This window comes from Solanum dulcamara, chromosome 2 (assembly GCF_947179165.1).
Source record: "Solanum dulcamara chromosome 2, daSolDulc1.2, whole genome shotgun sequence".
In the NCBI taxonomy this organism is placed as follows: domain Eukaryota; kingdom Viridiplantae; phylum Streptophyta; class Magnoliopsida; order Solanales; family Solanaceae; genus Solanum; species Solanum dulcamara.
The window spans coordinates 2,231,670-2,303,758 of NC_077238.1; the positions used below are offsets into that span (position 1 = coordinate 2,231,670).

The 72,089-nt window shown below is 29.8% G+C and overlaps 6 protein-coding genes across 7 annotated transcripts in view; 3 read left to right on the top strand and 3 right to left on the bottom strand.

Annotated features, from left to right (window-relative positions):
- Nucleotides 1-1,620, bottom strand: part of LOC129874173 (3-ketoacyl-CoA synthase 6-like) — a 2,709-nt gene extending 1,089 nt beyond the window's left edge. The window contains exons 1-2 of the mRNA XM_055949421.1: nt 820-1,620; nt 22-424 (exon numbers count right to left, since the gene is read on the bottom strand). Of these exons, the coding sequence (XP_055805396.1) occupies nt 22-424; nt 820-1,588 (1,172 nt within the window). The 5' untranslated portion in view covers nt 1,589-1,620. The remainder of the gene's footprint in view (nt 1-21; nt 425-819) is intronic.
- A 5,639-nt stretch (nt 1,621-7,259) lies between these two features.
- On the top strand, nt 7,260-8,820 carry LOC129879955 (3-ketoacyl-CoA synthase 6-like). Its single transcript, XM_055953715.1, has one exon. It carries the CDS (start codon nt 7,260-7,262, stop codon nt 8,742-8,744), a length of 1,485 nt encoding a protein of 494 aa, XP_055809690.1. The 3' UTR covers nt 8,745-8,820.
- A 125-nt stretch (nt 8,821-8,945) lies between these two features.
- On the bottom strand, nt 8,946-12,928 carry LOC129879956 (protein FLX-like 3). Of its 2 annotated transcripts, none has more exons than XM_055953716.1 (4): nt 12,779-12,928; nt 9,622-10,156; nt 9,327-9,457; nt 8,946-9,234 (listed from the first exon to the last, which is right to left on the bottom strand). In XM_055953716.1, the coding sequence occupies exons 2-4, from the start codon at nt 10,152-10,154 to the stop codon at nt 9,110-9,112; spliced, it is 789 nt and encodes a 262-aa protein (XP_055809691.1). In that variant the 5' UTR covers nt 10,155-10,156; nt 12,779-12,928; the 3' UTR covers nt 8,946-9,109. The 2 variants fall into 2 exon arrangements, with proteins under 2 accessions (XP_055809691.1, XP_055809692.1); XM_055953717.1 differs by having other exon boundaries at nt 12,757-12,858.
- A 6,511-nt stretch (nt 12,929-19,439) lies between these two features.
- On the top strand, nt 19,440-20,311 carry LOC129874184 (uncharacterized). Its single transcript, XM_055949432.1, has one exon. The coding sequence runs from the start codon at nt 19,501-19,503 to the stop codon at nt 19,990-19,992; it is 492 nt and encodes a 163-aa protein (XP_055805407.1). The 5' UTR covers nt 19,440-19,500; the 3' UTR covers nt 19,993-20,311.
- A 2,677-nt stretch (nt 20,312-22,988) lies between these two features.
- LOC129874193 (zinc finger protein CONSTANS-LIKE 16-like) lies at nt 22,989-25,325 on the top strand. The gene is made up of 2 exons (XM_055949445.1): nt 22,989-24,316; nt 24,939-25,325. Exons 1-2 carry the CDS (start codon nt 23,183-23,185, stop codon nt 25,164-25,166), a joined length of 1,362 nt encoding a protein of 453 aa, XP_055805420.1. The 5' UTR covers nt 22,989-23,182; the 3' UTR covers nt 25,167-25,325.
- Nucleotides 25,326-41,343: 16,018 nt separating this feature from the next.
- Nucleotides 41,344-43,000, bottom strand: LOC129874201 (LOB domain-containing protein 40-like). Its single transcript, XM_055949455.1, has 2 exons — nt 42,768-43,000; nt 41,344-42,147 (listed from the first exon to the last, which is right to left on the bottom strand). Exons 1-2 carry the CDS (start codon nt 42,955-42,957, stop codon nt 41,609-41,611), a joined length of 729 nt encoding a protein of 242 aa, XP_055805430.1. The 5' UTR covers nt 42,958-43,000; the 3' UTR covers nt 41,344-41,608.
- Between the last annotated feature and the right edge of the window lie 29,089 nt (nt 43,001-72,089).

The window sequence follows — 72,089 nt, forward strand, 5'->3', positions numbered from 1 at the left end:
AAGAGAAGTAAAGAAGAATACCTTCCTCCGGCGTGTATGCAAAAATGTTCAAACGCTAATTTGAAATCTGGAATATAAGGTTTCAACTTAGCCTTAAATAATTTTCGACAAATGAGTGTAAGAATGAAGAGAAGTTGTTCCGAAGCGGGTAAAACAAGTGGTCCAATTGTAGTAATATTAGATTTCAATGCTTCTCCTGCAACTTGCATGAGATCTATACACAAATTTATGCCCACTTTTCCTTCAGGATCTTCTTGTTGTTGTACACACCTAAAAGATCTATCATCAGCACCTTTGTGTGTTCTGACTATGTGTACGAGACGGTATTTGGCTCGGGCCTGGTCTGATTTTCTGTTAGACAAAAGTAAGGCTGCTCCTCCCATTCTAAATAGGCAATTCGTAAGCAACATCGATCTCTCTTTACCTAAATTGAAAGACAACAAATGATGAAGCGGATCCTTATGACTGTTAATTCAGTGACCATTAGAGTTTTTAGGCTCAAAATTTACAATATTATTTAGTAAATTACTTGACACATATTCTACAAACTTTGAGTCAAAGCTACTGGGTTCACAAGTTCCATTTTTTCAAAAAGAAAATTCGGGTTGAGTCAAATACTACTACATAATGCCTTTGAACCATCTAGTTTACAAAATGTGTATAAGTAATTTTTAAATAATGTATACTTTATACTAAATATACATCTAATATACATGTCTATACGCATCATATACATGAACCGAAAGGCTACATATACTAAAATTTGAATTCAATGGCGTAAACTTTAATTTTGGAAAAAGTAAATAAATATATCTTTACCTAAATAACCATTTGGAGTGAGAATTTCAGTGCTAATGACCACAGCATTTGAATTAGGGTATTGTTGAAGTATATCACGAGCTAAATCAATTGATATTACTCCTGCACTGCAGCCCATTCCAGATAAATTAAAACTCTTTATATTACTCCTCAATTTATACTTGTTTATGACCATAGCCGAAAGTGAAGGAGTTGGCGAAAAGAGGCTACAATTGACAACAAGGACGTCAATGTCTTTAGGTTTTAGCCCTGTTTTTTCCAAAAGTGAATCCATAGCCGAAAAAATAACAAGTTCAGCTTCTTCTCTAGCCAAATCCATAGTAGGGGTAGGTGGAATATAATGCATCGCGGGGGGTAACGCGGTTTCTTCACTAAGACCAGAACGTTCAAGAATTTTCATCTGAAAACGAACGCTTTTAGGCTCACTAGACAAAATCAGATGTGCATGTTCCATAAAGGCAGCGAATGGGATGCGACATGTGATAGGAGGGTGAAAACACGCGTAATCTACTAAGTATATGGTTCTTGGACGTGACATTATGTAACATGTTGTTACATAACTTATGAGGAACAATGAACAAACTATGTGAATTGAAGTGAAGTAAAGTGAGTTGTAAAAATTGACAAGTTCATTTGGACTTGATTGAAGACATTGAATTAGAATTGTTAGCATAATGGGCACTAACGAGAATGTCAAAATGTTGTTCACTAGGTATTGGTACCCTAATTTCACATACCTTAGCTTTACTGAATGTGAATTTTGAGGCATTTTTGGGATGTTTCACTACAAATGGTTAGAGGAATGTATAGAGTGGAGATTTAAAGACTACATATAGAGTGGAGAATTAAATGGTATGTCAATTGGTAGATGGAATCATTTAAATGATAGCCCTATTTGGTTGTATACCTCACAAGGTGTGTCCTAATCTAGCTACCTGTCATAGTACAAGGTGAGCTATGATCATGTATCAACATATATATGAACCCGTTTGGATTGGCTTATAAGTTACTTATAAGTTGTTTTCAACTTTTTTGAGTGTTTGGCTGGCTAATTTAAAATCATTTTGTGATTAAAATAAGCCACAATAAATAATTGAGTTTGTTTGGATGGACTAATTTTAAGCAGCTTATAAGTTGAAAATAACTTATAAGTAAAAAAAATAAGTTGGGCTGCACCTTTTTTAAAAAAAACTTATAAGCAATTTTCAACTTATAAGCTACTTAAAATAAGTTCATTCAAGCAGACTCTCTATATATAGTATATATATGCTTTTCAAAAAGTAGCAACATTTTGATTTTAAAAAACGTAGAGGAATACATTATATCCGTTCGTATATTAATAGTAAAATACATTATATTCATGCCGATAATATATCATAAGTATATCCGTGCATATATAATATCTTTATAGTGGAATACACTATATCCACGGGCATAATAATGATGAAATACATTATATTCACACTTACGCAGTATCTCTGCATATTGTATCTGCACGGATATTAAGTGTATACGGACAATATCTGCTCTAAAACCCAAACTCAACTACTACTATTTCGGATAATTATATGGGCTTATATAGTTTGCTAAGTCACGTAATTATATATATATATATATATATATATATATATATATATATATATATATATATATATAAAATAAAAAAAACCTTTTCTAATGTGTCAAAATTATTTAAAATTTAATCGTCTTTTAGTACAAAAATAAAATTTTACATAATAATCTCTCTAATTAATTAAAATACGAAACAACTCCAACACATGCAATGTCCTGAAATTTTAAGTTTTTAAATGTGAAACTTCAATATAATATGCTGAAGTTCAATTATAAGATACATAAAGTCTGAACTCAATATTTTTTTAATAGAATTCAAAATACTATGTCATGAAGTTTCAATTGTAGCTTCAAATTCTAATACAAAATTGAGGGAAAATGAAAATTAAGTCGTGTACAATAAAAATATTTAAGCTATAAATGAAAATTAGGTGTAAAATGATAAATTCAGATGGGTCCCCCAGTTGTAAATTAATGTCCAGCATTGTCATTACAGTATGAAAAATAAATGACCAAATACATTAATAACAAGGACTCTATGTGGACCATTAGGAAAAAAAAAGAAAATTCATACTAATTTAATTACCAAATTGTCCTTACACAAAAAATCAAGATAACCAACGGGTAAAACTAAAAATTGTTAAAAGATTTTTTTGTCTCTTCACATGCATAATGTACAACCAGTGAAAGCATGAGGATAATGGAGTGTATATAGACTATGGTCAATACGGACAATATATTTCATTTGTCTTATTTTATATAAAGGTGTTATTATTTGAAAAGTCAAATATTTAGTGAAGAGCCCACCCATGAGAAAGTTACAAGAACAAAATCAACATACACCTTATGCCATTTTTCAGACTTCACTTATAGAATATATTGAGTATATTGTTATTATTATTGAACGTAGAGAGTGTTCTTATTCTACCAACAAAAAAAAATGACACAAAGATAATTAGTTGTAAGGTGACCGTCAAAATTCAAATTGTTTTGGGAGGAAATGATTGATGGTCCACTTACTTATAATTGAGACATTACTTAATTGCAAGATAGCTGATAGTGTACTGTAAGAAATGTTAAATTTAACCTATCGAGACACTACTATTTTAGACTATACACTATATAGTTATCTGTAAAAAAAAATGCGAAAGAATCTGAATATATAATCTAAAAATTTTAAGGTAACGGGTGGATTATAAATCGTTACACAATTGATTGGGAACAACAAGTGGATTTCTCTAACACCATTAATACATTTTAAGGTTTACACGTGAACAGGAGATTTTCTTTCTTTTTTGCTACGTATTTTCTACGTAAAAAATGTATAATTTTTTAAAAATAGAGATATAAGACTCAACAAGAGTGGATCGGTAGACCTAGAGTAGAGGGAAAACATATATGAGGCCTTTTAGGGTAGACTTGGGGATTTTAGCAATGTTGATAATTTATTTACACGTTTGCTCCTATTTTGGGTTGATTTTTAATTTATATTCCTCATAATAAATAACTTTTAGGGGTATAAGTTTATATTTTCGTATTATAATATCTCATAAATTAGGTTTTTTTTCATCCGATATCTAGAGCACTTGGAGTTCCGACTAAATTCAGATCGCGCACTATAGGCCCATAAGCGACTTTCTTTGATCTCATGACTCAGTCTTCCTTTTCTATTCTTTTCCAATAGTTTGACCTATTCAAAAAATTGTCAGCCTATAAATGTGGTTTTGAATTAATTTAGATAGTTCTTTGTGACTTTGGTGGCGACTAGATCAACTGGTTACTGCTCGTCGAACATGATGTCTTTCTTCTCATCCAAGAGTTATATAATTAATTATTTCAGTTTCTAAAAAACTTATGCTCCAATAAGCATAAGTTCAATTGTCAAAGGGTAAAAAATCAAGACCAAGTTTTTTGAAGTACAAAAATTAAAACTCAACCTATTTGAAAGGAAAATATGTAATTTTACGATGTTAACGACTAGATAGATTGAATCAAGAAAATTTATTACTTAATCATAATAAATTGATACAATTTATAAATATTGAGTACGAGTAAATTACTTCCGCATGGTTTCTACCTTTGTGGCCAACAAAACAACAACTACCTTTGCCAACTATTGATCGTACACCTAACTTTCAAGTTCAAATGATTTACTATCTCACAAATGTACTTTTCATACTATTTTTCAAGTTCAAATGTATTGCGTATTGAGTAGGAAATCCAAAATATTAAAATTTTAATCCAAAGATGGTTGTTTTTGTTTGGTGATGACCTCCTTTTAATTTAATCATACTCATCGAAAGCTACTCGAAAATGAACTAAAATATTATTTAAAATATATTAAAATGATTAAAGCATTATCATATTTAAAACAAAGCGATCGATTCAGAATTTGAATTTTATGAATTCAATATACTTCAAAATATATTAACCATTTGAGTTGATGAGTTAAAAATTTAATAAATTTCTTAACACAAACATATACGAGGTTTGAGCTAAGCTACTGAATTTGCCAAACCTATAACTTCTTTTGTAAGTTCACCTCTAGTAAGAAAATTTATAACTCTGTCTAATTCAATTCATATGACATTATTTAATCAAAAATAAAATTCATTATTTTGCATAACATACAAAAAATCTCCATATATTCTTGTGGTCATAAACAAGTCATGTAAAATATCCTTAGAAATTTTTCAAAATTGAATATTAGAATTCAATAATTTTTTAAAAATTGAATATTAGAATTCAATAATTTTTTAATATCGAAAGATGTCAAAAAAAAATTCAATAGGCAAAAAGAAGAAAAGAATATTACAAAAGAAACGTAATGAGAACATAACAAAATGGGTAAAAATTTATGTGTAAATATTTCTAATACATCATAATTAAGTCATAAATAATTAAGGTGAATATATGTATTAATTAACTATATATAATTTAAGTGATAACTAATAAAAGTGTATGTAAAGATATGCATGATGTAATCATTGGATTAGTATAAACATCAAATCCGTCCTATATTGAAATTAAAGCAATGAAGCATATCTTCTTACTTTATAATTAGATTTAACTTCAAGTTGTCATGAATTAAACTCTTTCTATTTTTGTCAATGTAGTATTTCAAATAAGGCCTTCTATATACTTCTTTTAAGTATACTTAGTTAAGACTTCTACATAGTAGTTTATTAGATCCAAAGTATTTATCAATCAATGTTCATTTACTTTCATATCCATCAAATTAGAGTTCCAAAAAGGTAATATATTATTTTTTTCGCAAAAATTTCAAAAGGGCAATCAATTTGAAAATGAAACCAAAAGAAAAAAAATGCATGCCATCATGCCACTTGCCCTTTTTCAGTTAATGGTGTTAGTCAACTGTTAAGGGCATGCAACTTACCTTTAAGTTGTGGGCCCTCCTACCTCTTCCCACCTTCGCCCCCACCCCCATACCATTTCCTACCCCCACCCCCAGCCCACTCCCTAACCCAAAACACATTTTTTATAAATTAGTTTCAAAAAGTAGGATAATTTTTAAAAAATGTTTTGGATTGGGGAGGGGAGGGGGCTATGGGTTGGGCAATGGGAGTAGGGGTAGGGAATGGTATGGGGATGGGTTGGGAAGAGACAGTAGGGCCCATGACTTAAAGGTAAGTCGCATGACAGCCTGCGACTTACCCTTAACAGTTGACCAACACCGTTAACTGAAATAGGCAAATCGCATGGTGGCATGTATTTTTGCCCTTTTGATTTCATGTTCAAATCGATTGCACTTTTGAAATTTTTACAGAAAAAAAATTACTTTTTTGGCTCTAAACTCCATCAAAGTATATATTATTTCTAGCTATTGCCTTTGTGTAGATAATTGCCTCATTCTTTTTTTCTTCTCTACTTATTTTTTTTTCTTTTCTCTTTTTTCCCTTGTTTTTTCTTTATTTTTCTCAAATTATTTTTTAATAATAACCTAACTCCATACTTAATTTTGGCTCCTTTCTTTTTATTCTTTTTTATTTTTTTCTCTATATTAATAAATGACAGATGTATTCTTTTACCTCAGCAGCCACGTCATATGTGTTGCTTCAATCACTTCACGATTAAAGATTAACATGGCAAAAGGCTTATAAATACCTCTCATTTATGAGAAAAGGCTCATAAATACTCTTCTTTCATATTTTGGTCTAAAAATACACTTAATCTATTTTTTTTGCTCAAGAATACTCCTAATCTATTAGAAATGGCTCAAAAAATACCCTTCCTTCACCTTTTGGTCTAAAAATACCCTCAATCTTTGTTATTGGTTCAAGAATACCCCTCCTTCCACCTTTTAAATCAAAAAATACCCTCAATATTTAACAAAGAACTTATATACTCCATCCGACTAGTACCGGTTTTGAATTCTCAAGAGTCACAAACGAACTACTTTGGTCAAGAAAGGTGGGAGCATTCAGGTAACATTATATGTCCGTATAATTAATAAGTATATGAGGAAATTATGATAATTTCTTTATTGTTTTTAGTGGCAGTTTGTATACTTCTTACAAAATCCAACCAACTTTAATTTAGTTAAAAAAACTTATATAATATTTTCTCTGTTAAATAATGTTATGTCATAATATACTAAAACAGGCAAGACTTGAGACTGAGCGTTGGCTGTTGGCTACCAATCTGCCTTCTACGTATTTCTATGATGATATGATTCTTTTGCCTTATAAAATGTCTCCTATAATCCTCATACTCTTTCGTATATTTCTGAGGCGGTGACATTCTTGAATAAAGTCTATCCGAACCGAACTTATCAAAATCAGACTAGGCCCCTCCAAATACTAATCAATATTAAAACTCTCATAATCCTATCAATCTTTAAGACAAATATGCCTCAAATATCAGTTAAACTCAAGTTTGCAAAACTTGGGTATCAATATGTTATGAATCACTTCTTAACATGTCTATTGGTGCCCATAGTGGCTGTGATTTTTTTTCAAGCTATTCAATTAGGCCCTGAGGAAATTTCCAATCTTTGGAATAATTCCATTCAGTTTGATTTCACCAAAACACTCTGTTCATCTTTCGTCGTCATCCTTATGTCCATTTTATACTTCATGTCAAGGCCTCGAGGGGTTTACCTCATCGATTATGCATGTTACAGGCCACCTGTGACATGTCGCGTCCCCTTTTCAGTGTTCATGCAGCATTCAAGAATCATACTTAGTACAGAGCCAAAGAGTGTTGAATTCCAAATGAAGATTCTTGAGAGGTCTGGTTTAGGAGAAGAGACATGTTTGCCACCAGCAATACATTATATCCCTCCTGCAATTAACATGGTCTCTTCAAGAGAGGAAGCTGAAATGATGATATTTTCAGCCATGGATTATCTCTTCAAGAAAACAGGAGTAAAGCCTAAAGACATTGACTTTCTTATAGTGAACTGCAGCCTTTTCTCACCGACACCATCTTTATCAGCAATGGTGGTTAATAAGTACAAAATGAGAGAAAACATCAAGAGCTATACTCTATCAGGAATGGGGTGTAGTGCAGGGCTAATCTCCATTGATTTAGCTCGTGATCTTCTCCAAGTTCATTCCAAATCGACCGTTGTGGTTCTCAGCACAGAAATCATCACGCCGAATTACTACAAAGGCAAGGAGAGATCAATGCTCCTCCCAAATTGTCTGTTCAGAATGGGTTGCGCAGCCATACTTTTATCAAACAAGTGGTGGGCAGATAAACGGCGAGCCAAGTACAAGTTGTTACATACGGTGAGAACCCACATAGGATCTAACGACAAAGCTTACAATTGTGTGTTTGAAACTGAAGATTCAGAAGGTAAAACAGGAATTTCTTTGTCAAAAGATCTTATGGCAATAGCAGGGGAGGCATTGAGGTCTAATATAACATCAATTGGACCAATTGTTCTTCCTCCATCAGAACAACTTCTCTTTCTCCTGTCACTCATGGGCCGAAAGGTCTTTAACATGAAACTGAAACCATATATTCCAGACTTCAAACAAGCGTTCGAACATTTCTGCATTCATGCTGGTGGAAGAGCGGTGATCGATGAACTACAGAAGAACTTGCAGCTGTCTGCAGAACATGTTGAGGCATCGAGAATGACTCTGCATCGATTTGGAAACACGTCTTCTTCATCGTTGTGGTATGAATTGAGTTATATTGAAGCCAAAGGAAGGATGAAGAAAGGTGACAGAATTTGGCAGATTGCATTTGGGAGTGGATTCAAGTGTAACAGTGCTGTTTGGAAGTGTAACAAAACAATAAAAACTCCAACTGATGGACCTTGGTCTGATTGTATCCAAAAGTACCCACATAGTACAGCTCTAGGAGAATATAATCAACAATAGCAGAGAAGAAAAACACTGGTTTTTATTTTTGGTTAATCTGTGTTTTTTTTTCCAGCCTTCTTGTAAACTATATGGCACTCATTTATCAATACAATTCAAAGAGTCCATGCAGTTGTGAAGCATGCTTCTGACAATCTATAGTCAGCGCGACGATACTACCACAATATCTCATTAGCTTATAATTGAATAGAACGATGCGAATGGTATGAATTTTATCAAAGATTTGTTTCTCATGCCCAAGGTCCAATTGGAAAATCTTGAATTCAAAGCATATTTGTTTCATAAAGTTGAGAGTTACATTTCTAAAGAGGGAGAAAACCTCACATTACATTTCACTTCAAGTGCTGTCACAATATATATAAGATTCAACGTCTGGGAGGACCACGATTGTCATAGGAACCCCAACCACCACCACTGTATGGATCACCATATGCTCCGCCGGGATATCTCATCTCAGGGCTTCCATTCATCATGCCATAGGCTCCTACACCTAAATGAAATAGAGAAAATATAAACTAAGCTGTTTCCACGGGTCGAAAGTTTACATCATAGAATCAGATAAGAAGGATATAGAGAACTTACCAAGACCCCGTCCAACTTTATCTGCTCGCAGCTTCTCAATTTCACGAGCCATTGAAATGAGATTCTTCTCCATAGATTGATTTTGTTCCACCAGTTCCGTATTTGCTTTCTTCTCATATTCAAATTGTCTCCTACAGATTCATCATCAAATTGAATAGTCAAAAAGAGAAGTTATGACAAGTTGGTCATCGCATACATTAGAACAAATGAGGCTCTTAACACCAGAGGACCATAATAACAAAGTATTTTCATGTTTATTCATCTTTTCTTAGGGGAGAAAGTTATAACTTCATACCTTGCTTCCACCAATTCCTTCTGCAATTTATCAATATCAGTCTTCATAGATGATAGTTGCTTATTCTCAGTTTGTAGTCGATTAGTATCCTTAGTAAGAGTTTGAACTTGTCCAGATAATTCTTTCTGTAAAGCACTTAGCTTCTGAGATTCAGCTCTCAATTGGATTACCTCTAACCTCAGAGGCTCCGTAGATCGAAGATCAGCCTCTAACTTCATTCCTCTCTCAATATACTCTCTTACTTGTGCCTCATTGTCAGCACGCATTTTGGGAATGAACTGACTTAATCTATGTATTTCATCTTTTACAGCAGATAATTCCCTCTCAAGCATCACATTCTCATCAATCACCTGTCTGTTTTCTGCAAGAAATCTCTGCATGTCCCTATGCTGGAGCTCTAGTTCCTCTTCAAGGACTGATGGATGAGGAGGGAGGGGTCCTGGTCCTCGCTGCATAATAACCCGTGGTGGTGGCCCATCACGGAATCCTCTGAAGTTATCAGGTTGACGGGGCATACGATTTCTACCAGCCATAACTAAGAAGAATCAACGAAGAAAATAAATTAAGTTCATAAAATGTTGACGAGAAAAAGAGAAATCATAGAAAAAAACGCCCTAACAGTAGAGGAGTGATAAAGCATAGACTTATAAACCCTATAAGATGACCCAAAAAAAACAATTTGAATTTATGCCCAGTAAATCCAGATCAGATGCCTTATTTTTACTAAAAAGAATGATGAAAAGCTATACGAAGCAAAGAACATCTATACATAATAATTTAGTGACCCAAAGAGGCGTACAATAGTGTGTCAAGAAGAGTCTTTTGGTGGCAATAGAGAAGAATGGAATTCATATCAAATATATAAATGTCATAAGGCATATGCAAGAAGCAGATTGTCACAAGTGTGAAAAAGGTAATAGGGAATACAATGGAGTTCCTCATAACTGTGGGTTCAAACCGAGTATTCTATTGAACTTGTACTCCTTTACCTCAGAAATGAATGAGCTACCAAACAATAGAAGATGGGATCTCGTGGTGTATATTATTTGTACACAATATTATGTTAGTTCACAAGATTAGTGAGTGTGTCAACTAAAAGCTTGAACTATGAAACACAATGTAAAAAATAATGGTTTTATGATAAACAGAAGTGAAACAGAATATAAGTACTGCAAGTCTAACTAGCTTAAGAAGAGAGATTGAGGAGAGATTAGACGGATTCATACGCCCAAATGAAGAAGATTCAAATATCTAGATTCAATCAGGAGAATGACATGAGAGAAGAAGCTGTAACACATAAACAAAACAAGAATGTTTGAAATGGAGTACTACAGGAACACAATAGAGAATGACTACCTACCTAGGTAAAAAGCAAATTCAACAGAACGGTTGTAAGACCAACAGTGTCATACAACAAAGAACATGGAGCCTTTAAGGTCCAGCATATCCATAACACAAGTGTTGCACGAATACATATGTTAAGACGGATCTGTAGTCATGCAATTATCACATCTAAAAAAAGGTACAACTAGCACATATAGAAGAAAAAATGAGAGCGGCACATGGAAAATCACAAGCAGAAAGGTCCATAGTTGTGTCCTGCGTAGACCTTTGAAGGCACCGGTTAGTGAACCCGTGGTCTCTCCGTAAAATTAGATAGTTTATGTATATTATTTCTAAAAAACCTTTCTAAGGCAGACAAGAATACTGCAACTTAGTATCTCAAACCGCCTCTTGTGTTTGTCCTTATGTCATAAATGGACAACTTGCAGCAAGTGCTGCAGATTAAGTTAGTTCAGACACCAGGTCTAGGAACCTTGAGATACTGTGACATGGAGTAGAATCAACGTCTCTCTGGTAAAAGAAAGTGATTCATTTAGAGGCCAACCTCTGTGTTTATGTCAACAACCACTTAATTATTTGTCGCCACACAAACGGACACACATGATTCCTCAGAAATGCCAGATTTTCAGAAGACATGACTGGAGAACTACTTATAGAATTTGCCTCATAAACATTGACCTTGCTCAAGAGGCAAGGCGCAAGGCAAAGACCAGCCTTACAGCCATTCTGACAAAACAATAGAGATGTGTTAGAATTAAAGAGAACTCACTGAACTACTACCTAGAGTCCTCATTTCTAGTATTAATTATTCATCAATCCACCAATGTTCACTATACTATTTTTCTTTCTCACTAGCCCTAGAGTTAAATGCTTTTATTTTTTGAGAAACAACCTCTCTACCTTCACAAGGTAGGAGTAAGGTTGCATACACACTAACCTCTCCAGACCCCACTTGAGGGATTACATGGTATTATGTTGTTGAAGATTTCGATAGAACCTCAACTAGTATACTTCTCGCTAGTAAAACGAATCAGTGAAAGTTACACACATCTAAACTCTAGACAACAATTTTGCATGCGATATGATTTTGAAAACTACATTGAACTCTATTTGTGGCTTTTTAGAGAAAGCTTATTACATAGTCTAAACATGTAATTACCATGAGTTATACTCAATAAATGGCTATTCCAACCAAGGAATGAGCTAATATGCAGCTCCAGTCTACACAAAACATAAGAGAACTCTCCTATGCCTTTATTCTATTTTAAGACTCCGGTATTACTCCACCGCATATGTCATACGGAAAAACTAGCACAAATTTCGTATTACCGAATCCCTACACAATCACAGACTCTAATCAAGTTCATTAGATAACTAATTCTATAACCAAAACTTAAAATTGCAAGCAAAGTTTGTCACTCTCATACTCAGTGAAATTAACTAAATCAATTGAACATGTTAGTTTCAGTCGTATCAAAAAAAAAAACTCAAAGTACTCAAACAAATTATTTCGTGTTCATCAGTCCTTCCCCACACACACAAAAAAAAAGCTTAATTATACTAGTAAATTCCTAAATTTCATCACATCTACAACTAACTAACTTATAATTCTAAGAAATAGATACAAACAAACCGTTATTCTCATCCTTCGCCGCCACAACTACCACCGCCAGGCAAAAAAAAATAATTTCCGGCACGCGATGTTAAAGAGGTAAAATTCTATGCAGAATTTGGAAACGGATTCAGATTTTCAGTACAAAAAGCAATACAGATTGAAGATTTGAAACTGACCAGAGATAGGGATTACCGGTACCTGAGAGATACAGCTACTTCTTCGACGACGATGAAGCTCGGCGGCGAAGACAGAACCAGCTAAAACGCCATTATGGGCCAATAATGAGTACACAAAAATGCTTCAATTGTGGACTTTGTTAATGGGCCGAACGAATAATTACCGGGTTACATGCACGGATACCCGATTTTGGTACACTTATTTAACTTATAGCCCAAATGTATATACTTCTATTAGGTTGTACAGGGCAAACCGACAAACCGAACCAAATTGGAAAAACAAATGACTAGTGGTTTGGTTTGACTTTGTTTGGTGTTTAGAAAAAAAAACCGATCATTATAGGATTGGTTTGGTTTTAACTAACAAAAGTCAAACCAAACTCAAACCGACCCAATTATAGATATACTACTTTTAAATTATGTTATACATAAAAATATTTATTAAAATGTAATTTATAAATATTTTTTAAAAATTTTTATAAATTTTTGTTATCTTTCTTACATTTAGATTTGGACTTAAGAAGCTCATCTAAATAATATACAAAAAAAAACTCATCTTATAAAGTTAAAACTTCAAACAGTGTTCTGCCTCCATCTTTTATGTTGATATTTTGTACTAGAACTCATTTTAAGAAGCACTGCTCTGTGCTTTTTATTAGATATTATGAAAAATACAAAAAACTCGAAAAAACCCGAAAAACCCAAAAAAATGAAAAAACCCGAAAAAACCGAGAAAAATTGATATCGAAAAACCCGATTTTTATTGGTTTGGTTTGGTTTGGTTTATAGATTTTATAACCCGACACAAATGGTTTGGTTTGGTTTGTAAAAAATCCGAACCAATCCGGTCCATGTATACCCCTACTTCTATTATAAGTTTAGTCACTTCATAATTAACTTCTAAAGTACATACCGGAGTTCACAAAAATCCGCGTATGAGGTTCGAACTTAAGATATGAAAAAAAAAGTCTTAATAGGAATTGTTTTCTTTGAGTGGGCACTACATAATGTAAATTTAAATTAATTGAACTTCAACGCGATTATCGAATATTAAATGAGAAATTTTTTTAAATAATATGTCGAAGTATGTCAGTATGAAGAAACATCAGATATTAAATGGAAGAAAAAAATAAAGAATGATTGCATGAATTCTTTCGAATTGTCATCGAAATATTATTATTCAAAAACATAAGAAATATAAAATTACATGAAGGAATATAGAAGTGAAGTCAGCATCACATAATTTTTTAACCGACAAAATATATCGTAAAACCTTATAAAATCACACTCTTTTCTTTTTTGCTAAATTCATTGTTTTACTTTGATCATATAGCTTTGGCAAAAAATACATATATGATTTTGAAAGGTTTTACCTCATAATAGCGTGAAAAAAGAAATAATGTAAGGGTCTCTATCCCTTTAATTATTAGTTGTTCTCCTAACTTTTAGATATTTTGGTATGATTTACCTAACAATTTTTTACATACAACATGTTCCTCGTAAGATAGTAATATTTTTACCTCATAAAAGATATCATAATTTATGCAATGGCCATGTGAGAAGGTAATTTTAGACAAATCTCTATTATATTTTCACTTGACTCCTTTTTTATTTACTTTAGTCTTTAGTACCATAATAGATGAATTGTGTACATAATAATTGGACATAAAAGTCCACCCATCAAGGGTTCATATTTTCTTCTCAACAATATCAATCTGCGATTTAGATTACGGTACAAAAGTTCATCTCGTATATATTAGGACTCTCGCAAATCAGTAATTTCAATCGTAGTTCGTCTTCTACTGCACAAATGTAGTTTCTTATTTTAAGATTCACGTGCTATCTGTTTGGTCTACCTTTATGTATTTCTTCAGTAGAAAAATATATTTAGAAAAATGATTGCATAAAAGCAAAGATATGAACACATAGGAATTTCACTAAAACCAAGCAAATATGCAATAAAAACTACGAACAATTGAATGTACTTTTTTTTTGTTTTTCACCTAGTATTTTGTATTCATATTGAGGGTCAACTTAATTTAAATCCAGCCTCTTAGCAAATGGGATTCCACACGCAAAGCTTGAACTCGAGATCTTTAACTAATATTCCACTATAATCGTTAACCGATGAATGAGTACTTACTATTCCACTATAATCGTTAACTAATAAAAATGGCAAGTGAGGTGGCAAGTCTTCTTGTGTGGTCTGATGGGTCTTTGATGGTAAGATAATAAAAGAAGGACAAACAATATAAATCTCACTAGTTTAGGTCTTAATTACTATTATTCACGATAATTTTGAATAGTACTTCATGTACCACATTTCATTGATTGGATACATGCATCTTAACTTGACGGATACATGTACCCAAGGAATTGACAAATAAGAAACATATTTAATTAAGGACTGAAACTAAAATGCTTAATTTAAGGAGTAAATCACTTCTTTAACAATTTTTGAGTATATCTAATCTAACAACTTCTAAAAACAATTCAAAAAAATCTAATTTCTTTCATTTATTTTCGAGCAACAACAAAGTAAACTTTTTTTTCAAAAATTCGAATTTGTTTTTCTGAATTTAGAGATTTTTTTTCAACTTTTCATGTTTAGAGAACAATGTGTATCTCGCGTTTTAGTTGGTTGTTACTTTGTTGAATATTCTGATAAAAGTATATTGTTCTTTTTGAATTAGATACAAACCTTCATTTGGAACTCTTACATAAATCAAAATCATTAATTATCTGGATCAGAATATGTACCTTTTACTATTGTATGTGAAGTATGTATCTGATTCATGCACCTAATTTCACTATATGCATTTCATTAGGTGCATTTGTTATATATGTGTATTTGATACATACTTCGTGACTTACATGGATTAATTATGTACCAGCTACATGTAGCATATACCAAATACACGTGTTTGAAATTTATTATGTATGATCTGAAGTTTGTATCCAATTATTCGATATTAATCTTTTCAATGAAATGTGAATAGATAAAGTGTGTTTTAGCTTTGGTGAGTCTTCATTATTGTTAGCTACGCCAACAATAAATTTGTGATTGTCGTAATTCCATAAAAGTGTGATCTATTATAATCTCGTTGAAGTATGACTGACAGAACCATCTTAGATACACTAAAGAAAACACAATAAATCATGATAGAAAAATCTCAAATACATAGAATAACATGCTCAGATACATGACAGAAAACAACTCATATATATTTAATAAAAATACATATACATTTAATAAATAAATCAAATATATGGAATCGTTTGACTAGATACATGACTGAATCATCTCAGATACACTAAATGAAACAAACTACCTACCATCTCATCACAAAGTTTTTTCGTACTCTTTTTCATCTTTCCTCACTTTTCGTAGAAACAAATAATAAAAAAATAGGGCCAAAAACAACAACACAACTGCCAATCAAGCCCTAGATCCTGATCTAGAAAATAATAAGCCAGGAATGTGCTCTACACTCGCCACATTCCTTTAGAATTGAATGAAATATGCTACCTACCATCTCATTACAAAGTTTTTCCATACTCTTCATGGCAACTTATCTATTACTGTGTGTACATATTACATACTTTTTGAGTCATCATGGCAACTTATATAAAGCCCATCATGTGCATCATAAGAAAACAGACACTGATTATGGTCCCAAAAGGGACCACAATTTTCTAGGAATTTCCCGAAATGGACCTACATTGTTTGGGCTCATTTCCAGCATGGGTAACTATGTCCATTAACGTAACATGGTTTATTAGATTTTTTTAAAATAAAATAAAATATTCTAAAAATAATACTTCCGTAATAATTTGTTTGTCCTATTTTTATTTCACATAACGTCTAAAAATATAAAGAAATTTTTTGAATTTTATGCTCTTTAATTAAAATATGTCAATTGTATCAAAATATCGCTTAATTTCGTGGTCTTAAATATGTCATTTAAAAAATTAAAATTAAAAAGTTGTCGAAAAAGAAAAACCGATATTTTTAACGAAGTAAAAATAAAAGTAGGACAAAAAAATGAAACGGGGGAGTAATAAATTCTTTTTAAAAAAATCAATGATGTTAACTTATCAAATGCACTTTTCAGGGGCTTCTTGGTCTACAAATTTCTATATTCCTAAAATATTATTTTGTGAGTTAGTAGTTGTTCTTACATTCAGCAGATTTTTTTGAAGAAAATAAAAAATATTGTAGCTTTGTAGCTATAATTATCATATATATATCAATGATTATTATATCCATTTTCTCTGATATTATTGTTTTAATAAAAACATATTTTTCCATTCTAAAAAGTATGACAACAACAAACGTAATGTAGTACCACAAATGAGTTTGGAGAGAGTAGAATATGCACAAATTTTATTCTTATCTTGTGCAAGTAGAAATGTTTTCGATAAATTATTGAGACATGAGACATACTAACCTCTTTATGTGCGTTTTACAAACCTATTTAACATGTAACAAAATCATGAACCCTATAAATTCATGTCATATTTAAAATCTTGAACCATATATTAAAAATCATGGAGCTCTATTTCCTACTTCGAGTAATAGTTTAAATTTGGAGGAAGTGTTTTTTTTCTTCCCTTTAAATGAGTCTAATCTTATCCTATTATCAATTCATGTGAACAATTGTAATCCAATTAATTTGTCCAACTTTTTTTTTACTTCGATTAAAAACATAGCATGTTTGACTCATCCATTTTTCACTTTGATAAGCAATTGAAAGTAAACATTATACAGAAATTGCATGTGACGCTCGAAGACAATTTTTTTAAAAAGGGACGCATATTACATTTTAGGAAAATTTTATATCAGAGTGAAAGAAGAAAATTAGTAAGTTTAGAATCAGTTATTAAAGCGTTGTTTGAGTTAAAAATTGAGGACGCAAATCCATGCAGACAAAAATTTAAAATCGATAATACCTTAAATCGGAATCGTACATAGAATTCTATTACAATAACAGTAAAAAAGAATAGTCATTATCTATGCCGTGACACTTGACATGTTTGTCTATAACATATTTACAACTTAATGTTTGTTTAGAGGGTGAGATTTACACGTTACACTTATCCACTTTCAAGTACGTTTTTTTCCTTTTCCAAAACATTATTTTATCTTTTAATTCCCGTAATAAATTGAAGAAGACACAACACATAAATGTGTGTTGGACATGACAGAAATCATTTTATAAGAATTTTCTTAATTCACCAAAAAGTCATTTTTCTGATGTGATTGATCTCCTTCATGTTTGTTTTCTCAACATTATTTTATTTTTTAATTTTGTATATAATAAAGAAATAAATGTTGAATTTATTTTATTGTAAGACTTGATTTTCTAGTAGAGAATTGTTCAAGATCATGAAAAGAGTACAAATTCTCCTCATTCGATCGATCGATATGGGAGTCAACATTAAACAAAAGAAGAAATAAGAGATAAAATGTGTGTTTGACATGTCGAAAATCATTTTTCATATAATTTTTATAAAATTAAAAGTCATTTTTTTGGTTTGATTTATTGAATTCGTATTTGCTTTTCCCAACATTGTTTAATTTCATCATTTAATCTCATATTAATAATGATATTGATTTTATATTTGTTTTTCTCAACATTGTTTATTTTTCAATATATGTTTGACATGATGAAAGACATTTTTTCTGAAATTTTGTTATAATGAAAGTCAATTTTTTGTAATGACGAATCAATTTCATGTTTGTTTTTTCCAAGCATGGTTATCTTATGATGTCATATCAAATTAATGACATACATAGACAAATATAGAAGAAGACATATAGTCAATTCACCATTTTTTATTCTGTCATGTTAACCTAAATTATACGTTGTTTTATTTTTATCTTATATTTATATTGGTTGTCCATTTCAAATTGATTATCTTCATCGACTCAAATTTTATTTTTAGATTTGTGACTTTATGTAGAGTTGATTTCTGAGATGTATAGTCACTCAATTAAGTAATAATTATTATTTAGAGAATTTCTATTATGAGTATTAAAGCATGTTTGGATAAGCTTTTCTTAAGCTGTTTTTTTTAAGTTCGGAATCCTAACTTTTCATTTTTAACTTTTTTTAAAGTTGTTTTGCCTTAAAAGCACTTTCTTCATTTACCCAAACATCATAAAAAAGCTTCAGAGCTATTTTAACTTACAATGTACTTAAAATAAGCCACCCAACCAGACTCTTACTCTCCTATTATTCAATTCTTTCATTTTATTATTACTTATTTTATTTTTCTGAATTATCATATTATTTGTTGTTAAATTATTTTTCTTTTCCTTCATTACATTATTTTTTTACATGTTTTACCTTTGTATTTTGATTTTGATAAGCTTTTTTTTAAGCTGATGATCCATCGAAAGCATTTCTATTTTCACAAGATAAAAATAAGTTGCACAAGGACTATTTTTTTTAAACTTTACTTTGTGAGACTACATTAATATATTATGATAGTACCAATAGGCGTGTTACTTCTAATTGTCCCATGAAATTTGTTTCACAGTGAAAAGAAAAATAGTTTAACTAATTATCTATGTGAATCGAATTTTCACAGTCAGAATTCGATCCTCTGTCTTTGTAAATTTACTACATGCGTGGGCCCAAGGAAGAGAAGATAAGGGTCATATGGATGTGTGAAGGAAATTAAAAGTACAAAAATTAAGATGACATTTCCATAGCCTGCAAAATTGAATGAGAGACAATGGCTTCCTCTACCTCCATTTCTCTCTCCTTCCTTGTAATTAACCCCAAATCACCTCTTTTTCCTCCACAAAATCTATCAATTTCACAGATTTCATCCACGAGAAACCTCTATCAGTACACGATTCACCGCCCAAATCTACTAATTTCATCCACAATCACCCGAAATCGGAGATTTTCCTCTACTTCGGAGTTGTCAGAAGTGAAACTAGATGAAACGGCCGATCAAATTGTTTCTTCCACCGGCGACGAAGGAGTTTCCACTGTCATTCAATCGCTTTTGTTCATTGCTTTCGTCGGATTATCTATTCTCACTATCGGAGTAATATACATTGCCGTTACAGATTTTTTGCAGAAGAGAGAAAAGGAAAAGTTCGAGAAAGAAGAAGCAGCGAAGAAGAAGAAGATCGGCCGGAAGGGGAAAATCGTCGCCAGAGCTAGAGGTGGACCTAGAGGATTCGGGCAAAAAGTTGAGGAAGCTGAAGATGATTAAGGATGACAATGGAGCGGGATCAAAGAGAGGTTATGATGCGGGTTTAGTTTGAACCCGCACAAACTTCAACCCGTCCCACTCAATTTTTCTGTTACATTGTAATTTGTATCATTTACACTTTAGTAATATTATTGTGAAAAAAGAAGATTATTGAATTACGAGCTGAGTTTAGAATTTTTATTTCATAGCTTTTAAATTTTGTCCCGATAATATAATACTTTGTTTATTAAAAATTTATTGAATTCAGTCAAATTACTTTTGATTACTACACACACAGTGTATGTACAATCGTTGAGTTGATAATATTCACGTGCATTTTCTATTCATCAATTCTGTAGTTCATAACATCTATTGTGTTTATCAAATTAACGAGTAATAGGTTAGTTTCATAAGCAATTAATTAAAGAGCATAAACATTATAGAAAAAGTGCATGTGAGAATGCTAGCCAGATGTTTAGAATAATAAAGTAGTCATAAAATTTCTAATTAAAATCGGATGAATTCCAATCATCACACCACAATTTACCATAATTAGTGTGAGGATTAGTAAGAATTAGTAACTATATATTTCCACATCAGACTTATACACTTTTATATTCGGTTGTTTTTTTTTCTTCAAAATATTATTTTATTTTTTAATTCCGTAATAAATTAGGCAGCCAACTTAATTTTTGTTTTTTATGAGTAGTTTTTCTTTGTTAGCTTGTAATTAGTACTCCATATCATTTTTACTCATTTACACTGCTGAGTAAATTCTCTATCTCAATTTATACGTGACACAATTTTCATTGTAATTTGTTTGAAAAAATATTATTATTTTTATAATTAAAAATAATTTAATTTTAATTTATTTTTTACTTTTAACAATAAGTATTCAAATATTATGTAAATCAAATAATGCCACATAAATTGAAACTGAATAATAACATTAATTGGTGAAAATATGAAGAAAAGTTACTTTCGATTACTACACTAGAGCACATTTACAAATTTTTGAGTAGATAATATTCACGTTCATCTTATGTGTGTTAATCAGAAAAGAGAGCACAAAGAGTAAGACTATATATAGGTTATGATTTCTAATAATAATAATAATAATAATAATAATCTATACTACTTCCTCTGATTCAATTTACGCAATGAAGTTTAATGAAACATAGAAACAAATTCAGATTTTAAAATTTATGAGTTATTTATTATATTATGTTATTTAGTTTATTTTTTATGTTAGTCAAAGTTAACTATAGACAATTACCTATGATTATAAACCGTCTTTATATAATGATAGCATAAAAATTAAACTCATAATATATCTAAATCTTTGCTATCTACCTCATGTAACATCATCAAAACCTCAAAAGGCAATTATATACCTCTTATGCTCTATACATGGAAATTTTTGGCAAGCTATAAAACAAAATAACAATAATTGTTTTATCACTTTCTCTTTTATGTTTATAGACCAATTTTTTAGGGATGGAGGGAGGCAAAAAAGTTGAAGGGGACCGCAACAAAGAGTTTTTGAACTTTAAATATGTATTATGTTTGTACCATATTATTCAAAGAGTCAATTATTATTTTTTAAAGCTAGTATTACCACATAAAAAGTAAACAATAATTCTTTTCACACAAAAATTGATAAAGAATTCAAAGTACGAGAGTCAAACTTTTCAGTTATCATTGGTTTCTTAGTCTTTTTGAAATAATTTTTACCAAATTGATACGAGATATAAATCACTACTATTATTATATATGCATTATAATTTCATTTTATGATAAAAAGTACTTTAAAACAAATGGAAAATTATAGTAAAAAAATTGTTTGACATTTTAGAAATTAATATGTCACAAAAAGTAAAACAAAATGAAGTTTCAATTTGTAAATTTCAAAATACTGTTACGAAAAATATATAGTTCACAATTAGTACTTTTCCTATAATTTCTAAAGTATGCACTATTATATCCAAAATTTAAAAAATTAATGTATTAAATATGAAAAATATTAAATATCTAATTACCTTCTTCTCAAATTATACATTCCTCTTAAAATATCAACACTTGTACTTCAACTATCAACATCTTAGATAGCATATAACTCAAAAGTATACCACCACCAAAATCAAGTGGTTGAATTTATATGATCTATTCATCTTTAATCCGAATTTAAAATTCTTGAATTTGAATCATATAAGATAAAGAAATTACTACTATGAAAGTTTTTTTTTTCTTTTAATGAGTCGTACACGCCGTAAATATAAATTAGTAGAGCCAATTATTACAAGAATAGTGAGACAGATTTATTGTTTATCTTTTCACCAGTATACATAAATTATACTCTCTTTATTACAATTTATGTCGCGCCATTGTAATTTAAGATTCAAATAAGTCTTTCATTGACTGCACATTTTTTCATATACTTTTTAAATATCTTGAATCATCAATTATTGTGACTTATAGTATTTTTTACATAATTTTCAAGGATATGTAAATTTTATTTAAAAACTTAAAGATTTCATATCTGAATTCATGATGAACAAGCAGTTTGATCATACACATATTATACATATTTATCAATAATTTTTAATTTAATAGTTGGATGAACAACTTTTTAAATTTTAAATACTAGATATTTTGAAAAAAAGAGGGAAAAAAAAACTCAAAAGCAAGACAATCTAACAAAAGTGTCTCCTTCAAACTCTTGAGAGAATAGACATGGACAATAGGATAGAGAAATTGGATCAAATTTTCAACTAATTCTGATCCTCAACACAAGTGGGACCCTTTGAAATCCCTTTGATTACAACATCATCCAATCAAAAACATGTATCAAGGATGGTGTTTACATATTTAGCCAATTAAAATACAGATAAGGCCTTATTGTGGGCCCATAAGTATAGTCCCATTCCCTGTAGAAACTCCCAAAAAAATTAAAATTTATGTGCCCACATTTTTTTTAATTATAAAATAAGAACTTTAATTTGCTGTAAAAGTGCATTTTGTGGGTTCCTCAAATAATTGCACTTTTAGCACTGCCTTTTTGAGTTCCTCTAGCTTTTTCAACAATTATACATAAAGATCTAACTCAACATATCTCTTCTTAGTTTTCCTCTTCCACCTACTCTTCAAAAGTACAAAAAAAAATAAAATTATAGACTAATACACACGTCACAGACTGATTTAGAATTTATCAATGGTTTCTGAGAGAAAATTGGCAAGTGCAATGGGTGGAAAAACATCAAGAGCATGTGACAATTGTATTAGAAAGAGGGCACGTTGGTATTGTCCGGCCGATGATGCATTTTTATGTCAAAATTGTGACGCTTCCGTTCATTCGGCGAACCCTTTGGCGCGTAGGCACGAAAGGGTTCGTCTTAAAGTATCGTCATTAAAAGAGCCTTCATCATCATCAATATCATCATCAATATCATCATCATCATTACACGACTGCTTTTCTAATTTGGAAAGTCCAGTATCAATTTCATCAGTGTCAGTCCCATCGTGGCATCGCGGATTTACTAGGAAGGCACGGACTCCTAGGCATGGGAGAAAGGTTAGTCAATCCACGGGGGACGGAGATGTCATTCTCAAGAACCCTATTCATCTCGTCCCCGAGATATTAAGCGATGAGAATTCACATGATGAGAACGAAGAGGAGCAACTTTTATATCGAGTGCCCATACTCGAGCCCTTCATGGCCCAACTTTGTAGAAATAATCATGAGATGATGGAGAATAACACGACTGCAGCAAAAGCGAATTCAGAATTTAAACTCGAATCAAAGGAAATGACGTTGCAGAGTGATGTTTGCAACATCGATCTGAATAGATTTCACGAGATGTTACCATCGGAGATGGAGCTAGCGGAATTCGCAGCCGATGTTGAGAGTTTACTAGGTAAAGGACTTGATGATGAGTCATTTGATATGGAAGGATTAGGTCTATTGGGGGTTTGTAACAAGGAGGAAAATTCAATGGAGTATTCTATGATGAGTAATGAAAAAGTCAAAATTGAAGATGAAGGAGAAATGGAAGTCGTTACAAAAACAACTTCTGTTACTACTCACGATTATCAGTTTGATCATACTCATCATGATATTGATATTAATGGAGATATCTTTGAGTTCAAATTCGATTACGATTCACCAATAAATATTAATGAGGCTAATGGTGTTGTAATTGGTGATGAAAATAATGAGAAAAAGAAAAAGATTTTATTGAATCTTGATTATGAAGGTGTATTAACAGCATGGGCTGACCAAAGGTCTCCTTGGACTAATGGTGAAAGGCCAGAATTGGATTCAAATGACTCCTGGCCACATTGCATGGTATGTTTTAATTTATTTATCTTATATTATAAGTTTTGCAATTAATAGAATCGATTGGAGTGTAATTAAAAGTATAATCCATTATTTTTGTTGATAGTTAATGCAATTTATATTAAGGTCCCATGTCTCTAATTTTTTAAAGTGAAAGTCCATGCCACAATTGTTTCTTGATTCGTAGAAATTGAGTTTTAGGAATATGCTAGTAATATTTAATGCAATTTAAAAGTTGTTTTTTCTTATAGTATATTATATTGGACATAGGACATTAGATATTTGAGCAAAAATATCTTAGATATTCTCGTCATTTCATTTGGACAATGACATTTTAGAATAAAGTACTAAAATGACAAATTAAAGTAGAACCAACACTTAAATGAATAATAAAATGATTGCATGCTAACATTTTAAAAATATTCATACAATTTTGGGAGCATGTCAATGGACATTTCATTTTCTAAAAAATTTAACACATATATATTCACAGTACTGTAAAATATCTTCCAATTATAAGTGTAACTTCAACTTTTTATATCATGTTGGATAATTAGTTCCACAATGGATAGTTATTTTTTCAATTGATCGATCTGATTGTATAAAAAAATCTTTTTCGCTATTTTTGCAGGGAAATTATATGGGAATAATGAATGGAAATGTAACACTAGTAGACACAGGAAGAGAAGCTAGAGTTTCAAGGTACAGAGAAAAAAGGCGAACAAGGTTGTTTTCTAAGAAAATAAGATACGAGGTTAGAAAATTGAATGCTGAAAAGAGGCCAAGAATGAAAGGAAGGTTCGTTAAAAGGGCCAATTTTGCAACAACAACAACACCTAATTACCCTTTGGTTAAATAATTAATCTTAGTTTAATTTAATTTAATTTTTTTACCACCGGGTTTTACGTAGTACTTTTTTTACTAGCTGTAAATAGTACTTGTAAACTTGGAGAGCTTTTTGTACATAGTCCGAAATAAATTAGCTACGCTATGACAATTTTGTCATTTTAAATTAGGACTTTTTGTATGTATCAATGGTTCACCAAACAGTTCTTATTATTTTTGACAAAGCAAAAGAATAATAATTATAGAAATTGAAGCTGTTAAATTACTTCCTAATTCTCCTTTTATAATTTTCTTGCTCCCTAGTTTGAATGAAGAGAAAGATCCTTAATAGAGACATCTGTCATGACCCATCACTCTGCCACACGGAAGTTTTAGTTGAAGTCTAAGTCCGTAACACATAGCTTTAAATAAATTAGCTTTTTCATTCCTATGAGATCGAATTCGAAACCTAGTTAAAAATGGAGAAATTTCAATTATTCCACTACAATTCTTATTAACGATGCCACTTTAATCATTCCAACTCTTAAATAAGGATGAAATTATAAAACTCTTTTTATTATAACAATGAATATATCTGAACTAAAATGTTAAGAGAAGAGAAATGAAAATGGAGATCTAACTTGTGAGAGCTTTTATTGATTGAGCTCAAAGACTAAAGATACAATGAGTAGAAATGCTATTTATAAACATTGCATTTAGCTAGCTACTAACTTCTTTCTCAACTAACTAGAAAGTTTATTATAACTAACTTGTGCAAAGAACCATTCTACCCTTAACTACTTTTCAACAACGTCTAACTTCACCTTCATATCACAACACTCCCCTTCAAGCTAGGAGGTGCAAAGATGTTTAAAACTCCTAGCTTGGATAGAAGGTGTTCATGCTGAAATCTTGACAATCCTTTAGTTAAAATATATGTTGGTTGCTCTTTGGTAGGAAGATAGTTCACTGTGATTAGGCTTTGCTGCAGTCTTTCTCTTATGAAGTGACAATCAATTTTTATTTGTTTGGTCCTCTCATGATACACTAGATTTGCAGCTATTTGAATGGCTGCTTTGTTATCACTAAATGAATGAACTGGTAGTTGAACTTCAACACCAACTTCTTTTAACATCCCTAGTAACCATACCAACTCTGATACAGTGGAGGCTAAGTTCATATACTCAGCCTCAACTGAACTTCTTGACACAGTGGTCTTTTTTTTTGCTTTTCATGACAACATAGAGCTACCCATTTTTATCATATAGCCAGTCAGAGATCTCCTGATAAGTAGACATAAAGTCCAGTCGGCATCACAAAAGGCTGTAACTAGTTCATTTGAGTTGCTGGACGATTACAATCCTTGGCCAGATTATTTCTTCAAATATCTTACTATTTCCAGTGCAGCATTCATATGAGACTTCTTAGGCTTTTATAAAAACTGACTTAGGGTCTGAGTATTGAAGAATATATCAAGTCTTCTCATATTAATATACAATAGTTTCCCTATTAGTTTCTGATTCATTGTCTGATCTATCAAAGGATAATCTGAAATTTTCTTAATTTTGTTCACCTGTTCATCATGTTGCCTAGATGATTGCTTTACATTGATATTAATGGGAGTCCTTGCAGGATTAGTTGCTGTCAATTCAACCTCAGCTATAAATTCAAGAGCATACTTCCTCTGGTGCATTAAGATACCTTTTACTGATTTAGTAAACTCAATGCCCAGAAAATACTTTAGCTCATTTCTGTCTTTCATCTTGAAAGCTTGTTGAAGTTCCTTCTTTGTCTCTTCAATCAGTTTCAAATTGCTATCAGTCACAGCATATCATTTACATATACAAGTACTATGATGATACCTTCTTCTAACTTGTTGATAAATAAATAATAGTCATATTGACTCTGTCTAAACTTAAGATTAATTAGAGCTTCAGTGAGCTTGTGATTCCACTGCCTAGGTGCTTGCTTAAGTCCATAGAGTGACTTTGTCAATCTACACACTTTCTCCCCTTGACTGACAAACCCTTGAGGAAGTTGTATATAAATTTCATGCTCTAGATCTCCTTGTAGGAAAGCATTGAACACATCTATCTGATGAATGTGCCAATGCCTGGAAGCTGTTAGTGCAACTATAACTCTAAATGTCACCATTTTAACCATAGGTGAGAAAGTTTCTTTGTAATCTATTCCCTCCTGTTAACTATAACCTTTAGCAATTAGCCTTGCCTTAAATCTTTCAACCTCCTATGTGCACTTGTATTTCACTTTATAGACCCTCGTGCACTTGTATTTCACTTTATAGACCCACGTGCAACCTATAGCCCCTTCCATTGTGGAAACTCAGTAATCTCTCAAGTGTTGTTGTTCTCTAGGGCCTAAATTTCAGCTTGCATAGCATCTACCCACCTTTTATACTTCACAGCTTCAGAATAAGTAATAGGTTCCTGGATTGTAGAGGTGGAAGCAATATAGCATTGATATGTTGGAGATAAGTAAGCATAGTTCAAATAATTGGACAGTAGATACTCAACCTCCTTGTTGGTATTCAAAGAAATAAAATTCTGCGTCCATATGGGACTCTGGTTGCTCTTGGTAGATCTTCTAGGTGGAACTGGCTCTTGTGGTATATCCTGTATTGAACTGGCATCTTTATGACTAGGACTTGAAGGAAGGGGCTCAGAACCTGATGTATCAGCACATACAAGCTCTTCATAACCATCTTCTAGTGCTACACCATGATGTTCATCTATGTTGGAAACTACTTCATCTGATCCATCAAGAACTACATTATAACTTGTGATCTCGGGTGTTGGATTAGGTAGGTCTTGAAACATAATTTTTGACCCTTGCAATATATCCATAAATAAAGGTATTTGGTTTGAACTGGTTACTTGTGAGAAAAGGAACATGTCCTCTCGAAAGAGGACATCTCTCCTTACAAAAAAAGATTTACTAGTCAGATCATATAGGACATATCCCTTCTGTACTTCTGAGTAACCCATATGAATTGTAGCCTTGGACTTTCGCATCATTTTGTTGTGTTTAGTAAGCACTTTGGCAAAACACAAGCACCCAATAGTTCTCAAATGAGACAGACCTGGTTTGCATACATATAGTCTTTTATAAGGAGTTTGAAACTTAATAGCACTACTTGATAGCCTATTGATCAAATAAACTGCAGCTAGAACACAATACCCCCAAAACTTCAAAGGTATTTTTACCTGAAACCTTAAAGCTCTTGTTATTTTAAGTAAGTGTCTATGTTTTCTTTCAGCCACTCTATTTTACTGAGGAGTATATGAACAAGTCCTCTGATGAATGATCCCCATATCTTTGAATAGATTTTGAAAAATTAAATTAACAAACTTAGTTCCATTATCAGACCTTAACATTTTGATAGGTTTGCCAAACTGGTTCTTAACATACTGAAAGAAAACTTTAAGAGACACATATGTATTAAATTTATGCTAAAGCAGGAATAACCAAATCATTCTAGAAAAATCATCTACTACTGTAAGAAAATACTTTTTGCCATCAATAATAGGAGTATTATAAAGACCCCATACATCAACATGTTCAATTCAAAACAATCACAACACTTAATGCTGCTAGAAGGAAACACAAGTCTTGTCTGTTTAGCATCTAGACAAACCAAATACTTAGACACCTTACACATAGAATAATTATTCAAAGAAAACATTCTACTAAGTATTCCTGAAGATAAATGTCCTAATCTTTGATGCCATAACCCCATATCTGATTCCTTATCTACTGACTGAACTATGTTAACAATTGGGACAGTATCCTCTTTATTAGTGTCAACTTGTTGATCTAATTTTCTCCACAACAGATATAGACATCCTCCTTCTTTACCAACCTACTTCACCTTTCCACTGTAAAGCTCTTGAAAAACATAAAAGTCAGGAAAGAAAGAGACTGAACAACCTAATTTCTTTGTGATTTTGCTGACAGACATCAGGTTACACTTAAAATCAGGTAAGTGGAAAATATTTGTAATCACACTACCAGGTGACAAATTACAAGAGCCAATATGAGTAACCTAAGTAGTACCCCCATTTGACAAACCTACTTCTCTAGAAACATCAAGCTTTGTAATAGAATTTTTAGTCAGCATATCCAACTTAGACAATCATATGATTAGTTGTATTTGTATCCACAATTCAAACTTCACTATTTTCAGAGACAAATAAAATTTTACCTATTGTATTTGCAGTAGATGTTGATTTGTTATTCAACATCTGATCAATGTGGTCATATTATTCCTTTGAGAAAGTGCATCCTTGTAGTAGTTGCTTAACCTCCAATTCAACCTCACTAACCCTTTTACTCTAAGAGGACTCAGTTGCCTGAGCTCCAATTGCACCATTGTTACTGTACTGATCAATTTTCCCTTTGCCCTTTCATCCATTTACTGGAACACTAGTGTTCATTCCATAAGAGAAATTAACTTGATCAGACTAACCTTGTATAGAGCTGGCAGTGTCATTTGTAACAAATGTAGAGTTTGCATTGCGAATTTTTTTTTGGAGTTAAAATCTGATGGATATCCTACTATTTTATAACAAAATTCTTTACTGTGACCTTTACACTTACAGAAGTCACACACCAGTGGAAAGTTCTTTTTGAATTTCTGAGGCACTCCTGAACCATTTTTAGCCTTAGAGTACATAGCACTAGAATCCACAACCACTGAATTCATTCTCATACTGCTACCAGTTGTATTCAGATTCAGACTACTAGTACTAGTGATAATAGATTTTTGACTTTCATATCTTACTATTAGTGCATAAGCCTGATTGATAGTAGGTAAAGGATCCATTGTCAAAATTTGACTCATTGGCTGATGATATGACTTATTCAATCCCATTAAAAATTGATATAATTTCTATCTATTCATATATATCACAAAACTTCTAGATTTATCACAATTACAACAAGGAGCTGGCACTAAAGCTTCAAATTCATCCCATAGAGTTTTGTGTCTAGTGTAATATGCAGACACAAAAGATGTACGATGTTGTAAAGAAGTAATCTCTTTATGCAGACTGTAAGTTCTAGATCCATCCACCATATCAAATCTTTCTTTCAAATCATTCCAAACATCTAGAGCAGAATATGCAAATGCAATTCTACTAAGTAAAGTCTTAGACACTGAATTCATCAACTAGGATAAAATAATTGCATTTAACCTTTATCAATGTCTCCACAGTTCTACACTATACTGCTCTTTTCTACATGAACCATCAATCAAACCTAGCTTATTTCTACCCAGCAAAGCAAGCCTTATTGATCGATTCCGCAATGTATGATTCTCAATCCCAAGCAATTAAAATGAAATGATACTGATTTCACTTATATCTGTAGGACTAAGGAATAAATGATGATTATAGTCAATACCTTGACTTGTTACAGAACTGCTATTAAGAGACGATGTTCCAGTATTTTGACCATTGTTAGGAATCTCCATTGTTGCATTATCAATCACCATTGTTGACTCTTCAAGAATTTGTTATCGCGGAAGAAAAAAAATTGAGAATTTCTTTTTTATCTTCTAATGCTGAAAGCCAGATCAACTTAAAACTTGATGAATCGATGAATCAGATGCTTGATTCTTTAATTTTGTAACAAAATTGACCTTTCTCAGTACTGACTGTGATGGCTTTGATACCATGAACTAAAATGCTAAGAGAAGAGAAATGAAAATGGAGATCTAACTTGTGAGAGCTTTCATTGATTGAGCTCAAAGACTAAAGATACAACGAGTAGAAATGCTATTTATAAACATTGCATTTAGCTAACTACTAACTTCTTCTCAACTAACTAGAAAGTTTTTTTAACTAACTTGTGCAAAGTACCATTCTACCTTTAACTACTTTTCAACAACTTCTGACTTCCGTCATATCACAACAATATCTATAGGCTATTTTAGCGGTAAATTTACAAAGTGATCTCTAATATTGTATATAGAGACGGATCTATAATGTTGATTATGAATTTGTGTGAATTCAATAAGTTTTATCAAAAATTATATATATATATTAAAAATTATCATTAGTAATATATATCTTAATTATATGAACCTGACTATTACCTATTAACTTAAGGCTATTATAAGAATTCATAAATTTTCTTCTAGGTCACTGTGCATTTCTGCATTGATGGATTGTCTAGTTGATGGGATAAGTGATAACAATCATAAAATTAAATGTGAAAATACTTTATTCAGGATTTGGTTGGTGAGATAAGAGATGACAAATATACTAAAATAATGAGATTATCTATTTCGTTTAGACGTTCGAATACTAATTAATTCAATGAAAAATATATCCTTATATATTCCATCTCGTGCATCACACAAGCCTTAATGGTACAATTTTAGACCCTAAGTGTAAACTTTTTTCTTATGATATCTCCAATATATATCTAGAATACTTCTAAATGATCATTGATCTTTAACCTAAACATTGATTTAGAAATGATTGAAAATAATGTAGGAGATTGAAGTTGACCTGCAAAATGATTAAAGAGGGGACCTGCTAGTATTAAATATAGAACTTGGCATTTTCTCACTGGTCTACGTGGTTAGCATGCTTAATGGACTCATTCATCTTTTTCTTTTCAGTATTCAGAATTTAAAGTTTATATAAATTTTTAAATTATTTTTAAATTAATATTAAAATAATACTTAAATAAATAATTAAATATTTATAAATATTTGATAAATCATTTTATATCTATACATGATTTAAGCAAAAATTACTAAATGTTTGTGAAAGCATATCAAATTTAGGTCAAGAAAGTGTAATTCGCCTAAATTAATGAATTAAACTAATAGCTCGTTCCATCAAGTTTCTTAAAAAATGCTTTTTTAATTTTCTTTAAAAAAAATTATTTATTGAATGAATTGAGGTGTTTGATCAGTTTAAGGAAAAAATATATGTTTTTGATTTATAACAAAATCTGTTATTTTGGAGTCTTGGTCAAACACAAATTAATGTTATATTATTAGCAAAAGTATTTTTTAAATTGATTAGCAAACACCAACTATTACTCTAATTCATAAATACTTTTGATAAAAAGTATTTTTTAAACTTGGTAGATTTTAAAAGTTCAACCAAAGAGGTCCATACTTGAGCCGATAAATTATGAATTAATTAATTTTGACTCTATTTAATCCGTTCAAATTTAATTCAACCAAATTGAAATTGTTTTTTTTTCTTCCTTAGAACAATCTGATAAATGATGAATAATTGATGAGTAACTCAAAAATGCACAAGCACTTTTTACATAAAAATTGACTCTTCAATGGTCCTTCGATATTATTATTATTATTATAAATAAAATAATTTTTTATTTATATCTGTAAGTATTTATTATTTTCTGTACTTTCTTTACTCTATTTTACTTGTGTCATTTTCGTTAATTGCTTTCACATATCGCTTTGAACATATTAGCCTTATCTGACCGCTTGTTATACTTTTATCGAGCCGAGGATCTTTCGGAAACAGCCGTACTACCTTGGTAGGAGTCAGGTCTGCGTATATTTTATCCTCCCCAGACTTCACGTTGTGAGATTTCACTGGATTGTTGTTATTGTTATTTAAAAAAAAGGTACATCATGGAGACCGGCATTCTCCTTTTGGAATAAACTTTGGGACACATGACTATAAAGTCTCAAGGTTAAAGGACTTAAAAAAGGGGAAGACAAAAAGACAACTTCTTGTATGGATCTTTAGATAGAGATTTTTAACTTTATTTTGAATAATGTTTTTATTGTGTTGAAGATCTATCGAAATAATTTCTCTACCTCATAAAAATAGGATAAGATTGGAAAAGCATGTATTTCATGATTTATGGCATTAATAAATCCTCCTTTAACGAATTCCATATATAACGTAAAGATTATCATTTGAAATCAGATTATATGTCTTCGTAGTCTTCCATCTTTTTCCCCTTCCTATCTTCCTAATTAGTCGATTCTTCTTTAAAAATCCTTGTTGTTTTACTTTGACAAAATTCTACTGCTATGTTTTAAAAATTTGAAGCTCATGTCAGGTTTTGTAATAACAACTCTTATATAGTATATTTATGTTTTTCTTTTTCCTACTTAAATTGCCAAATAAGGATATTGAGTGTCAATAAACAAAATTGGGCTAAATGATGCCATTTATTGGGCCAAGTGACCAAGAAAAGCCTAACCCATGTACAAAAGCCCATATATAAATGGGCTTGATCACTAATGGGCTTTATAATATAAATCAGTCAAGAAACATAGTTCCAAAACCACTTCGATTAATTGGACCAATAGGCCCATATGGAGCTATGTCTGGTGATCTTTATACAATATTACCTTCTACTTGGTATATCGAAGTCATTTGGAGTTGATTTGAATCAATTCCGAAGTCAAAATGCATTGGTAAATTTCTACATAACACGTTATGTTGATTACGAGGATTTAGCCATGAATCATGATAAAACACCATAACTTATTGTTATATTAAGTTCGATCAACATCAAATAAGAAATCTTGAAAAATATCATAATTTTATTTTGAAATTCTGACGAATCACCGTAAGTTATTTTGTCAGTCGTTTGGAGCGAGCTTCTAGTTCTTGGTGTGGAGACCACTTCCCAATACTTTCATAAAATAATTGCACCAAAAAATCCGATTTGTGCAAATCACCCATTAATAACTAATGATTGATTATAGATTTATGTTGGTTCATCTAGATCATAGACTAAACTACAGCAAGTATGCTATATTTTATTGTTTTAAATAAAAGGTACTGTATTATTATTCTGTTTCATATAATGCAACAAATTAGTGTTTACAATTGAGTGAATCTGTTATAGGCAATATGTTTTCATTTTTATTAATTTTAGTATTTGACTCTAAGTACCTTAAAAATCTTTTTAATTGTTAAGCTTAATTTGCTTCTAAAAATTAGACAAACTGTATAAGAATGTCTCTTTTATGGTTTTCTCCAGTAAGGTTGTGAAGGTTGACCATAACATATATTATTTATATATGTTGGATTTTTAATTTAGGATATGTCTTTTTATATATATATAAAATGCTTTGATTACATTTTTTTGAGCTGGAGGTTTATCGAAACAGAATCTCTATCCAACAAAATATTTTTTTTATTCCACAAAGATAAGGATAAAATTTACATACATATTATCCTCCCCCGACACACTTATGAGATAACTAGATATGTTATTGTTTTCGACAAGTAATAAAAAGCCCAAAGGGCATATTTGAAAAAAAAGAAGAAGAAGATATGTTATTGTTTTCTATTTTCTTAAATTAATAATTAAAAAAATAACATATAATATAATATAAAATAAAATAAAATAATCTCTCTTGGCATTGTTGGAAAGTGTTATTTACCTACTTTTAAATTATTATGTTCAATAACATTAATTTATTGTTTTCTATTAATTAACCCTCTTCCATGATTGTCCAAATATATATATATATATTAACTCTTTATGCTGTGAAGAATCAACACTGCTCATAAAGACCCTTAATAATAATTAATTAAGTCTTTATCAAGATCGTATTAAAGCACTTATCCCATTAATTTATCATAATATGGCTATCACTTATTATTAATTAAACATATAATGACTAATTAGGGTATGAAATGTCAAATCCATAGAGTATTATTTTATTCTAATATGCGGAGAAACTTCATCGTTTTGCTAATCTCTATCAAATTCAATTTGAAATATTATTATATTATTAAACTGCTTGATTAGTTGAATTAAAAAGTCTAATCAAGATACTTTACGTCTCCAATTACCCACTAAAATAAATTAACTGCCTTTCTTAGTGCCTCTGCTCTCTTAATTAAATATTGAAAAAACAGTGCTAATAGCATTTTTGATCCCTAAATTATTGGTAAATTTTTCTCTTGGTCCTTGTGATATATAACTCAACATTTTTCTTCTGTTAATCAAAATATGTATTTTTGGTCACTTCTTATAGAAAATATGTTATATTTGATTATTTGTAGAACTATATATAGACATCTAAATTTTGTGAAGTCATATTTCAGTTACGGTTTCTTGAAAGTTACTCAACCGTAAACCCCTAATTCATGCCTATATAAAAGGTATTATATTCATTTGAAAAGGCATCTTATTCACAAAGAGATCGTGAAGACATCATATATTGTTTTCCTCAAAGAAGTCACAAATTCATGAAATATTCATAAAAAGATCAAAATATGTCAAACTCTTCTTGATAATCAAATACTTCAAAAAGATCCACAAATTCTTTCATTGAGATCAAGTTCAAATCATCCTAGCTAGTTCGAGAAATACTTCACTAACGACCCTCGAATCACGATGAAGATCAAATTCAAATCATTTTAATTCGAGAAATACGCCACTGAGGGACTTCGAATCAAGGAAAAAATCTAAGGAGAGAAGAATCAAGGGATAAACAAATTTGTACCCGCACATTATTTATCAATAAAATTATGTTTCTATCACATTAAAATTTATTGCAAACAATACTACAACGAATAAAGAATTTTGCGGTAATTATTTAGTGATTGTCTATTATATTTAGGGGCAATAATAGAATATGATATTTATAATAAGCATTCTATATAAATGTCACTAAAGACTTTAGCGAATCTAAATATAATGACATTAACTTAATTGCAACTAAATATTTTTACTGCGATAAATATTATCGTAAACGAAAAAAATCTATTATCACTAACTGTCTCTTCTGATGTCATAAGGATTAAAATAGGAATTTATCGATAATTTAAAAATAAAAAAAGCTATTAATCCATTAATTTAACTCTTTCTTTGAGGAAATTGGATGTACAAGTGGAGAATCACGGTTTGCACGTCATATTCAACAAATGGAATTAAACAATTCTTTTAACACGTAGCATTTTATTTAAGGAATTACAACATGCAATTTTTTATATTTGAAAAATAAATATAATAAATAGGAAGAAAAGTAAAAGTTCTCATCTTATATTTTAATTAATAATAATAATCCATGGTGGACTATTAGGCAGATTCAAGTATATACCATCAAGTTAAAATGGAATCCATCGCTGATGACTTTGACAGATAGTTTTATATTATATTAAAAATAAATGAGGAAACTCTTAAAGTTGACCTTATAATAGGATTATTATCTTTTTAATATATACTATGATTAAATAATTAGTTAAGCCAATTAAATTGGATAATTTTAATGATTTGAATATATGTTCGATCCAATGATAAAACAGCGTGTTTGTGATGAACTTAGGATGAACATAAATATCAAAAAATTAAATCGAATGAAACTAAATCAATTCTTCATTTTGATTTTAATTTTATTTTTTGAATATTTCAATATTCAATTCGATTCTCAATTATAAGGTTTTCCGGTTCTTCTATGGCAACTCCCTTTTATTCGGTTATAGGATCCCAATTCTTCGACTTATCATAAATTGTAAATTAACTTTTATTTTTATTTTTTATTTTTTATTTCTAATTTATATGATGATATTTTATGTAGATATTTCTTTATGTTGTACCATTTCTGTGAAAAACAGTCGACGCACTACTCCCTATGTATTGACCATAATATTGATTAAAGTATATTAACCCTCCATGATGTATGTGAGTACTAGGGCTGATGTGTTTTTATTAAATAGAAGAAATTAATATGAAATTCATTTTTTCCCTATAGGTATTTGGAATTCGAAATTTAGTGGTCTGTCTAGTAAATTCGAATTCGTTAGGATGCATTCACTTATATCGAATTTAGCTTTATACTATTAAAAATTACTATATTTTTATCAAATTTGGTATTTGGATTTGAAATTTAGTGATCTGACTAGTAAATTTGAATTCATTTAGGATACACTCACTAATATTATAAAGTAGAGGCGAATTTAGACTTACATTATTAAAAATTATTATATTTTTATTGGATTTTCCCGCTAACAAGTAGTTTGTTACTATTTCAATGAATATTTTTCTTTCAATAAGTGAGAAAAGAAAAAGTAATAGTGTTTTCATATAAAAAAAATTAAAAAGTTTTACAATATTTTAATGAGAATTTATTTTCTATCATGTGTTTCTTCAATGAGTTCGTTCTGTGAGAATGAGGCGAGACCATATTTTATAACAAAAAAGTTTCATTAGTTTGCAATGAAGTAGTGTTAAAGTTGATGGATCATGTGAACTTACTAGATTTAATTTTATCCAAAATTTATATTAGTAAAAAAAGATTTACTTAATATATAAAAATATTTGATTGCAAAATTATTATTATTATTATTATTATTGTATACTTTTAATATCTCTAAATATGTTTCACTTTTTATTTGTTGATATTCAAATTACAAAAATTTTGACCAACAAATTAATCCTTCAGGTTGAATGTCAGCACTAGTATTGATGTTTTTTTTTTTAATGAATTCCTTTTTTATTTAGCCATCTAGTATTTGAAATGCAACCGATTTACTAAACTCCGATTTAGTCATAGATTTTGAAATTAAAACATAAAAAAATAAATTTTTGAAGTTGTGTTTCAAGCAAATATTTAAAGATAATTTTTTCAAATCTACTTCTAATGTATAACCAAACACTAGCTAATTAGAATTTATTCCCAATATAAGCTTACACTAACGGAGTAAATTGTTAATGACAGGTCGAGGAGGGCGGATTACAAAAAAGAACTGATAAGTGAGTATGATATTTTAGACGAATTCACTATTGAAGTTAGAGAGGTCAGGCAATAAGTTTATCACAGTTAATCAAACCCGATTCGTGAAATTATATGATATATTGTTATTGATTATTAAGTAGATGTTAGCTAAGTATTATATTAGGTAAGCAGTTAATTATAGTGTCAGCTTTACTTACTATTATTAATACAAATTAAATAACAGGAAGTTGGTTCTATTATAGCTTCTCCTTAATAAATTATTATTATTCCGACTTTGTCTTAAAAAAACACCATGAGCAAGACAGTGATATTAGTGATATTTTACAATTAAAATTATGAGGCAACCTGCCAAAGCAAACATTAAAAAATATTTAATTTTTATTTTTTTAATTAATTATATTATAATTGGATTAGCAAATCATGGGTCCACATGTTTGCATAATGGAATCTTGAACACAATGAATCTGGATACTCTCTTGTTAATAAAATAATCAAAACTCTTTAATTAAATATTAATTACATTTTTATAAATAACTTCCATGCCAATTTTCGTCACTCATGCTGTCATCTTAGAATTTTTAAAAGAAGGCGTGTGCCTGGCACGTGATTTTTTTCAACCATAAAAACTGCAAGTTGGAGATTAGAAAATAAAGGCACCAACCTTTACTTGAAAATATTTTTTAAATTAAGAACTTAGGGTATGTTTGGTAGATTACTTGTGTTTGGTACAAAGGAAACCATTGTCTATGAAGTGGTTTGATCATATTTATTTTATACACAAAAAGATATTGAATTTACTAAAAATAACTTTTCCACACCAGTAAAGATATATAGAGGTAAAAAACTTGTATATATTCTATTATTTTTAGACTTCACTTATGAAACTACACTGAGTATGTTGTTATTGTTACTACTAAGTTTTTTAGGAAATTAGCAATAGTTTATGTAGCTAAATAGTGAAATTCGTCGCGAATACTATTTAGAGATGGATCAACGACAAATTAACACAATATTTTGTTGGCTATGAGAAAATTAGTGATGGACTATATATAGTGGTAAAGTTCATAACTAATTTCAGTTGTTTTTATAGTGAATTTTGATGTTTGATGAGTATATCAAAATATTGCCTAAGGTTAGTGGCGAAGCCAAGTTTTACAGCCAGGAGATTCAAAATATTAAAAAAAAAATATACATACGAAAAAGCTAAGAGCAGTCAAAATCTATTAGATTTATAATTTAAAAAATTATTTTATATATAATACAATATAAGTTTTCGACGAAGAAAGTTCAGATTAATCCCTTCCACTCTCTAACTCCGCCCAATGCCCAAGCAATTATATGTAATTTAAGAAAATACTTAACTAGGGAGGAATGGGGAGTGGGTGTCAGGGTGGCGGGAGGTGGGAGGTGGGAGAGGTGGGATAAGACAATTTGCTTGAAATATTTTTTGTGAAACCTGTTTTCTCCTCTTATACTAGCTAGGACGATATATGTTGTTTTTAAAGTACTTATTTTGTTTAAAAAAATATTTTAAACAACAAGATATAAGAAAATTAAATATTTTTTAAAAAATACTTTCCTTTATTCCAATCACACAATACTCTTGAATGTTTGAAAAATAGTATAGCACTATTGGGGATTTTATTTATTTATTTCAAGCTGGATTTAGAATATATAATATGTGACGAACCAACAAGGCTTGGCAACAAGTCAGCAATCCACAATGCCATTGTTTTTATACTCTTTCTTAATTGAGAAGCTTCCAAATATCATTTGAGTTTGAAAACATTGACGAATTGTTGGTTTGTAAATAGGGTACCAATTAAAACTTTAAGCTAATATAATAGAAAGAATAATGGAGGACAAATATTATAAGGTATTTTTGTATGTGATGTAAGCTATATAATTGGATATGTTACGTTAACATTATAATTAGTCAACTATTTTTTTCCCCCTTACACCATAGCACACACACCATTTTTTTAATCTTCCCTTCTGAGTTCTTTATTTAATTAATTTGATAAAACCCTTTTTAAACTTGGATTACAATTGGGGAAAAAAATATTCTGTGCACATTTTGTGATTTTGATTTAAGCTATGTGCGTTAAGGGTATATTAGTGCATAAAACTAATTAACGATCGATGACAATGCATCAATACTGGAGTCATTAGGTATATGTACTTACAAATTAGATTATCATACTAATAAATGAATTTTAGATTATTTTTTTATAACTGTGATATTCAAGTTAGTGTGCATCGATTAATTCCATGAAAGACATGTCACATCTCACCAGCAACATGTATTAAGTAATTATGTCCATCAAGACTAGAACAAATAAAAGAAAAAGGGGCAGCCCGGTGCACTAAAGCTCCCGCTATGCGCAGGGTCCGGGGAAGGGCCCGACCACAAGGGTCTATTGTCTAGAACAAATAAAAAAGATTTACTTAATATTTTTTTGTCTCTACTATAAATTTAGACTTGAGACTTCATGATTAGGTCGAATCCAATAGGTTTGTCCTTTAACACTTAAGTCCGTGATCGAATTTAGAATTCATAAAGTTCAAATTTTGAACCTGTCCTGATATCAAAAGAATGAAATTCTTCTAAATTTGGCAATTAACATGACTTGCCATCTCTCATTTAACCCCTAATGAAATGTTTTTTTTTAACTACACAAATATCATGACATGTCTAAGATGAACACAACTTTCAAAAGCTTTTATTTTATTCTTAAACTTCAATTCAAATTATGTCACATAAATAAAAACGAGCGAAAGCAATATATATCTTCTATTAATTGCATAGAAGCCCCTAGATTCTTGGGTATATGTCCACAACAGCTAGTCTAGCATGTTCCTCATGTCTATGATCCATAAATAAGGCAAAAGTAAGCATAAAACTTTTTTGCTGAAAACTTTGGCAAAGTCCAAAACTTTACTTACCCATTGCATGCATAGCATTTGTAGACAAAATTTCTTACATGCATTCCCACGTGTTCTTCCTCTTTTTTGGCCAATCCAAATCAAAGAAAAATTTATAGCTAGTTAATTATATCAGGATAGAAATAAAGATAGATTCAAAATTTGAAGTTGATGAGTCTCAAAATACTGAATACTATTAAACTCGTATTGGAGCAAATCCAAAGGTTAATTACTTATAATTCTGTCATAGATTGTTTCAATTTCTTATTGAGATAACCAAGAGGAATAAGAACTATATGTATTTTGTTAGGCAAAAGACAAATTATAATGAACAGCTTTGTGTCGATAACGAATTGTGTTGATAAAGGTTCGTTACCTTATTAGTAATGTGATTCTAAAGATTCAATTTCAAATCTATACTAAAGATTAGACAGAAGCAAGACTAGAATTAGAATTTTCCGTCTCTTCCTTTGTGTCTCTTCCTTTGTACCAAGAAGCAAGTCTAGAACATAAGGATCGGATAAAGCTAATTAAGTGAAAAATACTCGATTTGTTGCAAGTCGTTTATTTAATTAGATACTATATTATTAATGATCACTTTGTCACTAAGCTCAATTTTGTGACAATTTCATTTAGTACATTGATCACCAACATCTCTACATAATTACACTTTTTTTTAATCTCTTATCTATTAGTATATGCCTCCAAAATAAAACCCCAAAAAAACTCTAGAGAAAACAAAAACAAAAAAAAAAGACCATTAAAAAAAGGAAACTATTTCCCCTTTTACTAAAAAAAAAACAAACCAAAATGATGTCTTCAACATCTTATTATGCTTGACTCATCAACCCAAGAGTAAGCTCTAATCCTACATCACAATCTTCCTCCAATTTTACAGGCAAATCCGGGTCAACCCGTTTCCCCAACAGGGTCGGTTCAACCGTTTCAACGGAGAATGAGTCATGACTCGCGGCTCGTTTCAACTCATCTTCCGTCTCATCAAATTGATCCCACCCTATTATACTGAACTTCAAAGGTGGCTCGTTGTTCGTAATCATGTACTGATCCTCTGTAGCATCTAAAGTGGTCTTACGCTTAAGCCGGCCATTCCTGGTCTTGACTTCCGGATTTGATGAATTCTTTGAAACATGTCGGATATCACAACTTTTTAATGGCACGATTTGATCAGTATTGTTGTTATTACTATCATCGTTGTTGATTGGAACTTGCATGATTGTTGTGCCCTTGAGAATCGATTCGACAGCGTCTTGACAACGCTGCCAATTGCCGGAACACATTAACCCGACTGAACCGTTTATCGGGTTAATTATCCGGCCACAAGCCTCATATAATAGAGACCTAAATATTGCTGAGAGAAAAAAGAAGGAAAAATTGATGTCAGTATTTTTCATTTGCATGCATACATCAAATTCAATATTTAAATTTTATAATTTGAAAACTGAGTTATTTAGAAAATATTTCAACATATATATGTAAAATTCGAATTAAAGTTACTGAATTTGAATGAAATCATAAGACTGACTCTACATCGAGTAAATCCAATCAAACGATCTAATTTTCATGTGAATTCTGACACAAAATTTTTAAGTTTTGAAATAAAAATATATATTTAAAATTACATAAAAATTATTTTAAATCACAATAATTAATAATATAAAATATTTACGAAGACGTAAAAGAAAAATTCATCCAACTCTTCAATTAACAATTGTATCACATAAAGCCAAGTATATAAAAGTAATTAAGAAAATTAAATTTGTTGACACCTTCAATACCTTTTGATCTTAAAGTTATCACAACATTTCTATGATTGTAAGAACAGATAAAAAAATAATTAAAAAAGAGCTTTAAATAAAATAAAACAACGAAAAGTAATCTAAATTGTTTAGTTTGTTTACTATCTCAACCTTCACCGGATAAAATTTTTCTCCATTTTTACAATTAAAAAAAAGAAGAAGTAATATATACCGGGCCGGAGATGATCAGGACCGGCATTGATGAGATTGATTAGTCCAGCACGGCCGTAGAATTTAGCAAGGAAGACAGTAGCGTTGGCTTGTGAATCAGGAGATTTGATCCATTGAAGACAAGGTCTTAAACTGCAATTTTCACTGCAACCTTTTCGAAGCACTCGGCAGCCATTGCAGCTCATTCTCATGCTTTCTACAGAAAAAAAAATGATAGAAGAAATTGAGGAAGAGAAAGAGGAAAAATGTTTATAGTGAAGGCGGAGAAATGGAGAAAGGGGGTATTTATCAAAGCAGAGAGGGTTGGGGTGGGGATGAAGTGGGGGTGGGGGTGGGGTTTATGTCATGTTTGGGTGATCAGGTAAAATACCTGAAAACCAGAAATTGTTTTCTCCGTTTGTTTTGTATATTTTATTGTTTTTTTTTTAAAAAAAAGTTCTCCCAATATTTGGGCCTCTTTTTTGGTTCCCCTGGCATGCCTTTTATGTTTGAAATAAAAAAGAGAGAATTTTACCTAAATTTCATAATGATTCATTTCAATTATATTTTATTTTTATTTTTTTAAAAGTTATTTGAATTTTTTTGGTCACTATTGGATACATCACATACGTCCTGAAATATCATGTAAAGTGATGTATCTGATTGATACATTCTGTAAAGTGATGTTTCGACGTCCTGATACATCACGTAAATGATGTATTCAACCGATACATTCCATAAAGTGATGTATCTGGCATCCTGATACATTACATAAAGTGATGTATCCGACTGATTCATCACGTGAAGTGATTATTAGAAAATCGAAGGGAGTAGAGATTTTTATAATTTTTTCAAATTGTAGAAAAATTTAGAGAAATATGGTAAGATACATTGTGTATTTAGGTAAATTTCCTAAAAAAGAACATAAGATCTACGTTCAAATCATATCGGTTAGACTATACCGTGTATATTATTGTTATTTTCTTTGTCTCAATTTACGCAGTATCTTTCGGATTTGAGATTCAAACAAGTCTATTTTTATCGTGAATTTTTCATATATTTTGAATTGTTAATTATTGTGATTTATAATATTTTTTATATAGTTTACAAGTATATATATATATATATATATATATATATATAAATATTTCATTCAAAAAATTTCATGCGTTAATTTATGTCAAATTTAAATTGTTTTGACTCTCAAAAAATGAAAAATGTTATATAAATTCGGACCAAAGCCACATACACTTAATATTATGTCGTCTTCCGCATTTTATATCACTTGCAAAAATTATGTCGTCATCAAATAAAATAAAAAATATGTCGATTTTTGTAGAATAAAGCAAAGAGACCAAGTAATTCCACACGATCAATTTCTTAAGCCCTATTTAAATTAATATATATAATTTTTTAAAAAATACTCGCAATTATTCAGTCAAACGGAAAAAAAAACAGACTAGTTCTTACAAATTTTTAATTGACGTTAAAATATTGTTTGACTTTAATTTTTTAAGAAAAACCTATAAAAATTATGGATTTGTTTGCAGTTTGAAGTTAAAATAATACGTCGTGAAACTCAACGAAAGGGTTTGTGGTAGTGATGAATGGGAGAGAAATTTAGAATTTAAATTTTATGACTTATAATATTAAATATTAAAATTATGTATATTAAATTATGATTTTCTTTTTTTATGACTATAACTTAGTGATTAATAAACTGAATGAAGAATTATGATATTTTTTATTCAATTTTAGTAGAGATAAAAATTTCTTTCTATTTGTATTAATTTTGATAGACAAAGTTAATTGATTTTTATATTTCATTGAAGATGACTAATATCTCATAAAATTAATTAAGAAAATAAAAACATATCCGTCTAAATAAGCAACGGTGATATCAAAATTTTAAAAAATTCAAAATATAAAAAATATAACTTATAAAAATAATCATACATATAAAATATATAATTTTTTGCTCCGAACACCCTCGACTCTACTTAGCTTCGCAGGTGTTCATGAGGTGTCGATAACGTTACAAAAAGATTCCATTTCGAAAAAAAAACTGCGCGTGGAAAGCACGTGAAGAAGCTGTGGTTCGCCACATACGGTCACGTAAAACACCACCCCATTCCCTCACGGCTTTGGCCCCAACCCAATTTCTCCCCGTTTTCCGGAATTTGGTTCCCACAAAACCGGATATTATTCTTTTTTAACACATTTATTTTTAATAATATTTCTTTTATTAGCAAATATTTATTCTACTTCAATTTAAAAAAAAAATATTATTATTTTATTATAATTATTTTTATTATTATTTGAATAAAAATTAATAATAAATTTATTATGGTCTTATATATATGACATATATTATCCGTTAAAACTTAGAGTACATAAAATTATTCTATTTTAATTAATAAAATAAGATTACGAAGAATAAAATAATTTTTTATATTTTTATTACTTAAAGTGATTTAAAAAGAAAGAAAACAAAAATAGAGTTCTAATATTTTTTATAAGGAACAAGAAGATTTGCTTTATATATATTTATATATATTTAATTGAAAAAGGATATTTTTGATCATTTTCTAACAATAAAGGTATTTTGGACCCATTAAATAATAATAAGGGTATTTATGGATCAACGTATTAACAGTAAAAATATTTTTGAATCAAACTATAAATGATGAACATTTTTATTTCATTTCAAATAATACAAGGTCATTTCTACCTTTCCCCTATTTTAAAACCGCTTATTTCTTAAACCGGGATTAGGAATCAGCCCGGTTTTTAACCCCCCTCTGTGGGCGGCCCTAAAAAGTGTGTTGTTATTTAGTTGAGTCATTTAGTTTTGTTTTTATTATATTTATACCATATATGGCCAGTGCTTATCCTAATTGCCATTTGTTTGGACTTGTCCAGTTTTTTAGTTTTTATTTTGGTTTTGTATGTTAATATTGTATTGGAGTCAGACTAAGAGCTTATGTTGATTGATTTATTTAAAGTGTTATTAAATCAAATAATTTTTACACATTTTTAAAGTGTTTGAGTGAATTAAAAAGTACTTGTAAGTTGTAAACATTAAATTGAAAGTTAAAATGACAAGAATAAATTAAAAATGAAAAGTCAATTCAATAGGCTCTAAATTCAAATTTATAGAGATGACGATTTTAATTAAAAAAAAATATTCTATTTTCAAGAATTTAAATTTGAAAAATTTGATTAAAGACAAAGAAATCTCAGTCAACTTACCGTAACAACACCACCCATTTTGATAATTGTTTCTCTTTCATTTATTCTTTGGTTAAGAACTTTTTAGAAAAATGTTCTTCCTTGCCTTATCCCTAAGATAAATATACTTGCATTATCATTAAATAAATGCTTATTTCCATTACATTAGATTCTTTTGTTAAATTAAATTTAGATAAGAATCATCTTTGTATTTGATAAAGCTAGTTTTAAATGATGAAAAGAAAAGTTAGTGATTGTGATATTTTTTTTAATGATGGAATTAAGGTGAGTAAACGGTGAAACCGAGGGTATTTACCGTTTGGATGTGTGTATATAAAGTTTTTATGTAGGTAGATGAAATCAAAAAATATCTTATTTATATGATGTTTGATACTATTAATGATGTGAGGTATTTTGGAAAAGATAGTGTGAATTTAGTTAAGACGGATAATATTATTTATGTTAAAAAAAAATTAGGTTGTTTCAACAATTGATATAAGAGTTATGATTTGACGAAACAAATATGATAATGGTGAAATTAACGATATAGGACTCGATTTAGTGAATTTTGATGGTCACAAATATATAGATGACATATATTTAATTTCTGAATCAACTCATGAATGATGATGGGGCCTAGTTAAACGAGGAGATCGTTGGGTGTGTGTAAATAAAATTTCATATTGACAGTTGAAACGAAAATTATCTTACTTATAAGGTGTTAATACTTTTAGCGGTATAAATCATTTTAAAAGAATTTCACATCATATTAAAAGTATCTTTGAATTGTTTTAACACTAGATGGGTAAATAATCAAATTGTCATCCTTCCTTTTGAAAGAGTTCAAAAATACAATAATAGTTCCGTTGCTTTATATCTTTTTTTTCTTTTTATTGTCTTTATAATATTCATATTAATTTTATCGTATTTATTTTATCAATAAATTCTTAAAATTCATAAAGAAGACAGAAACTCCATCTGCTAACTTTCCTTTAGTGGAGATCAATGATTAAACGCTTATGGATTTTGGACAAACTGAATAAATTATTTATAATATTAAACAAGTTTTGTTAACTCAACATAATTTGGGTTAAAATTTATTTTCCGTGGGATCTTCAATTGTTACTCCGCGCTTCCTTTTAAAACTTATATATTATGGATTCAACTATTTAAATATATTGTATTTATTTATTAAAAAGAATTAAGACTAGACTTCCTCTTTCTAGTACGCTTTCTTTTTCTTCTACGCAACTAAAAAAACTTCATTAAGTGATTTATTATCATTTGTCAATACTAAAATCGCTTCATTGTTTTGTGGACTACCAATGCTAATCTTGATTTATTAAGATACGTCATGAAGTTTATTGCTTTTCCACTTTTGTGTTTATTTTTTGTTTGTTGCCTTGGGTCATGGAAATCCCATGAGGTAGCTAAAGTAAGTTTTATCATTTTATATATTTTGGGTTGAATAACGCCAATATCCTGTTTATAGCAAGGCTCACAAGGAATCATTGGGATGGTCCAGATTAAAGTTATGATCGAACATTACGCTTATTTGATAGACTTAGTTAATAAATAAATTTACACCCTTGCTATCAGCTATAGTTTATGGCATAATGATAATCGTTTGATCCGAATAAGTGGTATTAGAGTCGAGGTCATGAGTTTGATTTCCAAAATCAATATATTGCATGAGGCAGGTGTTGAGAGGGTGAGTATTGGGCAGGACAACATACTGTCTATGGCAAAGGCCACAGGGGGTCATGATCAAATATTTTTCACTTTATTTGAAATTTATGAAGTTGGAGTTGAAGAAGTAATTGTGTATTTGTGTTTGATATACTTCTTGCAAATAATATTTGGTATAATATTTATGTTTGAATGTACTTACATACAACTTCAAATTACTAATTTTCAAATTAAGTGAAAAGTTATTCCGAAAAGAAAGTGAATAATTTTTATGGTTAAACAAGTGCAAAAAGTGTCCCCTTCACTTGCTTTACTTTTAGTGTGAATACAGACTATCATAAACTCAAGAGCAACCCATTTTCATGATAATGTCAACTTAATCACTCGTGTGATTATTGTACTTATGCAAATCAAAGTGACAAATAAACAATATGGTTATTTAATGCTGGATTCGTGTGCAAAAGAATCGAAATAAGACTATAGTTTTTATTACATAAATAGGCTTTTCACTATGTATACAAATTGAAAAGAGACAGTTGAAGCTCAACTAATATTCTAATTAAATTGAGAATCTTTGCAAGAAAAGGGAAAAAGAATTATAAGTGGTTAAAGTATATATACTTTGTTTTCTTTCTTGGTTGATAATATATATACTTTGTTTTCTTTCTTGGTTGATAATATATTTCTATTATCATTCAGTATCTGAAGTTATTTACCCAACTAATTCACATTCATGTAATGTAGGGAATTGATTATAAAAAAACGCTAGCTCCTTACCACAAATTTCTTCTTTCTTGGGGTTCAAGAGGTTAGAGGTCAAGGAAAATACATCCTTGTCACCCCTTGATGATAGCGGAGTGGCACTATAGTACGAGTTACATGTTCAACTGAACACTGTAATTGTAGTTCAAAACTTCAAATTTTGTATTTATCTTACAAAAATAAACTACGTATTAATTTAGAATTTGTAACTTAAAAAATTAGAGTCCCGACTTTCAAGATTTTAACTTTATGGATTCAGATTCAAAATTCTAAAATATTTCATCTGGATTCAAAAATACACATCTACTCCTGCTTATTTTTTTTGAATAGTGGATAACAACCATCGGATTTGTCCTAAAAGCGAGATTATATCGTTTCCTTCCTTATCGAAAAGGCTCTTGATGATCTCCAAGATTTCTTCTTATGATAAACCAAACGGGTCGGGCCAACTTCTCAAACACTTGCTTATATTCCGGCATAACACAGTGCTCCATCAATATCCAGCCTTCCAGGTAAAAGGAAGAACTTTGGGTCTCAAACTACGGCCCATTGCCAAAATTAATTGGGAAAAATTATGCGGATAAACAAATGTAAACTTTATCTAAATCCCATAATGAAAAAATCTAATTACTATACATCCCTCATTGTACCAAAATTACCTGATTTCCCTTTTTTTTTTAATTTTACTGATACATTAGTTATGTATCTGATACATCAATTTAGATGTAGAATAATTAATGAAGATCATCTATTTATGGATAGTATCTTATATAAGGTATGATTGGTTATTTAAATCAATTACTGATCTAATTAATGGGATTAATTTGGTTAAAACAAATAATGATTGTGTACATGAAGATTCAAGCCAAAAAACAAAGTATAAAGTCAAATCAAATTCGATTTCAATTTTTTTTCCAGTTTTGCTGATACATAAGTTATGTATCTGATACATCAACTTTAGATGTAGAATACTTAATGCATATCAGCTATTTATAGTTAGTATCTTAATGTAAGGTATGATTGGTTCTTTAATTGAATTACCGATCTAATTAATGGGATTAATTTGTTAAAAAAAGCAATTGTTATGTTCATGTAGATTCAAGCCAAAAAACAGAGCATCGTCTCAAATGGAAAAAATAGAGCATCAATTCAAACCGAAGTCGATTTCAATTATTTTTTCAGTTTTGCTGATACATAAGTTATGTATCTGATACATCAACTTTAGCTATAGAATAGTTAATGCACACCAGCTATTTATGGATAGTAGATTGAGATAAGATATGATTGTAAATGAGACTCTGATACATAAGCAAGATGTATCAGAATCACTAAATCTTGATACATGAGATGTTGATACATATACAACATCAGAAGCATTCAAGTTTGATAAATTAGAATCTGATACATTAACAGTATGTATCAGAAATAGTCAAGTTTGATAAATTGGAATATGATACATTAAAAGTATGTATCAGAAGCAGTCAAGTTTTATATATTAGAAAATGATACATTAATAGTATGTATCAGAATAAAGAAGCAGTCAAGTTTGATACATGATAATATGATATATAAACTTTGATCTTATATTAGAGTTTCATACATGAGAAAAACTTAAAAGTCTGGTAATTGTACATTCTTCTAATACAAAATTCAAAAAAAAAAACTACTCGACGTTCATCGGTTCTCCTTGACTTGAAGATATAAAATCTCTCTTAGGTTTTTTAGGATCATCGTTATCGCTAACATAACCATCCTTGGCCTTCCGACAACCATAATTCCACAATAGTGTGGCATATCTTGAACGGAAGAATTCGGCATGTAGTCCAGTATTTCGAATAGAAATTCTATCCTAAATAACTTTATATCTTCTTCACCTATTGATGATTCAAAATCATCAAAAAAAAATAGCCCTATATGCCGTGCCAAATCTCAATGGGTGGGACGGGATCTTCTTGATGATGTATTTCATTCCCTACATTGACATGAAAAATTGTTAAATACAACTTGAACTTTATACATAAATACGATGTATCATATGCATTAAAATATTTGATACATGAGATTCTGATACATACAAAAGATGTATCAGAAGTAGTAAGACTTTATAAATTATAATCTGATACATAAATGTAGATGTATCAGAATTATTAAAATTTGATGCAATAGAAACTGACACTTAAACACGATGTATCAGAAGTAGTAAATCTCCAAAAATGACATTTAAAAAAAACACTATGTATCAGAAGAGTTAGCGTTTGATACATGATAATCTGATACATAAATGATATGTATCAGAATCACAAAACCTTCATAAAAACTTCATTAAAAAAAACCTTAATTGAACCCATACCTTTGGGAGATTAGAGCGTGTTGTAACCCCTTCAATTTTGTTGTCTAGTTCTTTGGGTGCATGTTTAACTGGAGCTTTCGACTTCAATTTCTCACGTAGATTATCCATCACTGCTGGATAGTTACGATGTTTGGATCTAACCTCGTCGTAATCTTCCCAAGATGAATCAGAACCAGGTGAAACAAGAATTTCTTGATTTTTATTCGACTGTTTGAGACCATGAACGGATTCTATATGTATCATTGAAGATATGAGTTACAAAAACAGAAAGATTTACAGAAGAAAGCAAATGATATCAATTTTAGAAGATTTTTCAAAGATTTACAAAAGAAATCAAACGATACAAATTTTAGGAGAAATCAGATTGAATGAGGATGAAGTGAGATTCCATATAAGGAAAAATTAAAATATACCTTAGTTAGAACCTTGAAATTGAGTAACTCATAAATTCAAAATCTCAAAAACTGATGAAGAGGAGCGAATTAGGGCGAGGATTTAGGGAGGAAGAGTGATGTATCAGTGAGGGAGAAAGAGTTAAAGGAAAAAGAGGGATTTTGGAAATATTTTGGTATAATAGGGAATACAAGTAAATATAGTATTAGAATATGTGTAAAAGGGTAATTTTTCCTAAACAAATATATGCTAGTTAATTAGCTAATCAACTATAGTTTGAATTAATTATGGCTCGCAGCAAACATCTAGCTGTAATTACAGTTTGAGTTTTGTATAATTCGCGCGATTATACACTTGAGTTTTGTATAATTCGCGCGATTTATACAAATACTATGCGCGAATCGAATTGTATAGCGAAATATACAAACACTATAAATTGTATAGAAAATTATACAAACTTTGTGCATGAATTGTATAGTGAAATATATAAACGTTATACAAAAACTGCAAATTGTATAGAAAATTATACAAATGTATACAAATGTTGCGCGAATTATACAAATGTTGTTATAACTATAGCTACGAATTGTAATTAGCAAACGATAGCTACGAAGCATAATTAAGATATTTTTGAATAACTATATGCGAAAATTGCCCAAATTAATTCGTGGCCTCATTCCTACCTTATGGGCCCTTCAGTTTTGTTGATCGCGAGAATTTTTCCCACGAATCCAGTAACTATTCGGGGAAGTGCTCAAATATATTGGTGTAACCATTTAAGTTATGTCTTAAGTTTATAATTTTTTTTACGTCTACCTATATAGGAACATGTGATGTCTAAAGTTTAATTATTTTTACTTGAATTTTAGTCATATGAAACTTTTATCTGAGGTTTAGGCTTTTCAAGCTTAGCTTCAGCACCGCATATCTGATGTTTGTCTAAATTGGATACAAATTAAATAGTTTAAGAATTTAAGTACATGTTAAATATCAATGTTCAAATAGAGTACTCCGTGAAATTTTAGGTAATACTTTGTGAAAAAATTATCAAATTACACACCTTATATTCCTATATTTTCAATTATTTTCTACCATTTGTAAAAATTTCAAAAATTCCTCTTCTGATACATAGGAATAATGCTGATACATCGCGATTTGATACATAAGTCGTTTTCATAAAACTTATAAATCAACTTATAACATCTAATATATCATGAAAATGACTTATGTAGCAAATCGCAATATATCAGCGTCATTCGTATGTATCAGAAATCTAGACAAAGAGGGAATTTGGATAATTATCAAAAAAATCGAGATAAAGTGTTATTGAACTTTTTCACTATGAGATTTAAGTAAAATACCCTTATTTTGTAGATGACCTTCTTTTGACTGGTTTTGTGGACAATAACTCTTTATACCCAAAAGTTGGCCCAAAGACTAAGCAACTTCATATCCCATGAAGAAATGGATACTGACACTTAATGCTCTCTAAGTTGGTTTTTTCAAGATCTCACTTGAGTCCATTAAGCCCAATACTCAGGTGAAGGGGCAAACATATGTAACTGGGCCAGTTTGAACCTTGAAAATGAAAAAAATTGCAAGAAAGCATGAGAGAAATGGAGCGCGAAGGTACTACTTGCCCCACTAGAAATAAGACCTTAAATGCTATGTTATAGCTTTATGCCCCTCGATCCGATGAGGATAGATAGTGATTCCTTTTAATGGGCTTACGTCTTGCAAATATGAATTAGTTAGATCGATACATTTTGGATACCAAATGATTATATATTAGACTTTCACCCCTCACAAAGCCTCTTTTGTGAAGCTCTCTCTTGTACTTTAGACCATATACATATGTCATTACAAACTCATAGAATATGAATATTATGAATTCAGATTATGGTTTGTGCTGACGTAAGGCTTATATAATTTTGATTTTCTCATTTCAATAGCTATGGTTTTAGGGTTTGGCTCTCCCTAAATTGTATTAATGATATCAGAGTCATCCATCACGCTCCATGCTTATCATTCGATGGATGATGACACCAGTATTGCATTAGTTCTCCTGAGATTAGTTATGTCTAACACACATCCTTCGAGGACGATAAATACTGAGCATATTGGTTTGTTATTATCCGATTGCAAGGTGTGGGACTTGAATCCCATATCGGTATAGAAATTTGCTAATGTGGGTTTATAGAAATTATAATCTTGAATTTCTCACTTCAATAGCTAGCTTTTGGTTGGTGATTCTCCCCTTGAATATTTTCTTTTTTCTAAAATTGCAATATTAGTATACTCTAAAATTGTAATTCTTCAAGATCCAAAAAATTTATACCACATGTTTTCAAATTTATTATTGAACACAATCTGTAAATTTAAGTTTATTTGACTTGGGGTAGGGATAGGGGGTAAGGTGGGGGTGGGGGATAGGTAGGAGGGTGGATATATAAATAGAGTCAACTGATCACATCTGCAAGAGTCATAGAGATAGTATCTCAGTTAAGCAGTGAAATGTAAATTAAAAAATGTAAAAAATTATACAAAAGTTTTGGATTTAGGCTTTGTAAAGCTGCAGTATTGCACTGGCTCTATCCTCGAATTAATTAAACATATCTCCAAATTAATTTAATGTTTAAAATAAATTAAAACAAGAATCATGCATCAAAAGAATGAATGTACTAAGTGGTATTGTTCCTTTTCATATATCCATGTAATGCAATTACTCCACTAGATCTCACAATCATCTTATCCAATAAAATAATCTTGATCAATTTGTTACTTGTGTTTGATGTCCTAAAGAGATTAACTACTTGTTGATATAAGAAAATACAAATTATTCTACATAAAACATTGATAGAACTATCAAAAATAACATATCTATCTCTGAGCTACGTAAGGATAAGATGTAGGGATGGCAATGGAGCGGGTCCAGTACAGGGCGGGTTTAGATTTATGCGGGGCAGGGCGGATGTGGGGCGGGTTGAAGTAATTATTATCAAAATTCATGTGGGGCAAGAAGGGTTGCGGGTAATCTCTGGAATTATAGAAATCAAAGATATAAACTTTTTATATTAAACTTTGACTTTAATTTTAACTTCTTCTTTTTTAAAAAAATTTAAACTAGATAAATATTAATAAGAGTTAATTAACATTAAGAAACAATTGTTGAAATATTAACTAAAAACAATTAATTAGTTGTTGAGATGTTGATTAGCGAAAAATAAAAAAAATTATGAATTTTATTTTTCATATTAAACTCAATTAAAAAAAATATAAAAATTTATACGGGGCGGGGCGGGGCGGGACGGTTTAAAAAATTTACAAGTTAAACTCAACTCGCTCCGCACCCACCCCGCCCCACCCCATTGCCATCCCTAGTAAGATATATGTATACTTTATGTACGTATTCTTTTCAGACTATACTAGATATGTTGTTATTGTAAAGCAATAATTGATGAATTAAAGATGCTCAGTTAAACATTCTTCATGAGAATAATATTGTATATATAAATCAAATATTACACTTTATAGATCTTTGTAAGTGAAAATTGGAACTCCCAACACACCATCAATCTTAATATCAATTTGCACTTTATTCATTATACTTGCAATTTAGGTAATTGGGTGTGTGTATGTGTGGAGTCCACTATAAAGTAGAAATAATTACATCAGAAGAATATTAAAATTATGATAAGATAGACAGAATTTCATTACTATATATAATGAGATCGAAATTAAATGCCGACATCAGATACCTAAAGAGAAGTAAAAGTATTAGCAAGAGATCATCATACAACAAGGCAAACAATTAATCATGCAACTACTTGAAAGGGTAATAATGAGAAGAGCAAAATAAATAAAGTGTAATGAGTGGACTTAAGATTAGTCTTACAATAAAGACAGAATGAGAGAGTCAATTTGATTCCATTCCAAATTACTATCAAACAAAAATCCAACCTCAGCCGCATAATACGTGGCATTTTGCCAGACATCGATTTCTCTGCCACTTAAAATCATAAAAAAATTCAATTTCTTTAATCTTTTTAAAGTTTGAAAACCAAAAAGGCCCAAGAAAAAAGAACCATAGAGGAAAAGGTTATAAAAGAATTTGAGCAATAAAATAACAATGGGTAACTTATAAGAATTTCACTACTATAGGAGGCTAGGACCTAATTACTTTTATATATATATATATATATATATGTTAATTTACAATATTATGAATTTTATAAGATTTTGATGCATTTAGATATGTTAAGGTACATATATCTCAAGATATATGAGGTCAAAATTAAATATAATTTGTTTTTGATAAACTGTATTCAAGTAGATTCGCATATATCTAGGATACATAGGAAAATCTAGCTCACCTCCTTTGCCTCCCTGCCATCTCGCTCAAGGTTACTCTTGGCCAAATCTAACTCCCCCGTCTTCCCAAACCAATTTACCTATTGCCTTTCTCTGATTCCAGAAATGAGAGTGAGCTTGCAACAGTGGAAGAGGGCGTAGCTTTGATTGCTCAAGTTGAAGGAGTTAACCTCTCACCCTCAAGGTGAAAAAATATTGCAACTGACAAGGAGTAGCTATATAGGTACCAGTTAGGGTGTCAATCTAGTATAGAACTACTAACAGGACGATCAGTCAATAGCGAAAACAAAACTTCTCACATCTCTATGACTCTTTGTTCTCATGACCTCAAAATGATTGACTACATTCAATATAAAGGAGAAAAAGGGATACGCCTCTCTGTTGAAAAAAAATACCGATTAATTTTCGTCCCTTTTGGACCACCTTCGAGCAGAAAATAATATCAGAGAAATTAAAGAGAATAAAAACAACACAAAATTTAACGTGGAAACCCAATGCTGAAAAAACCACGGACTACCCAAAAAAATATTTACTATATGGAAAATTGTTACAACTATATAATACACAAAATTTCTCTCACACACCCCAATTCTTAAAATACCATTCCCAAGGAGATTTTTAAGAGAATTATATCTAAACCTCTCCTCTAATAAACAAAGAATTGAATTTCTGGTGATGTTTTGTTCATGGTGGAGATGCCTATTTATAGGCAATTTAGAGGCATGATTGGTGCTTATGAACACATTTATGCCACCATATTTGATAAAATGTGTGAAAACTATTAGTTTTCTTTCTTGTCTTCCACCAACCAAATGCCCACAATTTTGATATTTTTCTTCTTTATTCAAACTAATACAAAACTCTCTCCCTATATAAGTGTATGTGGTGTGTATTTGGTGTGATTTGCATGTATCTGGGGAGCATAGACCAAACCAATCTCGCTCGCCTCTCTTTTATTCTCGCTCGTCTCTCTCCCTATTTAAGTGTCTCGTAGCAAAAAAAAATATGTATTTAGATGTATTTGACTTAAAATCTGGTATGAAATTATTAATTAGTGATGTAAAATATAATTATTTTAAACCATAAAAAGAATTAATAAATATGGTAGATATATTTATATAATTAAGTAGTTTCTCCAACAAAAAAATCTGAAAGTAATGGATGAAGTAATCAGGCTATATGGATTAGTTATCACACTCTTAAATGTGGGACAAAAATAATACAAGAATACTAGAATAATTAATCTCAATTCTCGAAATAAATTATCCCATAATTTTACCCAACGAAATATGAATTAAACTGATCTTAAAATTAATTTCGAAATTGGTTATCTCTCATTCTTCGTACCAAACAAGTCAAAGAGTGATTGTGATACATATGATTCATGCATTAACTGACGAATTAATACACCTAACATGTAAATTTCTCACTTGATGATAATTTTCTTGTCTTTTTGTCCTTGTGTTTTCCTTTTTTATGTTAGTTATGTGGTAAGCGTTATTTTATATAGTATAGTTATGATGTTTTCCATTAAGACAAAAGTTGTTTTAACTATTCTTTGGAATTACTGTCTCCTTTAACTTTTTATGATCAATCTTCTCCACGTATAATTAACTATTGGAGAATATATTCATACGATTGTTTGTTGCGTTGTTGCAAAATGGTGAATTTATCCGCCTCCTATAACATCTTATGACAGAGGGCGGGCTGACTAGGGCGGATCAACAAGAAGGATCGATAAATTTCTAACTTGTAGGCGAGCTTCTGAAAAACGAGTGCATATTACACACATCTTAGACAAATTTAAATTTTACGTTATAATGAGAAAGAAAAGGAAAGTGAAATTTTTTATATGACATGATATAATTTCACATAAAATTGTTGAGCCAAAACACACAATATGTGTCAGCATTAATCGTTAGCCCATACTTTTGGTTGAAAAATGAAATTTACCTCTTCATAATCAAATTGCTACAATATAAATACTTTATGGTTCTCCAGTAGAAATTCTGTCATGAGAAAGTACAATATTTTCATAAATTATTCTAATCAAATGAGCTATTGGTGATTGTCAATAAACAGCCAATGCCCATCTTCCACTTGGCTATGATTTGAAGAGGTTTCACAATAATACACCTAAAATAAATTCCCAATACACTTTTTAGAGCCGCATCATCAACGAGAATTGTGTTGGGATAGATAGAAATGTTTTACAATAAAAAAAATTGATTTCGAGTCCTACGAATTAAAACAATTTTAATAGATAGCATTTTTTTTTAATGGATATAACAGATCACAAATTTAAATTAATCGAAATTCAAAAACAAGTATAAGACTTAGGCTTAGAAAAAAAAAAATAGTAGCAGCAGCATCTTCATTGACTTGGATGTGCCAATGTGCTGGATATGGTCAAAAAGTGACCCTATATTACACCAAGCACATAGTCAACAGAATAGATCTTTGACTAATGATACCTTAATAAGTACCTAAATTGTTTAATGAAGAAAACAAGGGGGAAAATACAGCAAATAATAGGTTGGAACTTGTTCTAGATTTTAGATCCAACCAGCAGACAACTAAAGTATATAATAATGTCATTATAAGTATTATAACTTTTTTTTTTTATTTCAATTTATTTATTTAATTTGGATTTTACAGGAAATTAAAAGAAGTAAAGAAGATTTTTTGAATTTTGTGATCTTAATCACAAAAGATATGTAGAATGCACTAAAATGCACTTTAATCGTATGATCTTACACATTGCCGCGTGAAAAATTAAAGAGTTTCTAAATACAAAAGGAGACATTTTTTGAAACAAATTAAATTGACTAGAGAGGGAAAAGTGGATTCAAGATTTTACTTGATGAATTCAGTTTAAACAATTTATTCACTATATTCATTATACTTTTAGAATTATGAGTTCAAAATGTAGTATTTATTAAAAATGTGGTGATTTTTATATGTTTTTTAAACTTTGTATTAGAAATACTTGGTTCAATTGAACCCATAGTTTGTTAGCTACATCCATCACTAATCTAGTAATCATAACAGAGCACAACGTGTGATATATGAATTTGACGTATGTCATGTATTTCAAACTTATCAGACAAGCTTAATATTTATGTAAAAGACAATAAAAACGAAGCCTAGTTAACCAAAGATTATCGAACTATTAGTGCCAAAAGCCCTTTGGGATTTCTCGATTATCAATATAAAATAAATAGGCCCCCACTTCCAATGTCATGCAATATCAAGCTTTTTGGTACGTTAATACTACAAAAATAGCCAAGAAATAACTTGGTAGCAAACATAAGAAACCTCATCAATCACAATAGATTTGGAAAATCTTGTTTTTACTGTCAAATGAAATATAAAAAAAATGTTGCAGCATGATAGGATCTGATAGTGGTAAATCAAAGAGTCAACGAAACATATATAAGAAGAAAAAAAACATCAATCACAATAGATATTGTCCATATATAAAATGTCCCTATAAAACTTTAGAATTTTCAATCACATACATGATAGGACACTCTATAATTATCTTTTCAATCGGGTATAAAACACATCGTAATAATATAGATAGTGGCAGTATGGTTAGAATTTCTCTCACCCAAATCAAAGAATTTGAATTTGATTCCCTCATATTAAAAAAAAGTTCATGTTAGAAGTATCAATTCCAAAAAAAATAAGCTATGCAATCCGCAAAATCAAATTTAGTCGGACTAAAAAACAAAATAAAAAGATATGACACTTTGAAGATTTTACTAAAAGTTCTTTGGAAAGAATAGAAAGAAGAAAAACAGGCCGTGATAACAAAATCTAGATTTACCACTTATAGTAAAAATTGGGTACGTAATGTTACATCAAAAGGTTAAAGTTTTGCTATTTGTGAAGAAAAGTTAATAGTTTTAAGAAATGCCAAAAATTGCATATTGATTTCTGGACACTCACAAAAGGTGTAAATTATTGTTTCTTGATTTATTTTTTATATTGATAAGTTTCAATCTTCTGATAGCTACAAGTAGAAATTACTTTTTGATTCTGTAATCAGAGAAAAAGGTTCCTATAGGGAATCACCTCAATATCTATATTTAAGTTATACAGTGTATTTTATTTTATTTTTTTATATTTTAAGATGTAATAAAAGGTTAGTTATCGAATCTAAGTATTTTGAAAATGATTTTCTTATTTTTTATGAGTTAGGGAATAATATATGCATATATTTTATCATCTCGAGATCCCATGTATGAGGTTTCATTGAATATGTTATTGTATAAAAACTAATTTAGTTATGATTCTTATCGAATGAGTTTAATTTATACACATAGTAGGTGTAAATTAATGAGATAATTAAGTGAGTGCTCTATTTTAGGTTATTTTAAAGGAGTGATGTATCTCAATATGTCTGACTTCAAAGTTAGTACATAATTAATAAATAGTGGGATAGTAGATAATTATTTGATAGTATAGATTGAATTAGTAGATTTCGTATGAATATATGTCTAAATAAATACTTTTTTTCTAAAAACAATTACTATATATTAGTCTGTCATGACTAACTAATTTTTATAAAATATTTAATAGAGAGATAAGTATAACAAATATAACCACGCTCATGTCGGATCATCGTACTTTCTTCCATAATACTCTTTTTTATGAACAATTGATCAAACGGACAATGAATGTAACACCAAATCATTCCACTTTGGTAAAGTTTATGAACAATTGGACAAGATAAGCATAATGAATAGAGGCCGTTTCGATTGGCTTATAAGCTGTTTTCAGCTTTTTTTGAGTGTTTGCTTGATCAACTTAAAGTCATTTTGTGCTTAAAATAAGGCTCAATAAATAGTTGAATTTATTTGGATGAACTTATTTTAAGTAGTTTATAAGTTGAAAACAGCCCGCACCTATTTTTTTTTAACTTATAAGCAGTTTTCAACTTATAAGCTGCTTAAAAATAAGTCAATCCAAACAGGCTAATAAACGTTCATATTTTAGGAAAACTTATTGATAAATATCTTTTGAATGATATAATAATACAAAAGAAAATTTATACTAACAATAAATGTCACTTGATTATCATCATCAAAATAAATAATTTTTACGTTATCAGATAATAATCTTATTTTCAAGATTATTTTCATATTTTAAAAAGACTTATTGATAAAGATTTTTTAAACGGCCTGATATATAAAATTTTGTTACACTAAGGATGTATTTTACTTAGACCCGTACCAAATTACCCATGAACGATTAAATTTAACTAACATACTAACACAGACTGTCAATGTAAATAACATTTACATTATTATTAAAGTAACATATTTTATTTTCAAAGATTTTAAGTTGCACATTACAATTTCGTAAAATGACATAACATGAATGTAAAAAATCATTTATATTAACAATATATAAACTTAAACTCTTAAGGCTATCAAGAAATTTACATATATTACCTTAAAAGTGGTCTAATTATATAAATATATTTTTCACCGTCAATGTATATAAATTACAATTTTAATATAAACAAAAGAGTACCTCTCTTTTTTCTTTTCTTTTGTTTTTCTATCACCCTCACTCCATTCTTCTTCCTATCTTTGTCAAGAAGGGAGAGGAGAGGACAAAAGAGTAATTAGATGCAATTTTCTTTTCTAATTCTTCTATTATTACTAGTTTCCATTATTGGCTGAATTATTGAGTTTAGAAATAATTATTGAGATATAGAAAATGCAAGAAAAAAATAAAAAATTAAACACTAAGAAATTAAAATCTCACTCTAATAAACTATTGTGTTTCATCAAAATCTCACCTCTTTTATATACATCATCATCATCATCAATTTCTTGATCTATTTAAAGTTAAAAAAAAGAAAAGATAATATAGCTCTAGCTATAAAAAAAAAAAAAAAGATAATATAGCTCTAGCTAGCTAGACATTTTTCCAAGTACCAAAATACCCACGGTTTTACCCAATTAATTCACCAAAAAAAACAAAAAAAAAATCACTATGGGTTTGAGAAAAACGTGGGTATTTTGGATAACATAGAAAAAAAACCAAAAATTGATTTCGAAAAACTTAGTAGCTCACCTTATTGGTGAGCGTTTGATTTCCCATCTTATAATCCTTTCCTCCGTTGATTTCTACTTGTTATGAAGAGGATCTGGGCAACTAGGTACTCTTCTTTTGTTGTCTTGTAATAAAGTCGTACCATTTTTCGTACCGTTATTATTATTATTGTTGTTGTTGATGACGATGTTGTGGAAATACTTTCGAAAAATCTCCGTTTGATTAATCTTGATGCTGGTAGAATTTGTTTCTGATAATGCCACTGAATTTGTTGGAAATATCCGGATTGCCATGGAAAATTGTACAGAAAGTAGTGGAACCACGATGATAATCATGAGAACAAGCAACACAAAAAAAGAAATCGAAGAAGAAGAAGAAGAATACATGAGTGTTTTTTGGGTTCTATAATTTTTTCTTGTGCTGGAAAATGATATGGCCAATAGTAAGGGGGAAAAAACACCCACATAAAGAAGAAACACACATAAGAAAAGTGAAAGAGAGAATTTAGACAAATGAATCTATTTCTTCTCTCTTTTTTGTGGGTTTTTATGTGTGGTTTTTCAACTACTCTCAAGTACATAAAGAGAGAGATACAGAAAGAAAGAAAGAAGAAAAAAATGAAATGTATGGTGGGGTGTGGCATAGGGGTGAGGGGTGGGGTAGGAGCGGAGCGGAGCTAGATAGAGTCAAGAGAGTTTATCATAATTTTCTTTAATGAAAAATTATATTGTGTATATATATGAAATTATTTTATTTATATATAAGATATGTTGGATTTTTTTTGATTTTTTTATATATTTATTTTTCATATTTTTAACGTTGTTAATAAAGATTTTAATTCCGCTACTGAACGAATCAGATGAGGGGACAAGGGTAGTATTCGTGCAAGAGGAGTAGGGCCCATTTAAGAAAGAATACATAAAAACTAGCTGTGGGTGTGTTCTTGAGGTTGTTGTAGGGACTTAAAATGTGTTTTAGAATATTCGGAATTTACTGATTCGATTAATTAAGATTTGTGTTAAGTAGGATCCCTAAAATTAGAAGTTCCTCCTAATGTGTGTGTATGAATTTGAGACTTTAATTAAGAGCGAAGAAATTGAATTCTACTAATTACAACTTTTGATAGTGAAAGTTTAACTTTTACACATGCATTAATAATATCTTTACATTATCAAATTATTCAAAAAGTAAATGATTTAAATTGTATGGTGTGATTATGTTCAAATATAAATCACAAGTAACAGTAGAACAATAGTCCAAAACAATAAGATAAATAATTTGTCATAATTGCTGATATTCAAAGTGAATTACTAGAATCACGTTGGACAATATTTATCACACTTTTTTAGAGTCCTTTTTTAATTATATTGACATGAAAAGAATTGCAAATTATATTATTTTTTGTATAGTTTTTTAATATTTATTTTTTATTTAAAATATTAAATTAATGTAATTTAATTTAATTTTAAATATTAGTCCAATTAACTTTCATCATGACATGTATTTTAGGACGGATCAGAGGGAGTAATATCAAGACATTTACGCTGCAAATTTCTTAAAATAATGGAAAAATTAAATAGAAAGAAACATGAGAGTAAATATACATATATTTCTTATACTCATCATGAGTTTTTTGAATTTATCAAAAACATTATAGAATTATTACGTTTGACTGCATTACCAAACCTGGAGAATTGAATGTCGGAGATATACTACATTGTAATAATCACTTGAGAATGAAACCTAATTACTGAAATTTTTAATTAATAATTACGAGGTTATGATTAAAAGTACAATTAAAAAAGTTAAAGAGAAAAAGTACTCACATATATATATTAATAAAATTAAAAGAATAAGACATAGATTAGCAAAGACATAGATTAGCAAAATCATGAGGCAACATTTTGGTAGGTTAAATTGACCGGGAATCCCGCTATTGTGTTAAGAAATTGTTTTGTTTTTTTTAACCTTTTAAATCACTAATTACAATTAAGAATAAAATTATGCAGCTAATTTAGCAAATTCTATTCTACTTGTATTTTATTTCTGTTTTCAAAACAAATTTGATATGTGTCACTTAAGTCGTCGTTTTTTCAAGAACGACCTAAAATAAATTTTCCGTATATTCTATATATACTTCTCAGACTTTATATGTGGAATTTGCACGGAATATGTTATTGTTATTGCGGTTTTTTTTTTTTAGAAATAAGTTGAACTTGTTTAATTTTCAGCTGCTTAGTAGGTTCGTACGATCCTAATGTTTGCTAACTTTGATGCTAATTAAGTGAACTTGTGAGGCCTATTTTTTCAAATATTAATACAAATTAAATTATACGTTTTTTTTAATTTAATGTAAAGAATCAAATTGCTATATGGTGTGTTTTGCAAGTGTACTGTGAATCAGTACATGTTTCCAAGAGAAAGTAAAAGAAATACATAATTCGATTAAAAAAAATCTTAGGTTAACATTTAAAATTTAATTTAAAGCAATTAAGTGTTTTTTCCCCTCATTTTTAAGCTTATAAATTAGACCATATTGTATTAAGATAGTTGAGGTTTGGTTCAATTGAGAATTCTGGCAACCCTATTATATTTGCTTATCTCTAACGATGATCACTTAAAGCTTAAAAAGATGCGAAATTTTGACAGAATTTTTCAATACATTTAATCGAAAATTGATTTATCTGAAATGAATTGAAAAAAATCTTATTTTTGATCGCAATATAACAAAAACATTCATCGAAAATTTATATTTCAATAGTCGATATGTATTGCATACATACAATTCTACATATAATCTTGGAAGTTGTTCATTCCGACATTCCTAAATACTTTAATTCTACTTTGAGTTTTATACATTTTTTGTTTACATTCATTAATTAAAAACTAAATTAAAAAAATTAAAGACATTGGGCCCCATTTTTTTGTCAGTCATAATTGAATTTAAGCTAAACAGGTTGCTAATATTCCATTTACCAAAACCACGAAAATCAGGTCGGTTGATGACTCTACCTAATATCATTATATATTGATATTAAATTATATACATATTTTTAGCAAATTTTCATCTATATTCAACTGGAGTTTTATATTTATCTTTTTCTGTGGACAAAATAATTCTTGTATTCTATGTACATGCTTTTGCTACATAAATAAATTTATTTTTATTTATGTAGATATCGAAAATTTATGTTCTTTAAACTTTAAGGTATGTTTGATTTACTCTATCCAGAATTTTAGTTCACATCTATATAAAGGGGTTGTACATATTTCCTTGAAGTGATCATTTCAGATATCTCATAAACTCTTTGATATTCACAAACAATTCAACATATCAATATCATCTTTTTCAAAGTCGTCGTCTGACTTTCTTAGCAATCAAATAAATAGCTAGCGATCTAAATTATCCCACATTCAAAAAATACGATATCAATAACCCTTGGAGAGAAGAATAAGGGATAAACATAAATAAGCCATCAACAACTCTCGAATCACAGAGAAAATTCATAAATAAGAATCAAAAAATAAATAAAATTGCTCTCAAAATTATTTACTTCCATTTGGAAAACACACACTATATATACTATAAAAAAGTATAATTGTCAAGCAATTTCTGTCTAAATAACAAAAGTTCATTATTAATTTTATTTCACGACAAGATTATCGACACAATATCAAAAAAATCATGTTAGTTATGAGTTATTTAGTGAGAGATTAGTGTCGAATGTCATATTTAATTCTCCTTTTGATATATACAATTATCCGAAAAGAATTTTACACTATCAGTGTACTTTTAGATGATAACTAATCTTATTTTTTGTGCTGCTAATTAATCTAATTTTTCATAAACAATTATCTTTAATAATTCTTAACTAATCTAACATATTATTTTTACCAAAAAAAAAACTTTTTAAAAATATTGTTGTTTCTTTCTTTCCCAAAAGGAAAGAAAATGCCATGGAGCGACCTGTTCGAGGAATTGTCAAATCCATGAACATTCACAAGACTACACAATACTTTTAGAATTTTTCCAAAAAAGAAAAAAATTAAAAGAATAATAATAAAGAAGTTTATTTAGGTCCCTCAATGAATATTTCAACGACAAGCTAGAGCAAATTTTGTAAGAAAATAAATAAATACGTCTTCTTATTTAATTTATATGGCTTGATTCGTAATACAAATGTAAACTAAGTAATGTTTGTCGTGAAATTAAGCTAAAAACTTTCCATATTTTTTTAATAAAATAAAATTTAAATTTCAACAAAAAGCAAGAGCAAACTATGTTTTAATTTATATTGCTTTATTGGGAATAAAAGCATAAACAAAATAATGTTCGTGGTGAAATCAAACATAAAGCTTTCTATTATTTCTAAAAATAAAACTTATATATTTAAAGATAATATATAAATAATCATAAAATTACAATTATTATCAATTTTTTAAAAAAAAATTAGAATTAAAAAATATTGTTTGACTCTGTAAATTAATTAAAATACATAAATTAAAATGGAGGAATAATAATTAAGGCCTAATTAACCAATGTGTTAAAAAAATATTCAAGTGTCAGTGTATTGGAATAATCAACAACTTTTTATCAGAGTTTGAACTATGAGAAAAGTTTGATAAAAGTAGCCCAAAACTTTTTGACATTGTCGGATTTGTCCCCCAATAAAGGGATTAAAGAAAAGTGCCTTTTGTTTGTATGTGTCTCTGTGTTTTTTTTTTTGTTTGTTTTTTTTTAAAAAAGGAAACATATTATCAAAATCAAAGTTCCCAGTTTTTTTTTTATAAAAAGCATATCTGATCTTCTGGATGTGAATAAAGTTAAACCTCTTTTAAGTTTATACCTTGGATTTGTTTTTCTCTTTATGTCTTTTACTAATTCAATTTTTTCCCTTTTTCTCAAAAAATATTTTTTAAATAAAATAGTTCTCAAATAGACGTGCATTCAAAATCTTAAATTAGTTGATACATAGTATTTAGGGGGGAAAAGATCCAAGTTTTCTCATATATGTATTAAAATTGAGCAATTTTGCTTTATGTTACACTTTGGGTTTAATATTACCTGTTAGCAAATCGTCTTGTATTTATTCTTACAATTGGTGGAGTTTTACTGTGAAACTGATGTACTCCACGTGATTAAGAGCCCGTTTGGATTGGCTTTAAGTTGGTCAAAACCAACTTAAAGCCCCTTTTTAGCTTTTGGACGTGTTTGTCTAATGCTGACTTTAAGCCATAAAGTTCTTAAAGTCAGTCAGAAATGAAAAGTTAGGATTCCTAACTTTTTTTTTCAAAGTGCTTAAAGTCATTTTCTTTGACCATGAAAATTACTTTTATATCCTTTATATTTTAACTAAATTCTCAAACTACCTTTTCTTATTCTTTTAACCCTAAAATTCACATCATAAGCATTTTTATCCAAACACTCAACTGCTTATTTATAAAAATAACTTTCAGCACTTCAAAGTTCTAAAAGCACTTTATACATAAAAGTTACTTTTTTTAAGACCATCCAAACGAGCTCTAAATTCTTCGAGAAAAAAGAATGATCCAAATTTATTCTTTAACTTCAAACTATGATCTAAAATTAACCTGAGTCGGAGCTCCAATGAAAATACAGAAACAAAAATTAAACTTTTTTCTTATAACCAAAGTTCCCATCTTTTGAAAAATGTGAATAAGTTGAACCCTTTTAAGTTTGTACCTTGGATTTGTTTTCCTCTTAGTGTCTTTTACTATACAATCTTTACTCCTTTTCTAACATCACATTAAAGTTTAAGTCTCTAGGGTTGTCTTTTACTAAGCTTTTTTACCATTTTCTTCTTGGATTCACTAGTGATTTTATTTCCTTTTTGGCCATTTTCTTCTTGGCATATTTTCCTTTTTGGCCATTTTCCTCTTTATCTTTCTCATGAATAGGGATATGGGACTTGTTAGAGTTTTTAATAAATAGAAAGGGACAAAATTAGATTATGACTCTTTAAATGAAAAGAGGATGTGGCCAATTGATTGTCCATGATGAGGTTTGGGGCTGGCATTGGCAAATAAATGTTTGGAATGTGACATTCCTTTCTTAAATTTTGTGACCAAACCACTTGGAATTTTGAATAAAATAGTTCTTATAATAAATGTGCATTCACGGGAAAAAAGCTTTAAAATTCTTCATGTATTTATTGAAATTGAACAATTTTGTTTTCAATTAAACTTTTGATCCAATTTTATTCCGTCGTTACTAAATGTAAAAAAAATTCACCACTCATCCTTTTGTAGAATGGTTGTTTAGTTAATGATTCTGTTTGTCTCTCTTTGGCATACTACATAAACGAGTATTTTAAATTGGTCTTAGCTGACATCTACGCCCACCAACTTTAGGTGTACACAAATAGGCACTTAAACTTGTATAAAGTTAAATAAGTAGACGTCTGAATCCTATGTAGTATATACTGAACAAGTAGGAGCATATATTTTTCAAAACTTCAATTATGTAAAGAATTTGAGAATTAGAATGTTTGGTATATCTACCATGTCCATAATTTTTTCCCTTTTAGATTGAACCGTAGTTGAACAAGATTTTCTATATTAAGGTTGACCATTAAATAATTTATAAACAGAAAATCCAGAACCAATCTGCCAGTACTTTAATGGATTAATAATTACCTTTGTACATTTAGTCAATGTATCAAATTTTATCATTTGAACTAGATTTGTTTTTTTATGGTACTATATATTTGAACACAAAGAGGTAGGTGATAATATAGAATGAAATAATAAAGGCTCTATGTGGAAATGGAGGAAGATGAAAAATAATGTAGTCATTATAAGTTTCAAGGAACATATACCAACCAAAAATAAATTCAAGATAGGGACACAATTATATACCAAAAAACTTAGATAATAATCAATCTATTATTATGGCAGAAAAACAATCACTTCCATATCCTATACAAATAATCTTTTTGTAATATAATAATCAATTTTAGAAAATCTATAAGATATAACCAAGAAGTCAGTAATATTTTCTTCAGTTCAAAGTGTATAATATATGATTAAATCGAGCTATCACATAAGATTGTACGTGTTGGAATAAATAAGATTTATCCACTCTTAACCGGAGATCTTGTGTTCAAGACCTCATAATAAGAAAAATCTTAATGCAGAGCACTTCCTCGCTTTATTGTGTGCTGTACAACGTAAATTTAAACTAGCTTGAATCTTAAAAAAATAAAAAACGGATCAATGATTTAAAATTTATAGATTATGAATTATATCCCTTTTTAGTGTGGGGGGGGGAGGGGGAGGGGGAGTGAATAGTTACCCTTTTTACATTGATGTTTAATTTTTACCTATTTTTAAAATTGTTATTTTTTCGCAAATGTATTAGTTTAAACAATTCCAAACATACAGTTTCTAAAGTTAGTCTTGACAAAATCTAACTTCAGACACCATGTCTGAAATTTCATGTGAAGTTCAATCATTTTTACCTGAATTTTAATGAAGTTAGTCATGTTTTTTTCATTATAATTAATTTTGCTTGAACTTCAGTCATATGTCATTAAAGTTTAGTCAGTTTTAACAGACTTCCATCATTTTTGTCTGAAATTCATGCACATAAAATTAAAGTTCAAGCGAAAATGATTGAAGTCTAATCATTTTTGCCTCAACTTCAATCAGAAATGCATGAACTTCACTCATATATTTGATTTTGTCAATACTATCTTCGTATATCCTATATGAATATATATAAAAAAAAATGGATACAAATTTAATGAAGGTGTCAAAATAGACTGCCTCTGCCTCGTGATTTAAAGTTAAATGCAAAACTTGAATCAAAAGTATCGATTTAGCCAGATACATACCCTCAATTGTGCACCAACCTTTAAAAATGAATACCAAACATAATAGTCAAATCAAATCAAATCAAGCTTAAGCTTGCACACGATGTGTGAAAGATTTCATAATTTCATTGTCATGACAGACTGGGTTCATAAAGGGAATTCATGTTCATAGTTGTCCTTGTTGTGTAAGACCCACGACATCCTCCCTCCTGCCCGGCATTTACAACCTCCTATCCCATCCTCATAAAACTAATGTACGAATGAAAACACGCATAAAAAAGAGATAAAAGACATAGAAAAGATGAAAATTAGTCGAAATGTATAATTTTTTTATAAGTTTAGTTGATTTAGAATAATTTTTTAAACTAAAGGTCTATCGGAGCCTCTTTACTTTTGAGGTAGGGATAAGGTCTGTCCTTCTCAGACCTTGTTAGATATGTTGTTGTTGTTATTAGTCGATTTAGAATAAACATCAAACATATGAAATTGAAGTTGAAAAAAATATGTATTTGAAGTTTGATTGAAATTAGACTTGGTGATCTCAAATTATATGAATTATCAAAGTTACCTTAAGACTAAAATGTTCATCAAACTTAACAAGGTGTCTTACCTCAACAACTAAAAAAATATGTAGAGTCAAAAAAAAACTAATCTTGAAGAGATTTTTATAGACATAATTCTCCCCACCCCGTTTGTCCCCCGTTCTACCTCCTTCTGCAATAATGATTTGTCCCATCAATTTTACCCCCTAAACCGTCCATTCTAATATGTTTTTACCTAACAAAATACGTCTATTTCTCCCTCCGCTTGCCTCGTAATTTTTAGAGGCATTAAATTTCTTTCATAAATATCCACTGCTCCAATATCGTACTTGAATTTCTTCCGTATATGCTTTTTTGTGTTAAGACAATAGTCTTTTCTAATAATTTATGTACATAATTTTTAAAAATAATATATTACTCTTAATTTTTTATCTACTTGTAAACCAAGTAGTTTTTGTCCATAACCGTCTACTACACTTTTTTTCTTGAACAAATACTTCTTTACCTATTCATCATCTAAAGATACCTTCTTCCTTTTTTTTTTATCACAATAGACAAATGACTTCATTTGTATAAAAGTGCATTTTATATTTATCTGTAGCTTCATTTTATTTTTTTTCATAATTTTGTAGTCATATTTTTCTTGCAACCCTTGCATATAGGACTTTTTATCAGATAACTTAGTCCTTGAGCTCAAGGTTTAAAATTCTTCATAATAGTACCCCAATTGACTTTAACTTTATTTATGAGACAATTTATTTTAATTGTAAAACATATTGGGGTAGGTAGCTATTTAGCTGAAGTTACATCTATCTAAAGGGAATTAATGCTCCGAAAAAAGGGAAAGTTGTTATAAAATAAATTAACTTAGCAAAATAAGAAGAAAACGAGAATAAGAGAAAGAAGGACGAGTAGAGGAGTGAAAACGTATCTGTGTATATCATTTTTAATGCCAAAAAACTAGCAATTTATAGCCAGAAAGAAGAGAAAAAAACTCGTGGGGACACTTAAGAAAAAGACATCTACTTATATCATAATACTCCCCATTGGATGTCCATATAAAAGAAAAATTCTAGTGAAAGAACAAGTATATATATAGTTATTTTCAATATCCATATATGTTGTGCCTCGTTAAAAACCTTATTTGGAAAAATTCAGTGAAAAAAAACCTAGTGAAGGAAAAAGAATACACAAATCCGGTAATACGCCTTGAGTGCTGCCTCATTAAAAACCTTACCAGGAAAACTCAGTGGGACAACTTTGGTTAAGGAAAAAGAGTGCAGCGCGTATTTTACTCTCTCTGATGAAAACTTCATTTGATATTTTGGAGACGACACATTCCATATCTTAGCTTCTCAAAAGTTAATATTGGTAATACCTTTGTGAATAAATCTACAAGATTATCACTAGAATGAACTTGTTGCACATCAATATCACCATTCTTCTGGAGATCATGTGTGAAGAATAATTTTGGTGAAATATGTTTCGTTCTATCTCTTTTTATGTAGCCACCTTTCAATTGAGCTATGCACGCGGCATTGTCTTCGAATATAACTATGGGTACTTTAACATCATTTTTCAAGAGGCATTTTTCTTTAATGAACAGTATCATCGATCTCAACCACACACATTCTCTATTTGCTTCATGAATTGATATTATTTCAGCATAATTTTAAGAAGTAGCAACAATAGACTACTTTGTAGATCGTCATGATATAGTAGTTCCTCCATGTGTAAATAGATAGCTTGTCTGAGATCGAGTTTTATGTGGATTTGATAAATAACCTGCATTTGCATAACCAATAAGGTCTGCACAATCTTTGTTAGTATAAAACAAACCCATATCAATGGTATTTTTTAGGTATCACAAAATATGTTTGATACCGTTCCAATGCCTTCGCGTTGGGGATGAACTATACCTTGCCAGCAAATTAACAGAAAATGTTATATCAGGCCTGGTTGCATTAGCAAGGTACATAAGTGCACCAATAGCACTGAGATATGGTACTTCAGGACCAAGAAGTTCTTCATCCTCTTCTGGAGGTCGAAATTGATCTTTTTCCACTTCAAATGATAGAACAATCTTTGGAGTATTAATG

Coding starts and splice junctions, on each gene's coding strand:
- LOC129874193 (XM_055949445.1), top strand. CDS start 23,183: ATGGTTTCTGAGAGAAAATTGGCAAGTGCAATGGGTGGAAAAACATCA. Junction 24,317..24,938: donor ACTCCTGGCCACATTGCATG/GTATGTTTTAAT, acceptor CTATTTTTGCAG/GGAAATTATATGGGAATAAT.
- LOC129874184 (XM_055949432.1), top strand. CDS start 19,501: ATGGCTTCCTCTACCTCCATTTCTCTCTCCTTCCTTGTAATTAACCCC.
- LOC129879956 (XM_055953716.1), bottom strand. CDS start 10,154: ATGGCTGGTAGAAATCGTATGCCCCGTCAACCTGATAACTTCAGAGGA. Junction 9,458..9,621: donor AAGGAATTGGTGGAAGCAAG/GTATGAAGTTAT, acceptor ATGAATCTGTAG/GAGACAATTTGAATATGAGA. Junction 9,235..9,326: donor TAAAGTTGGACGGGGTCTTG/GTAAGTTCTCTA, acceptor TATTTCATTTAG/GTGTAGGAGCCTATGGCATG.
- LOC129879955 (XM_055953715.1), top strand. CDS start 7,260: ATGCCTCAAATATCAGTTAAACTCAAGTTTGCAAAACTTGGGTATCAA.
- LOC129874201 (XM_055949455.1), bottom strand. CDS start 42,957: ATGAGAATGAGCTGCAATGGCTGCCGAGTGCTTCGAAAAGGTTGCAGT. Junction 42,148..42,767: donor TCCTGATCATCTCCGGCCCG/GTATATATTACT, acceptor TTTTTCTCTCAG/CAATATTTAGGTCTCTATTA.